Source organism: Chenopodium quinoa, unplaced genomic scaffold (genome assembly GCF_001683475.1).
Source record: "Chenopodium quinoa cultivar QQ74 unplaced genomic scaffold, ASM168347v1, whole genome shotgun sequence".
NCBI classification, from domain to species: Eukaryota; Viridiplantae; Streptophyta; class Magnoliopsida; order Caryophyllales; family Amaranthaceae; genus Chenopodium; species Chenopodium quinoa.
In genome coordinates this window covers 13,530-85,618 of record NW_018744737.1, presented here as the reverse complement: position 1 = coordinate 85,618, position 72,089 = coordinate 13,530, and the positions used below count along the sequence as shown (strand labels likewise).

The following is a 72,089-nucleotide window of genomic DNA, read 5'->3' as shown; positions in this document are numbered from 1 at the left end:
TTTGTTTGAATGTGTTTGACTTTCATTTGATTCAAATAGCTTTTTAGAATGTATTTGACTTTCATTTTATTCAATTAGCTTTGTTGAATATATTTGACTTTCATATGATGTAAAAAGCTTTGTTTGAATGTGTTTGACTTTCATTTGATTCAATTAGCTATGTAGAAATCATTAGACTTTCATTTGATTCAAATAGCTTCTTTGAATGCGTTTGACTTTAATTATATTCAAAAAGCTTTGTTTGAATGTGTTTGAGTTTCATTTGATTCAATTAGCTTTGTAGAATGCATTTGACTTTCATTTTATTCAAATAGCTTCTTTGAATGCATTTAACTTTAATTTGATTCATAAAGTTTTGTTTGAATGTGTTTGACTTTTATTTTATACAATTACCTTTGTAGAATAAATTATACTTTCATTTGATTCAATTAGCTTTGTTTGAATGTGTTTGACTTTCATTTGATTCAAAAAGATTTGTTTGAATGTGTTTTACTTTCATTTGATTCAATTAGCATTATAGAATGCATTTGACTTTCATTTGATTCAATTCGCTTTGTTAAATGCATCTGACTTTCATATGATTCAAAAAGCTTTGTTTGAATGTGTCTGACTTTCATTTGATTCAAAAAGCTTTGTTTGATTGTGTTTGACTTTAACTTGATTTAATTAGTTTTGTAGAATGCATTTGACTTTCATTTGATTCAAAAAGCTTTGTTTGAATGTGTTTGACTTTCATTTGATTCAATTAGCTTTTTAGAATGCATTTGACTTTTATTTGATTCAATTAGCTTTGTTGAATGCATTTGACTATCATTTGATTCAAGTAGCTTTGTTTGAATGTGTTTGACTTTCATTTCAATTAATTAGCTTTGTTTGAATGTGTTTGACTTTCATTTGAATTAATTAGCTTTGTTTGAATGTGTTAGACATTCATTAGATTTAATTAGCTTTGTAGAATGCATTTGACTTTCAAATGATTTAAAAAGCTTTGTTTGAATGTGTTTTACTTTCGTTTGATTCAATTAGCTTTGTAGAATGCATTTGACTTTCATTTGATTCAATTAGCTTTGTTGAAAGCATTTGACTTTCATTTGATTCAAAAAGCTTTGTTTGAATGTGTTTGACTTTCATTTGATTCAATTAGCTATGTAGAATGCATTTGACTTTCATTTGATTTAATTAGCTTTGTTGAATGTATTTGACTTTCATATGATTTAAAAACCTTTGTTTGAATGTGTTTGACTTTTATTTGATTGAATTAGCTTTGTAAAATGAATTTGAATTTCATTTGATTCAAATAGCTTCTTTGAATGCATTTGTGTTTAATTTGATTCAAAAAGCTTTGTTTGAATGTATTTGACTTTCATTTGATTCAATTAGCTTTGTAGAATGCATTTGACTTTCATTTGATTTAATTAGCTTTGTTGAAAGCATTTGACTTTCATTTGATTCAAAAAGCTTAGTTTGAATGTGTTTGACTTTCATTTAATTCATTTAGCTTTGTAGAATACATTTGACTTTCATTTGATTCAATTAGCTTTGTTGAATGTATTTGACTTTCATATGATTTAAAAAGCTTTGTTTGAATGTGTTTGACTTTCATTTGATTCAATTAGCTTTGTATAATACATTTGACTTTCATTTGATTCAAATAGCTTCTTTGAATGCATTTGACTTTAATCTGATTCAAAAAGCTTTATTTTCTTGTGTTTGACTTTCATTTGAATTAATTAGCTTTGTAGAATGCATTTGACTTTCATATGATTTAAAAAGCTTTGTTTGAATTTGTTTGACTTTCGTTTGATTCAATTAGCTTTGTCGAATGCATTTGACTTTCATTTGATTCAATTAGCTTTGTTAAAAGCATTTGACTTTCATTTGATTCAAAAAGCTTTGTTTAAATGTGTATGACTTTCATTTCATTCAATTAGCTTTTTAGAATGCATTTGACTTTTATTTGATTCAATTAGCTTTGTTGAATGCATTTGACTCTCATTTGATTCAAATAGCTTTGTTGAATGCATTTGACTATCATTTGATTCAATTAGCTTTGTTGAATGCATTTGACTATCATTTGAATCAATTAGCTTTGTAGAATGCATTTGAATTTCATTTTATTCAAATAGCTTTGTTGAATGTATTTAACTTTCATATGATTTAAAAAGCTTTGTTTAAATGTGTTTGACTTTCATTGTTTGAATTAGCTTTGTAGAATGCATTTGACTTTCATTTGATTCAAATATATTCTTTGAATGCATTTGACTTTAATTTGATTCAAAAACCTTTGTTTGAATGTGTTTGACTTTCATTTGATTCAATTAGCTTTGTAGAATGCATTTGACTTTTATTTGATTCAAATAGCTTCTTTGAATGCATTTGACTTTAATTTGATTCAAAAAGCTTTGTTTGAATGTGTTTGACTTTCATTTGAATTAATTAGCTTTGTTTGAATGTGTTTGACTTTCATTTGAATTAATTAGCTTTGTTTGAATGTTTTTTACTTTCATTAGATTTAATTAGTTTTGTAGAATGCATTTGACTTTCATGTGATTTAAAAAGCTTTGTTTGAATGTGTTTGACTTTCGTTTAATTCAATTAGCTTTGTAGAATGCATTTGACTTTCATTTGATTCAATTAGCTTTGTTGAAAGCATTTGACTTTCATTTGATTCAAAAAGCTTTGTTTGAATGTGTTTGACTTTCATTTGATTCAATTAGCTATGTAGAATGCATTTGACTTTCATTTGATTCAATTAGCTTTGTTGAATGTATTTGACTTTCATATGATTTAAAAAGCTTTGTTTGAATGTGTTTGACTTTCATTTGATTCAATTAGCTTTGTATAATACATTTGACTTTCATTTGATTCAAATAGCTTCTTTGAATGCATTTGACTTTAATCTGATTCAAAAAGCTTTATTTGCCTGTGTTTGACTTTCATTTGAATTAATTAGCTTTGTAGAATGCATTTGACTTTCATATGATTTAAAAAGTTTTGTTTGAATTTGTTTGACTTTCGTTTGATTCAATTAGCTTTGTAGAATTCATTTAACTTTCATTTTATTCAATTAGCTTTGTTAAAAGCATTTGACTTTTTTTTGATTCAAAAAGCTTTGTTTGAATGTGTTTGACTTTCATTTGATTCAATTAGCTTTGTAGAATGCATTTGATATTCATTTGATTTAATTAGCTTTGTTGAATGTATTTGACTTTCATATGATTTAAAAAGCTTTGTTTGAATGTGTTTGACTTTCGTTTGATTGAATTAGCTTTGTAAAATGAATTTGACTTTCATTTGATTCAAATAGCTTCTTTGAATGCATTTGAATTTAATTTGATTCAAAAAGCTTTGTTTGAATGTATTTGACTTTCATTTGATTCAATTAGCTTTGTAGAATGCATTTGACTTTCATTTGATTCAGTTAGCTTTGTTGAATGTATTTGACTTTCATATAATTTAAAAAGCTTTGTTTGAATGTTTTTGACTTTCGTTTGATTCAATTAGCTTTGTAGAATGCATTTGACTTTCATTTGAATCAAATAGCTTCTTTGAATGCATTTGAATTTAATTTGATTCAAAAAGCTTTGTTTGAATGTATTTGACTTTCATTTGATTCAATTAGCTTTGTAGAATGTATTTGACTTTCATTTGATTCAGTTAGCTTTGTTGAATGTATTTGACTTTCATATAATTTAAAAAGCTTTGTTTAAATGTGTTTGACTTACGTTTGATTAAATTAGCTTTGTAGAATGCATTAGACTTTCATTTGATTCTAATAGCTTCTTTGAATGCATTTGACTTTAATTTGATTCAAAAAGCTTTGTTTGAATGTGTTTGACTTTCAATTCAATTAATTAGCTTTGTTTGAATGTGTTTGACTTTCAGTTGAATTAATTAGCTTTGTTTGAATGTGTTTGACTTTCATTAGATTTAATTAGCTTTGTAGAATGCATTTGACTTTCATCTGATTTATAAAGCTTTGTTTGAATGTGTTTGACTATCGTTTGATTCAATTAGCTTTGTAGAATGCATTTGACTTTCATTTGATTCAATTAGCTTTGTTGAAAGCATTTGACTTTCATTTGATTCAAAAAGCTTTGTTTGAATGTGTTTGACTTTCATTTGATTCAATTAGCTTTGTAGAATGCATTTGACTTTCATTTGATTCAATTAGCTTTGTTGAAAGCATTTCACTTTCATTTGATTCAAAAAGCTTTGTTTGAATGTGTTTGACTTTCATTTGATTCAATTAGCTTTGTTGAATGTATTTGACTTTCATATAATTTAAAAAGGTTTGTTTAAATGAGTTTGACTTTCATTTGATTCAATCAGCTTTTTAGAATGCATTTGACTTTCATTTGATTCAATTAGCTTTGTTGAATGCATTTGACTATCAATTGATTCAAAAAGCATTGTTTGAATGTGTTTGACTTTTATTTGATTCAATTAGCTTTGTAGAATGCATTTGACTTTCATTTGATTCAATTAGCTTTGTTGAAAGCATTTCACTTTCATTTGATTCAAAAAGCTTTGTTTGAATGTGTTTGACTTTCATTTGATTCAATTAGCTTTGTAGAATGCATTTGACTTTTATTTGATTCAAATAGCTTCTTTGAATGCATTTCACTTTAATTTGATTCAAAAAGCTTTGTTTGAATGAGTTTGAATTTCATTTGATTCAATCAGCTTTTTAGAATGCATTTGACTTTCATTTGATTCAATTAGCTATGTTGAATGCATTTGACTATCATTTGATTCAAAAAGCTTTGTTTGAATGTGTTTGACTTTTATTTGATTCAATTAGCTTTGTAGAATGCATTTGACTTTCATTTGATTCAATTAGCTTTGTTGAAAGTATTCACTTTCATTTGATTCAAAAAGCTTTGTTTGAATGTGTTTGACTTTCATTTGATTCAATTAGCTTTGTAGAATGCATTTGACTTTTATTTGATTCAAATAGCTTCTTTGAATGCATTTCACTTTAATTTGATTCAAAAAGCTTTGTTTGAATGTGTTTGACTTTCATTTGAATTAAGTAGCTTTGTTTGAATGTGTTTGACTTTCATTTGAATTAATTAGCTTTGTTTGAATGTTTTGGACTTTCATTAGATTTAATTAGTTTTGTAGAATGCATTTGACTTTCATATGATTTAAAAAGCGTTGTTTGAATGTGTTTGACTTTCGTTTAATTCAATTAGCTTTGTAGAATGCATTTGACTTTCATTTGATTCAATTAGCTTTGTTGAAAGCATTTGACTTTCATTTGATTCAAAAAGCTTTGTTTGAATGTGTTTGACTTTCATTTGATTCAATTAGCTATGTAGAATGCGTTTGACTTTCATTTGATTCAATTATTTTTGTTGAATGTATTTGACTTTCATATGAGTTAAAAAGCTTTGTTTGAATGTGTTTGACTTTCATTTGATTCAATTAGCTTTGTATAATACATTTGACTTTCATTTGATTCAAATAGCTTCTTTGAATGCATTTGACTTTAATTTGATTAAAAAAGCTTTGTTTGCATGTGTTTGACTTTCATTTGAATTAATAGGCTTTGTAGAATGCATTAGACTTTCATATGATTTAAAAAGCTTTGTTTGAATTTGTTTGACTTTCTTTTGATTCAATTAGCTTTGTAGAATGCATTTGACTTTCATTTGATTCAATTAGCTTTGTTAAAAGCATTTGACTTTCATTTGATTCAAAAAGCTTTGTTTGAATGTGTTTGACTTTCATTTGATTCAATTAGCTTTATAGAATGCATTTGACTTTCATTTGATTCAATTAGCTTTGTAGAATGCATTTGACTTTCATTTGATTTAATTAGCTTTGTTGAATGTATTTGACTTTCATATGATTTAAAAAGCTTTGTTTGAATGTGTTTGACTTTCATTTGATTGAATTAGCTTTGTAAAATGAATTTGACTTTCATTTGATTCAAATAGCTTCTTTGAATGCATTTGAATTTAATTTGATTCAAAAAGCTTTGTTTGAATGTATTTGACTTTCATTTGATTCAATTAGCTTTGTAGAATGCATTTGACTTTCATTTGATTCAGTTAGCTTTGTTGAATGTATTTGACTTTCATATAATTTAAAAAGCTTTGTTTGAATGTTTTTGACTTTCGTTTGATTCAATTAGCTTTGTAGAATGCATTTGACTTTCATTTGATTCAAATAGCTTCTTTGAATGCATTTGTCTTTAATTTGATTCAAAAAGAATTGTTTGAATGTGTTTGACTTTCATTTCAATTAATTAGCTTTGTTTGAATGTGTTTGACTTTCATTTGAATTAATTAGCTTAGTTTGAATGTGTTTGACTTTCATTAGATTTAATTAGCTTTGTAGATTGCATTTGACTTTCATATGATTTAAAAAGCTTTGTTTAAATGTGTTTGACTTTCGTTTAATTCAATTAGCTTTGTGGAATGCATTTGACTTTCATTTGATTCAATTAGCTTTGTTGAAAGCATTTGACTTTCATTTGATTCAAAAAGCTTTGTTTGAATGTGTTTGACTTTTATTTGATTCAATTAGCTTTATAGAATGCATTTGACTTTCATTTGATTCAATTAGCTTTGTAGAATGCATTTGACTTTCATTTGATTTAATTAGCTTTGTTGAATGTATTTGACTTTCATATGATTTAAAAAGCTTTGTTTGAATGTGTTTGACTTTCATTTGATTGAATTAGCTTTGTAAAATGAATTTGACTTTCATTTGATTCAAATAGCTTCTTTGAATGCATTTGAATTTAATTTGATTCAAAAAGCTTTGTTTGAATGTATTTGACTTTCATTTGATTCAATTAGCTTTGTAGAATGCATTTGACTTTCATTTGATTCAGTTAGCTTTGTTGAATGTATTTGACTTTCATATAATTTAAAAAGCTTTGTTTGAATGTTTTTGACTTTCGTTTGATTCAATTAGCTTTGTAGAATGCATTTGACTTTCATTTGATTCAAATAGCTTCTTTGAATGCATTTGTCTTTAATTTGATTCAAAAAGAATTGTTTGAATGTGTTTGACTTTCATTTCAATTAATTAGCTTTGTTTGAATGTGTTTGACTTTCATTTGAATTAATTAGCTTAGTTTGAATGTGTTTGACTTTCATTAGATTTAATTAGCTTTGTAGAATGCATTTGACTTTCATATGATTTAAAAAGCTTTGTTTGAATGTGTTTGACTTTCGTTTGATTCAATTAGCTTTGTAGAATGCATTTGACTTTCATTTGATTCAATTAGCTTTGTTGAAAGCATTTGACTTTCATTTGATTCAAAAAGCTTTGTTTGAATGTGTTTGACTTTTATTTGATTCAATTAGCTTTGGAGAATCCATTTGACTTTAATTTGATTCTAATAGCTTCTTTTAATACATTTGATTTAAATTTGATTCAAAAAGCTTTGTTTGAATGTGTTTAACTTTCATTTGATTCAATAGCTTTGTAGAATGCATTTGACTTTCATTTGATTCAATTAGCTTTGTTGAATGTATTTGACTTTCAAATGATTTAAAAAGCTTTGTTTGAATGTGTTTGACTTTCGTTTGATTCAAAAAGCTTTGTTTGAATGTGTTTGACTTTCATTTGATTCAAATAGCTTTGTAGAATGCTTTTGACTTTCATTTGATTCAATTAGCTTTGTTGAATGTATTTGACTTTCAAATGATTTAAAAAGCTTTGTTGAATGTATTTGACTTTCATATGATTTAAAAAGCTTTGTTTGAATGTGTTTGACTTTCATTTAATTCAATTAGCTATGTAGAAATTATTTGACTTTCATTTGATTAAAATAGCTTCTTTGAATGCGTTTGACTTTAATTTGATTCAAAAAGCTTTGTTTGAATGTGTTTGAGTTTCATTTGATTCAATTAGCTTTGTAGAATGCATTTGACTTTCAATTTATTCAAAAAGCTTCTTTGAATGCATTTAACTTTAATTTGAATCAAAAAGTTTTGTTTGAATGTGTTTGACTTTTATTTTATACAATTACCTTTGTAGAATAAATTATACTTTCATTTGATTCAAATAGCTTTGTTTGAATGTGTTTGACTTTCATTTGATTCAATTAGCTTTGTTGAATGTATTTGACTTTCATATAATTTAATAAGGTTTGTTTAAATGAGTTTGACTTTCATTTGATTCAATCAGCTTTTTAGAATGCATTTGACTTTCATTTGATTCAATTAGCTTTGTTGAATGCATTTGACTATCATTTGATTCGAAAAGCTTTGTTTGAATGTGTTTGACTTTTATTTGATTCAATTAGCTTTGTAGAATGCATTTGACTTTCATTAGATTCAATTAGCTTTGTTGAAAGCATTTCACTTTCATTTGATTCAAAAAGCTTTGTTTGAATGTGTTTGACTTTCATTTGATTCAATTAGCTTTGTAGAATGCATTTGACTTTTATTTGATTCAAATAGCTTCTTTGAATGCATTTCACTTTAATTTGATTCAAAAAGCTTTGTTTGAATGTGTTTGAGTTTCATTTGATTCAATTAGCTTTGTTGAAAGTATTTGACTTTCATATAATTTAAAAAGTTTTGTTTAAATGAGTTTGAATTTCATTTGATTCAATCAGCTTTTTAGAATGCATTTGACTTTCATTTCATTCAATTAGCTTTGTTGAATGCATTTAACTATCATTTGATTCAAAAAGCTTTGTTTGTATGTGTTTGACTTTTATTTGATTCTGATGTGTAAACAAGATGAGAAACCTTGTTACAAGAAATGACAAGTTAAAAGATTCAAAGGGTTTTAAAGTTCAAGTGTCAAGTAATCAGTTTAGTTAGGGGAACTCTCACCCTAAGCTAAGGATATAGCAAAGAGGAACTCTCACTCGTTTGCTTGGGATAGTTTAGATGAGGGAACTCTCACCAAATCATAAACTATAAGTCCTAATTTTGGGAACTCTCACCAAAACTAACACTCTTCAAATTCGGATACTCAAATTTGGAAAAACAAAGTGAACTAAACTCAAGTCACTTCAATTACAAAAACACACGTTTTTAGGCAAATAATCTTGGATGATTTTCATTCATTCAAAGTATGCTATTTATAGCATCAATACAACCTTTTCACTTGCCTACTTTAATTAACAAAATAAAATAGACAAAAGTAAATTAACTAAGGGAATGAGTGGAGAATACACGTCCCACTTAACCCCTTTTACAAACAAGATTAAACTTAATTAAAAGAACTAAAGACTAGGCTTGAAACAAGGGAAGATGATCAGCCAAACAGCATCCAAAGAGCATCTTCAATTACACGCCCAAAACAGCCATATGCAAGCTTGTGTAACCCCCATTTTAATGCCTTGATTCACGCCTCTTTATTCTTCATAACCCCCAAATAATGAGGTGCAATGTTCAGCCAACAAACTCCATAATTCACGCCCAACAAGTGCCATGAATCACTCCTCTTCAATCAGCTTGTAACCGTTGCACTTGGAGCTCTTCAATCAGCTTGTAACCGTTGCACTTGGAGCTTGGAAAACCGTCACTTGCTAGATACTTTCTACAAGGTTAATTACACTAAGTGAAGTGTAACCACTTGTAAAATGTTTCGGACCAAAACCGTGCAAAAGAGTAAGGAATGATTTGGATAGAAACAACTCCTTTGCATTGCTTTGAACTTGGAACTCACCTTGACTACTTGGAGCATCACAATCATTAGAACTTTGACCATATTGGTCATCCTCCCCTTCTTCAAAAGGAATTGCCCTCAATTCGTCATCATCAAAGTATGGAGCAAGGTCCCCAACGTTGAATGTGCTTGAGACACCAAATTGGCCCCCCAAATCAACCTTGTATGCATTGTCATTGATCTTTTCCACGATTTCAAATGGTCCTTCGGCTCTTGGCATAAGCTTGTTTTTTCTTTTGCTAGGAAACCTCTCTTTCCTCATGTAAATCCACACTAAGTCACCAACTTCAAATTGCTTCACGTTTTTCACCCTCTTGTTGGCTTGTTTCTTGTAGACTTCATTTGCTTTCTCAATGTTCTTCCTAACTTCCTTGTGGACCTTCAACATGAACTCGGCTTGTTCCTTAGCTCCACCATGAACGAACTTGTCTTGTGGCAAAGCTATGAGATCAATAGGAACATAAGGATTGACACCATAGACTACTTCAAAAGGAGAGTACTTTGTAGTAGCACTAGGAGTCCGATTGTAAGCAAACTCGGCATGAGCTAGCTTGACATCCCAATCCTTAGCACTCTTACTAACCAAGGTCCTAAGCAACGAACCCAGAATTCTATTCACCACTTCAGTTTGCCCATCGGTTTGTGGATGGTGTGAAGTAGAAAACAGCAACTTTGTTCCCATTAGACGCCATATTGATTTCCAAAAATGACTAAGAAATTTTGTATCACGATCGGACACAATGGTGCGTGGCACCCCATGAAAACGAACCACTTCTTCAAAGTATAACTTAGCCACTTTCATAGCATCTTCGGTTTTGTGACAAGGAATGAAATGAGCCATTTTTGAAAACCGATCAACAACCACCATGATTGAGTCTTTACCCCTTTGAGTTCTAGGTAAAGCCACAATGAAATCCATGCTCACATCTTCCCAAGGTCTCTCCGGAACTGGCAAAGGCTTGTAGAGACCTTTGTGAAACACCATCTTGGCCCTTTGACAAGTAGAACAACGACTAACCACATGATGAACCGTGGCTAACATCTTCGGCCAATAAAAGTGAGCTTGAAGAAGCTCCATTGTTTTTTGAATCCCCACGTGACCAGCTAGACCTCCTCCATGAGCCTCATGAATCAACAAGCTTCTAATTGGACACTTAGGAATGCATAACCGATTTCCCTTAAAAAGAAAGTCATCATGTAAGGAAAATAAGTCATATACTCCATGGACACATTTCTGTATTATTTCAATGAAATCTCCATCCTCCTTGTAGTATGCTTTGATCAAATCAAACCCAAGAACTTTTGCTTCGACAACTCCAAGCAAATTGTGTCTCCTAGATAAGGCATCCGCAACAACATTAGCCTTTCCACTCTTGTATTTAGAGGAAAAGTTAAAGGTTTGCAAGAATTCAACCCATTTAGCATGTCTTGAATTCAACTTCTTTTGACCATGGATGAACCTTAGAGATTCATGGTCCGAATGTAATATGAACGGTTGTGGTCTCAAGTAGTGTGACCAATGATCTAGAGCTCGTACCATAGCATAGAACTCTTTATCATAGGTGGAATAGTTCAACTTGCCTTGACTCAACTTTTCACTGAAATAAGCAATTGGACGCCCTTCTTGAATCAAAACTGCTCCAATCCCTTTCCCACTTGCGTCACACTCAACTTCAAATGGCTTGGAAAAATCAGGGAGTGCAAGAATAGGAGTGTTGCACATTTTCTCCTTGACTTCTTCAAAGGCCTTTTGAGCTTGTGTAGTCCATTCAAACGTCCCCTTCTTAGTACACTTAGTTATAGGAGCCATGAGTGTGCTAAAATTCTTGATAAATCTTCTATAGAAAGAAGCTAGGCCATGGAAAGAACGGACCTCCGTGAGTGTTTTTGGACTAGGCCATGATTGAATTGCTTCAACCTTACAAGGATCCACCTTCACGCCACCACCTGAAACTATGTAACCAAGAAAAGTGACCTCATATAACATAAAATCACATTTTTCAAGTTTTCCATACAATTTTTGAGTTCTTAAAACAGAAAAAACTTGAAACAAATGTTCTAAATGTTCATCCTCATTTTTAGAGTAAATAAGGATGTCATCAAGGTACACCACCACGAACTTGCCAAGAAATGGCCTCAACACCTCGTTCATTAATCTCATGAACGTGCTAGGTGCATTGGTCAATCCAAACGGCATCACAAGCCATTCATACAACCCATGCTTTGTCTTGAATGCAGTCTTCCATTCATCACCTTCCCTCATACGAATTTGATGGTAACCACTTCTCAAATCAACTTTTGAGAATACATTTGAACCACTCAATTCGTCCAGCATATCATCCAGTCTTGGGATTGGAAACCTGTACTTGATAGTAATATTGTTAACAGCTCTACTATCAATGCACATACGCCAAGTTCCATCCTTTTTAGGAACCAACAAGGCAGGAACCGCACATGGACTCATAGACTCACGCACATAGCCCATACCCATCAATTCTTCAATTTGTCTTTGCAACTCCTTAGTTTCTAAAGGGTTACATCTATAGGCAGGTTTATTTGGTAGAGGTGCGCCTGGAATGAGATCGATTTGATGCTCAATTCCTCTCAAGGGTGGTAATCCCTTAGGTAACTCATCCGGAAAAACATCCTCAAACTCTTTAATCAGTTTGGCAAGTTTAGGGTTTTGACTCACAAATTTTCCATGGATTTCTTTAGAGTACAACACGAATATCTCTTCCTCACCCTCAAACTCCCTCTCAAACTCTTTACAAGACAATAAAGAAATTTGTGGCTTTTGTGGTTGTGAAAACCGTGGGGGTGGTAAAGGGTGCAATTTCTTTTGTTTCCCTTGGTGAGTGATAGTGTAGGTGTTATGGTACCCATCATGGATAGATTTTTTGTCAGATTGCCACGGTCTTCCAAGAAGAATATGACAAGCATCCATTAAAACAACATCACATAATTGACTATCATGATATGAACCAATCGAAAAATTCACCATACATTGCTTTCTAACCCCAGTACTAGCATTAGAATCTAACCAACTCAATTTGTAAGGATGTGGATGATTTGTGGTGGTAAGACCTAGTTTAGATACTAAGGTTTTTGACACAGTATTAGCCTCACTGCCCCCATCAATAATTAAATCACATACCTCGTCACCAACTTTACATTTGGTGATGAAAATGTGTTGTCTTTGTGGCGCCAAAGGTTCCTCCACACGAGCTTGCAAAGCTCTCCTAACCACCAGGTTTGTTTTGTCCCCCATTTCAGGATAGCATTGGTCCTCCTCCTCTTCCTTTTCGTACGGGGTCACCTCCTTCTCTTCTTCAGACTCAAATTCCTCCCAATTGATGCTTTGGGTGGCTATGAGTTTAACCTCTTGCATGGTTAAGGCTCTTGAATTAGGACAATCTTTTTTATAATGTCCTCTACCTCCACACTTGTAACATACAATGTCACTAAGCTTGAAGTCTTTCGTGTTCCTCTTTGGTGGCTCATTAGGCTTGCTAAAAGAAGAACCCTCCTTTGAGTTGAAGGGTGGTTTGCGTACCACTGGAGTAGTAGTAGGCGTTTTCTTTCTTTTCCTTTTAGCATCAAACTTTGTCACAAGTTTGCAAGCTTCCACAAACGTGAGGTTAGTGTAACCATCAAGTTTGTCTTGTAACTCTTGTTCCAACCCAGCTACAAAACGCCCCAACTTCAGCTCTTCATTTTCAGTCACTTCACATACAATGGCAAGCCTATCAAATTCTTTGATATAGTCTTCCACCGAATCACCATTTTGTTGGAGAGTACTCCATTTCACATACTGATTTTGCTTGTAATTGTGAGGAATGAAACGATCCCTCATTCTTTTCTTCAGCTTTTCCCAAGTGGAAATGTGAGCCTTACCCCTAAGGGTACGCCCTCTTTGTTCTCCTTGCAACCAGCTATCACCATAGCCTTTCAACTTGACTTTGGCAATCTTAAAACGTTGAACATCCTCATGAATGTCCTTGTATTCAAAGTACCTTTCCAAGGATTTCTCCCATTCCAAGTACTTCTCTGGATCAAGTGTCCCATCAAAAGAAGGAACGTCCACTTTGAGACTCCTATCCTCCCTCCTAGGTGGAGGGTCTTCACCTTGATCTCTCCTATCTTGCTCGTTCATGAGCCTTGCCATCAAGGCAGCAAGGTTCCCTTGGAGATTGGCATTGGTTTCGGCCAACCTTTCCTGACTAGCAATGGATCGATTAAGAGCTTCCAAAGCTGTCCTCAAGTCTTGATTTTCTCCCATGGTATGTAGGTATTCGACCCCTCTGGAAAATTTAAGAAAATTTCCCCCTACCTGACGCGCCAAATGATGTGTAAACAAGATGAGAAACCTTGTTACAAGAAATGACAAGTTAAAAGATTCAAAGGGTTTTAAAGTTCAAGTGTCAAGTAATCAGTTTAGTTAGGGGAACTCTCACCCTAAGCTAAGGATATAGCAAAGAGGAACTCTCACTCGTTTGCTTGGGATAGTTTAGATGAGGGAACTCTCACCAAATCATAAACTATAAGTCCTAATTTTGGGAACTCTCACCAAAACTAACACTCTTCAAATTCGGATACTCAAATTTGGAAAAACAAAGTGAACTAAACTCAAGTCACTTCAATTACAAAAACACACGTTTTTAGGCAAATAATCTTGGATGATTTTCATTCATTCAAAGTATGCTATTTATAGCATCAATACAACCTTTTCACTTGCCTACTTTAATTAACAAAATAAAATAGACAAAAGTAAATTAACTAAGGGAATGAGTGGAGAATACACGTCCCACTTAACCCCTTTTACAAACAAGATTAAACTTAATTAAAAGAACTAAAGACTAGGCTTGAAACAAGGGAAGATGATCAGCCAAACAGCATCCAAAGAGCATCTTCAATTACACGCCCAAAACAGCCATATGCAAGCTTGTGTAACCCCCATTTTAATGCCTTGATTCACGCCTCTTTATTCTTCATAACCCCCAAATAATGAGGTGCAATGTTCAGCCAACAAACTCCATAATTCACGCCCAACAAGTGCCATGAATCACTCCTCTTCAATCAGCTTGTAACCGTTGCACTTGGAGCTCTTCAATCAGCTTGTAACCGTTGCACTTGGAGCTTGGAAAAACCGTCACTTGCTAGATACTTTCTACAAGGTTAATTACACTAAGTGAAGTGTAACCACTTGTAAAATGTTTCGGACCAAAACCGTGCAAAAGAGTAAGGAATGATTTGGATAGAAACAACTCCTTTGCATTGCTTTGAACTTGGAACTCACCTTGACTACTTGGAGCATCACAATCATTAGAACTTTGACCATATTGGTCAGATTCAATTAGCTTTGTAGAATGCGTTTGACTTTCATTTGATTTAATTAGCTTTGTTGAAAGCATTTCACTTTCATTTGATTCAAAAAGCTTTGTTTGAATGTGTTTGACTTTCATTTGATTCAAATAGCTTTTTAGAATGCATTTGACTTTTATTAAATTCAATTAGCTTTGTTGAATGCATTTGACTATCATTTGATTCAAATAGCTTTGTTGAATGCATTTGACTGTCATTCGATTCAATTAGCTTTGTTGAATGCATTTGACTTTCATTTGATTCAAATAGCTTCTTTTAATACATTTGATTTAAATTTGATTCAAAATGCTTTGTTTGAATGTGTTTAACTTTCATTTGATTCAATTAGCTTTGTAGAATGCATTTGACTTTCATTTTATTCAAATAGCTTTGTTGAATGTATTTGACTTTCATATGATTTAAAAAGGTTTGTTTAAATGTGTTTGACTTTCATTGATTGAATTAGCTTTGTAGAATGCATTTGACTTTCATTTGATTCAAATAGCTTCTTTGAATGCGTTTGACTTTAATTTGATTCAAAAAGCTTTGTTTGAATGTGTTTGAGTTTCATTTGATTCAATTAGCTTTGTTGAAAGTATTTGACTTTCATATATATTAAAAAGTTTTGTTTAAATGAGTTTGACTTTCATTTGATTCAATTAGCTTTGTAGAATGCATTTGACTTTTATTTGATTAAAATAGCTTTGTTGAATGCATTTGACTATTATTTGATTCAAAAAGATTTGTTTGTATGTGTTTGACTTTTATTTGATTCAATTAGCTTTGTAGAATGCGTTTGACTTTCATTTGATTCAATTAGCTTTGTTGAAAGCATTTCACTTTCATTTGATTCAAAAAGCTTTGTTTGAATGTGTTTGACTTTCATTTGATTCAATTAGCTTTTTAGAATGCATTTGACTTTTATTTGATTCAATTAGCTTTGTTGAACGCATTTGACTATCATTTGATTCAAATAGCTTTGTTGAATGCATTTGACTATCATTTGATTCAATTAGCTTTGTTGAATGCATTTGACTTTCATTTGATTCAAATAGCTTCTTTTAATACATTTGATTTAAATTTGATTCAAAATGCTTTGTTTGAATGTGTTTAACTTTCATTTGATTCAATTAGCTTTGTAGAATGCATTTGACTTTCACTTTATTCAAATAGCTTTGTTGAATGTATTTGACTTTTATATGATTTAAAAAGGTTTGTTTAAATGTGTTTGACTTTCATTGATTGAATTAGCTTTGTAGAATGTATTTGACTTTCATTTGATACAAATAGCTTCTTTGAATGCGTTTGACTTTAATTTGATTCAAAAAGCTTTGTTTGAATGTGTTTGAGTTTCATTTGATTCAATTAGCTTTGTAGAATGCATTTGACTTTCATTTGATTCAATTAGCTTTGTTGAAAAAATTTCACATTCATTTGATTCAAAAAGCTTTATTTGAATGTGTTTGACTTTCATTTGATTCAATTAGCTTTGTAGAATGCATTTGACTTTTATTTGATTCAAATAGCTTCTTTGAATGCATTTCACTTTAATTTGATTCAAAAAGCTTTGTTTGAAGGTGTTTAAGTTTCATTTGATTCAATTTGCTTTGTTGAAAGTATTTGACTTTCATATAATTTAAAAAGTTTTGTTTAAATGAGTTTGTTTTTCATTTGATTCAATCAGCTTTTTAGAATGCATTTGACTTTCATTTGATTCAATTAGCTTTGTTGAATGCATTTGACTATCATTTGATTCAAAAAGCTTTGTTTGAATGTGTTTGACTTTTATTTGATTCAATTAGCTTTGTTGAATGTGTTTCACTTTCATTTGATTCAAAAAGCTTTGTTTGAATGTGTTTGACTTTCATTTGATTCAATTAGCTTTTTAGAATGCATTTGACTTTTATTTAAATCAATTAGCTTTGTTGAACGCATTTGACTTTCATTTGATTCAAATAGCTTTGTTGAATGCATTTGACTATCATTTGATTCAATTAGCTTTGTTGAATGCATTTGACTTTCATTTGATTCAATTAGCTTTGTTGAAAGCATTTCACTTTCATTTGATTCAAAAAGCTTTGTTTGAATGTGTTTGACTTTCAATTGATTCAATTAGCTTTTTAGAATGCATTTGACTTTTATTTGATTCAATTAGCTTTGATGAATGCATTTGACTATCATTTGATTCAAATAGCTTTGTTGAATGCATTTAACTATCATTTGATTCAATTAGCTTTGTTGAATGCATTTGACTTTCATTTTATTCAAATAGCTTCTTTTAATACATTTGATTTAAATTTGATTCAAAAAGCTTTGTTTGAATGTGTTTAACTTTCATTTGATTCAATAAGCTTTGTAGAATGCATTTGAATTTCATTTTATTCAAATAGCTTTGTTGAATGTATTTGACTTTCATATGATTTAAAAAGCTTTGTTTAAATGTGTTTGACTTTCATTGATTGAATTAGCTTTGTAGAATGCATTTGACTTTCATTTGATTCAAATATCTTCTTTGAATGCATTTGACTTTAATTTGATTCAAAAAGCTTTGTTTGATTGTGTTTGACTTTCATTTCAATTAATTAGCTTTGTTTGAATGTGTTTGACTTTCATTTCAATTGATTAGCTTTGTTTGAATGTGTTTGACTTTCATTAGATTTAATTAGCTTTGTAGAATGCATTTGACTTTTATTTGATTCAAATAGCTTCTTTGAATGCATTTGACTTTAATTTGATTCAAAAAGCTTTGTTTGAATGTTTTTGACTTTCATTAGATTTAATTAGTTTTGTAGAATGCATTTGACTTTCATTTGATTTAAAAAGCTTTGTTTGTATGTGTCTGACTTTCGTTTAATTCAATTAGCTTTGTAGAATGCATTTGACTTTCATTTAATTCAATTAGCTTTGTTGAAAGCATTTGACTTTCATTTGATTCAAAAAGCTTTGTTTGAATGTGTTTGACTTTCATTTGATTCAATTAGCTATGTAGAATGCATTTGACTTTCATTTGATTCAATTAGCTTTGTTGAATGTATTTGACCTTCATATGATTTAAAAAGCTTTGTTTGAATGTGTTTAACTTTCATTTGATTCAATTAGCTTTGTATAATACATTTGACTTTCATTTGATTCAAATAACTTCTTTGAATGCATTTGACTTTAATTTGATTAAAAAATCTTTGTTTGCATGTGTTTGTCTTTCATTTGAATTAATTAGCTTTGTAGAATGCATTCGACTTTCATATGATTTAAAAAGCTTTGTTTGAATTTGTTTGACTTTTGTTTGATTCAATTAGCTTTGTAGAATGCATTTGACTTTCATTTGATTCAATTAGCTTTGTTAAAAGTATTTGACTTTCATTTGATTCAAAAAGCTTTGTTTGGATGTGTTTGACTTTCATTTGATTCAATTAGCTTTGTAGAATGCATTTGACTTTCATTTGACTCAATTAGCTTTGTAGAATGCATTTGACTTTCATTTGATTTAATTAGCTTTGTTGAATGTATTGGACTTTCATATGATTTAAAAAGCTTTGTTTGAATGTGTTTGACTTTCATTTGATTGAATTAGCTTTGTAAAATGAATTTGACTTTAATTGATTCAAATAGCTTCTTTGAATGCATTTGAATTTAATTTGATTCAAAAAGCTTTGTTTTGAATGTATTTGACTTTCATTTAGATTCTAATTAGGTTTGTAGAATGCATTTGACTTTCATTTGATTCAGTTAGCGTTGTTAGAATGCATTTTGACTTTCCATATTGAATTTAAAAAGCTTTGTTTGAATGTGTTTGACTTTCGTTTGATTCAATTAGCTTTGTAGAATGCATTTGACTTTCATTTGATTCAATTAGCTTTGTTGAAAGCATTTGACATTCAATTTGATTCAAAAAGTTTTTGTTTGAATGTGTTTGACTTTCATTTTTATAATCAATTACCTTTGTAAAATGCATTATACTTTAATTTGATTCAATTAGCTTTGTTTGAATGTGTTTGTCTTTAATTTGATTCAATTAGCTTTGTTGAAAACATTTGACTTTCATTTGATTCAATAAGCTTTGTAGAATGCATTTGACTTTCATTTGATTCAATTAGCTTTGTTGAATGCATTTGACTATCATTTGATTCAAAAAGCTTTGTTTGAATTGAATGTGTTTGACTTTCATTTGATTCAATTAGCTTTGTTGAAAGCATTTCACTTTCATTTGATTAAAAAAGCTTTGTTTGAATGTGTTTAACTTTCATTTGATTCAATTAGCTTTTAGAATGCATTTGACTTTCATTTGATTCAATTATCTTTGTTGAATGCATTAGAACTTTCATTTGATTGAAAAAGCTTTATTTGAATTTGTTTAACTTTCATTTGATTCAATTAGCTTTGTTGAAAGCATTTGACTTTCACTTGATTCAAAAAGCTTTGTTTGAATGTTTTTTGACTTTCATTTGATTCAAATACCTTTTTAGAATGCATTTGACTTTCATTTGATTCAATTACTTTGTAGAATGCATTTAACTTTCATTTGATTCAATGAGCTTTATTGAATTAATTTGACTTTTATATATTTAAAAAGCTTTGTTTGATGTGTTAGACTTACATTTGATAGGATTAGCTTTGTAGAATGCATTTGACTTTCATTTGATTCAATTAGCTTTGTTTGAATGCATTTGACTTTCATTTGATTCAAAAACCTTTGTTTGAATGTGTTTGACTTTCATTTGATTCAATAAGCTTTTTAAAATGCATTTGACTTTCATTTAATTCACTTAGCTTTGTTTGAATGTGTTTTACTTTCGTCTGATTTAATTAGCTTTGTAGAATGCATTTAACTCTCATTTGATTCAAATAGCTTTGTAGAATGCATTTGACTTTCATTTGATTCAATTAGCTTTGTTGAATATATTTGACTTTCATATGATGTAAAAAGCTTTGTTTGAATGTGTTTGACTTTCATTTGATTAAATTAGCTATGTAGAAATCATTAGACTTTCATTTGATTCAAATAGCTTCTTTGAATGCGTTTGACTTTAATTATATTCAAAAAGCTTTGTTTGAATGTGTTTGAGTTTCATTTGATTCAATTAGCTTTGTAGAATGCATTTGACTTTCATTTTATTCAAATAGCTTCTTTGAATGCATTTAACTTTAATTTGATTCAAAAAGTTTTGTTTGAATGTGTTTGACTTTTATTTTATACAATTACCTTTGTAGAATAAATTATACTTTCATTTGATTCAATTAGCTTTGTTTGAATGTGTTTGACTTTCATTTGATTCAAAAAGATTTGTTTAAATGTGTTTTACTTTCATTTGAGTCATTTAGCATTATAGAATGCATTTGACTTTCATTTGATTCAATTAGCTTTGTTGAATGCATTTGACTATCATTTGATTCAAAAAGCTTTGTTTCAATGTGTTTGACTTTTATTTGATTTAATTAGTTTTGTCGAATGCATTTGACTTTCATTTGATTCAATTAGCTTTGTTGAAAGCATTTCACTTTCATTTGATTCAAAAAGCTTTGTTTGAATGTGTTTGACTTTCATTTGATTCAATTAGCTTTGTAGAATGCATTTGACTTTCATTTGATTCAATTAGCTTGTAGAAAGCATTTCACTTTCATTTGATTCAAAAAAGCTTTGTTTGAATGTGTTTTGACTTTGATTTGATTCAATTAGCTTTTTAGAATGCATTTGACTTTTATTTGATTCAATTAGCTTTGTTGAATGCATTTGACTATCATTAAATTCAAGTAGCTTTGTTGAATGCATTTGACTATCATTTGATTCAATTAGCTTTGTTGAATGCATTTGACTTTCATTTGATTCAAATAGCTTCTTTTAATACATTTGATTTAAATTTGATTCAAAATGCTTTGTTTGAATGTATTTAACTTTCATTTGATTCAATTAGCTTTTGTAGAATGCATTTGAATTTCATTTATTCAAATAGCTTTGTTGAATGTATTTGACTTTCATATAATTTAAAAAGCTTTGTTTAAATGTGTTTGACTTTCATTGATTGAATTAGCTTTGTAGAATGCATTTGAGTTTCATTTAATTCAAATAGCTTTGTTGAAAGCATTTCACTTTAATTTGATTCAAAAAGCTTTGTTTGAATGTGTTTGACTTTCATTTGATTCAATTAGCTTTGTAGAATGCATTTGACTTTTATTTGATTCAAATAGCTTTGTTGAATGCATTTGACTATCATTTGATTCAAAAAGCTTTGTTTGAATGTGTTTGACTTTTATTTAATTCAATTAGCTTTGTAGAATGCATTTGACTTTCATTTGATTCAATTAGCTTTGTTGAAAGCATTTCACTTTAATTTGATTCAAAAAGCTTTGTTTGAATGTGTTTGACTTTCATTTGATTCAATTAGCTTTGTAGAATGCATTTGACTTTTATTTGATTCAAATAGCTTTGTTGAATGCATTTGACTATCATTTGATTCAAAAAGCTTTGTTTGAATGTGTTTTGACTTTTATTTAATTCAATTAGCTTTGTAGAATGCATTTGACTTTCATTTGATTCAATTAGCTTTGTTGAAAGCATTTCACTTTCATTTGATTCAAAAAGCTTTGTTTGAATGTGTTTGACATTAATTTGATTCAAAAAGTTTTGTTTGAATGTGTTTGACTTTCATTTTATACAATTACCTTTGTAAAATGCATTATACTTTAATTTGATTCAATTAGCTTTGTTTGAATGTGTTTGTCTTTAATTTGATTCAATTAGCTTTTGTTGAAAACATTTGACTTTCATTTGATTCAATAAGCTTTGTAGAATGCATTTGACTTTCATTTGATTCAATTAGCTTTGTTGAATGCATTTGACTATCATTTGATTCAAAAAGCTTTGTTTGAATGAATGTGTTTGACTTTCATTTGATTCAATTAGCTTTGTTGAAAGCATTTCACTTTCATTTGATTAAATAAGCTTTGTTTGAATGTGTTTAACTTTCATTTGATTCAATTAGCTTTTTAGAATGCATTTGACTTTCATTTGATTCAATTATCTTTGTTGAATGCATTAGACTTTCATTTGATTGAAAAAGCTTTATTTCAATTTGTTTAACTTTCATTTGATTCAATTAGCTTTGTTGAAAGCATTTGACTTTCACTTGATTCAAAAAGCTTTGTTTGAATGTTTTTGACTTTCATTTGATTCAAATACCTTTTTAGAATGCATTTGACTTTCATTTGATTCAATTAACTTTGTAGAATGCATTTAACTTTCATTTGATTCAATGAGCTTTATTGAATTAATTTGACTTTTATATGATTTAAAAAGCTTTGTTTGATGTGTTAGACTTACATTTGATAGGATTAGCTTTGTAGAATGCATTTGACTTTCATTTGATTCAATTAGCTTTGTTGAATGCATTTGACTTTCATTTGATTCAAAAACCTTTGTTTGAATGTGTTTGACTTTCATTTGATTCAATAAGCTTTTTAAAATGCATTTGACTTTCATTTAATTCACTTAGCTTTGTTTGAATGTGTTTTACTTTCGTCTGATTCAATTAGCTTTGTAGAATGCATTTAACTCTCATTTGATTCAAATAGCTTTGTAGAATGCATTTGACTTTCATTTGATTCAATTAGCTTTGTTGAATATATTTGACTTTCATATGATGTAAAAAGCTTTGTTTGAATGTGTTTGACTTTCATTTGATTCAATTAGCTATGTAGAAATCATTAGACTTTCATTTGATTCAAATAGCTTCTTTGAATGCGTTTGACTTTAATTATATTCAAAAAGCTTTGTTTGAATGTGTTTGAGTTTCATTTGATTCAATTAGCTTTGTAGAATGCATTTGACTTTCATTTTATTCAAATAGCTTCTTTGAATGCATTTAACTTTAATTTGATTCAAAAAGTTTTGTTTGAATGTGTTTGACTTTTATTTTATACAATTACCTTTGTAGAATAAATTATACTTTCATTTGATTCAATTAGCTTTGTTTGAATGTGTTTGACTTTCATTTGATTCAAAAAGATTTGTTTAAATGTGTTTTACTTTCATTTGAGTCATTTAGCATTATAGAATGCATTTGACTTTCATTTGATTCAATTAGCTTTGTTGAATGCATTTGACTATCATTTGATTCAAAAAGCTTTGTTTCAATGTGTTTGACTTTTATTTGATTTAATTAGTTTTGTCGAATGCATTTGACTTTCATTTGATTCAATTAGCTTTGTTGAAAGCATTTCACTTTCATTTGATTCAAAAAGCTTTGTTTGAATGTGTTAACTTTCATTTGATTCAATTAGCTTTGTAGAATGCATTTGACTTTCATTTGATTCAATTAGCTTTGTAGAAAGCATTTCACTTTCATTTGATTCAAAAAAGCTTTGTTTTAATGTGTTTGACTTTGATTTGATTCAATTAGCTTTTTAGAATGCATTTGACTTTTATTTGATTCAATTAGCTTTGTTGAATGCATTTGACTATCATTAAATTCAAGTAGCTTTGTTGAATGCATTTGACTATCATTTGATTCAATTAGCTTTGTTGAATGCATTTGCCTTTCATTTGATTCAAATAGCTTCTTTTAATACATTTGATTTAAATTTGATTCAAAATGCTTTGTTTGAATGTATTTAACTTTCATTTGATTCAATTAGCTTTGTAGAATGCATTTGAATTTCATTTTATTCAAATAGCTTTGTTGAATGTATTTGACTTTCATATGATTTAAAAAGCTTTGTTTAAATGTGTTTGACTTTCATTGATTGAATTAGCTTTGTAGAATGCATTTGAGTTTCATTTAATTCAAATAGCTTTGTTGAAAGCATTTCACTTTAATTTGATTCAAAAAGCTTTGTTTGAATGTGTTTGACTTTCATTTTATTCAATTAGCTTTGTAGAATGCATTTGACTTTTATTTGATTCAAATAGCTTTGTTGAATGCATTTGACTATCATTTGATTCAAAAAAGCTTTGTTTGAATGTGTTTGACTTTTATTTAATTCAATTAGCTTTGTAGAATGCATTTGACTTTCATTTGATTCAATTAGCTTTGTTGAAAGCATTTCACTTTCATTTGATTCAAAAAGCTTTGTTTGAATGTGTTTGACTTTGATTTGATTCAATTAGCTTTTTAGAATGCATTTGACTTTTATTTGATTCAATTAGCTTTGTTGAATGCATTTGACTATCATTTGATTCAAGTAGCTTTGTTGAATGCATTTGACTATCATTTGATTCAATTAGCTTTGTTGAATGCATTTGACTTTCATTTGATTCAAATAGCTTCTTTTAATACATTTGATTTAAATTTGATTCAAAATGCTTTGTTTGAATGTGTTTAACTTTTATTTGATTCAATTAGCTTTGTAGAATGCATTTGAATTTCATTTTATTCAAATAGCTTTGTTGAATGTATTTGACTTTCATATGATTTAAAAAAGCTTTGTTTAAATGTGTTTGACTTTCATTGATTGAATTAGCTTTGTAGAATGCATTTGACTTTCATTTAATTCAAATAGCTTTGTTGAAAGCATTTCACTTTAATTTGATTCAAAAAGCTTTGTTTGAATGTGTTTGACTTTCATTTGATTCAATTAGCTTTGTAGAATGCATTTGACTTTTATTTGATTCAATTAGCTTTGTTGAATGCATTTGACTATCATTTGATTCAAAAAGCTTTGTTTGAATGTGTTTGACTTTTATTTGATTCAATTAGCTTTGTAGAATGCATTTGACTTTCATTTGATTCAATTAGCTTTGTTGAAAGCATTTCACTTTCATTTGATTCAAAAAGCTTTGTTTGAATGTGTTTGACTTTGATTTGATTCAATTAGCTTTTTAGAATGCATTTGACTTTTATTTGATTCAATTAGCTTTGTTGAATGCATTTGACTATCATTTGATTCAAGTAGCTTTGTTGAATGCATTTGACTATCATTTGATTCAATTAGCTTTGTTGAATGCATTTGACTTTCATTTGATTCAAATAGCTTCTTTTAATACATTTGATTTAAATTTGATTCAAAATGCTTTGTTTGAATGTATTTAACTTTCATTTGATTCAATTAGCTTTGTAGAATGCATTTGAATTTCATTTTATTCAAATAGCTTTGTTGAATGTATTTGACTTTCATATGATTTAAAAAGCTTTGTTTAAATGTGTTTGACTTTCATTGATTGAATTAGCTTTGCAGAATTCATTTGACTTTCATTTAATTCAAATATCTTCTTTGAATGCATTTGACTTTAATTTGATTCAAAAAGCTTAGTTTGAATGTGTTTGACTTTCATTTGATTCAATTAGCTTTGTAGAATGCACTGCCTTTTATTTGATTCAAATAGCTTCTTTGAATGCATTTGACTTTAATTTGATTCAAAAAGCTTTGTTTGAATGTGTTTAACTTTTATTTGATTCAATTAGCTTTGTAGAATGCATTTGAATTTCATTTTATTCAAATAGCTTTGTTGAATGTATTTGACTTTCATATGATTTAAAAAGTTTTGTTTAAATGTGTTTGACTTCCATTGATTGAATTAGCTTTGTAGAATGCATTTGACTTTCATTTAATTCAAATAGCTTTGTTGAAAGCATTTCACTTTAATTTGATTCAAAAAGCTTTGTTTGAATGTGTTTGACTTTCATTTGATTCAATTAGCTTTGTAGAATGCATTTGACTTTTATTTGATTCAAATAGCTTTGTTGAATGCATTTGACTATCATTTGATTCAAAAAGCTTTGTTTGAATGTGTTTGACTTTTTTTTAATTCAATTAGCTTTGTAGAATGCATTTGACTTTCATTTGATTCAATTAGCTTTGTTGAAAGCATTTCACTTTCATTTGATTCAAAAAGCTTTGTTTGAATGTGTTTGACTTTGATTTGATTCAATTAGCTTTTTAGAATGCATTTAACTTTTATTTGATTCAATTAGCTTTATTGAATGCATTTGACTATCGTTTGATTCAAATAGCTTTGTTGAATGCATTTGACTATCATTTGATTCAATTAGCTTTGTTGAATGCATTTGACTTTCATTTGATTCAAATAGCTTCTTTTAATACATTTGATTTAAATTTGATTCAAAATGCTTTGTTTGAATGTGTTTAACTTTCATTTGATTCAATTAGCTTTGTAGAATGCATTTGAATTTCATTTTATTCAAATAGCTTTGTTGAATGTATTTGACTTTCATATGATTTAAAAAGCTTTGTTTAAATGTGTTTGACTTTCATTGATTGAATTAGCTTTGTAGAATGCATTTGACTTTCATTTAATTTAAATATCTTCTTTGAATGCATTTGACTTTAATTTGATTCAAAAAGCTTTGTTTGAATGTGTTTGACTTTCATTTGATTCAATTAGCTTTGTAGAATGCATTTGACTTTTATTTGATTCAAATAGCTTCTTTGAATGCATTTGACTTTAATTTGATTCAAAAAGCTTTGTTTGAATGTGTTTGACTTTCATATGATTAAATTAGCTTTGGTGAATGTATTTGACTTTCATTTGATTCAAAAAGCATTGTTTTAATGTGTTTGACTTTCATTTGATTCAATTAACTTCATAGAATGCATTTGACTTTCATTTGATACAATTAGCTTTGGTGAAAGCATTTAACTTTCATTTGATTCAAAAAGCTTTGTTTGAATGTGTTTGACTTTCATTTGATTCAATTAGTTTTGTAGAATTCATTTGACTTTTATTTGATTCAATTAGCTTTGTTGAATGCATTTGACTTTCATTTGATTGAAAAAGCTTTATTTGAATTTGTTTGACTTTCATTTGATTCAATTAGCTTTGTTGAATGCATTTGGCTTTCATTTGATACAATTAGCTTTGTTGAATTCAATTGAACTTTATTCAATTCCAAAAACATTGTTTATATGTGTTTAACTTCCATTTGATTCAATTAGCTTTTTTGACTGTGTTTGACTTCCATTTGATTCAATTAGCTTTGTAGAATGCATTTGACTTTCATTTGATTCGATTAGCTTTGTTGAATGTATTTGACTTTCCTATAATTCAAAAAGCTTTGTTTGAATGTGTTAGACTTTCATTTGATTCGATTAGCTTTGTTGAATGTATTTGACTTTCATTTGATTCAAAAAGCTTTGTTTGAATGTGTTTGACTTTCACTTGATTTAATTAACTTTATAGAATGCATTTGACTTTCATTTTATACAATTAGCTTTGTTGAAAGCATTTAACTTTCATTTGATTCAAAAAACTTTGTTTGAATGTGTTTGACTTTCATTTGATTCAATTAGCTTTGTTGAAAGCATTTGACTTTCATTTAATTTAAAAAGCTTTGTTTAAATGTGTTTGACTTTTGTTTGATTCAATTAGCTTTGTAGAATGCATTTGACTTTCATTTGATTCATTTAGCTTTGTTGAAAGCATTTGACATTCATTTGATTCAAAAAACTTTGTGTGAATGCGTTTGACTTTCATTTGATTCAATTAGCTTTGTTGAAAGCATTGGACTTTCATTTGATTCAATTAGCTTTGTTGAAAGCATTTGACTTTCGTTTGATTTAAAAAGCTTTGTTTGAATTTGTATGACTTTCATTTGATTCAATTAGCTTTTTAGAATGCATTTGACTTTCATTTGATTCAATTATCTTTGTTGAATGCATTAGACTTTCATTTGATTGAAAAAGCTTTATTTGAATTTGTTTAACTTTCATTTGATTCAATTAGCTTTGTTGAAAGCATTTGACTTTCATTTGATTCAAAAATCTTTGTTTGAATGTTTTTGACTTTCAATTGATTCAATTACCTTTTTAGAATGCATTTGACATTCATTTGATTCAATTAACTTTGTAGAATGCATTTGACTTTCATTTGATTCAATTAGCTTTATTGAATGTATTTGACTTTCATATGATTTAAAAAGCTTTATTTGAATGTGTTTGACTTGTATTTGATTCAATTAGCTATGGAGAATCCATTTGACTTTCATTTGATTCAAATAGCTTCTTTCAATACATTTGATTTAAATTTGATTCATAAAGCTTTGTTTGAGTGTGTTTAACTTTCATTTGATTCAATTAGCTTTGTAGAATGCATTTGACTTTCATTTGATTCAATTAGCTTTGTTGAATGTATTTGACTTTCAAATGATTTAAAAAGCTTTGTTTAAATGTGTTTGACTTTCATTTGATTCAATTAGCTATGTAGAAATTATTTGACTTTCTTTTGATTCAAATAGCTTCTTTGAATGCGTTTGACTTTAATTTGATTCAAAAAGCTTTGTTTGAATGTGTTTTGAGTTTCATTTGAATCAATTAGCTTTGTTGAATGTATTTGACTTTCATATAATTTAAAAAGTTCTGTTTGAATGAGTTTGACTTTCTGATGTGTAAGCAAGGTGAGAAACTTGTTTACAAACGGTCTGGAATGCGTGTTGTGTTTAGTTGAAATAGAAGTAGCAATGTGGAGTAACTAAGAAGGATTAGGGGAACTCTCACCCTTAACCTTGAGGATATAACAATGAGGAACACTCACTCACTTGTTTGGGCGTAGTAGTGATTAGGGAACTCTCACCTATTCGACAACTACAAGTTTAAGTCTTAGGAACTCTCACTAAAACAAAAACTCTTCAAATTGAGATAACTCTCAAGTTTGGAAAATCAAACCTGACTAGCACAAGTCAAATTTAGATCATACACTCGTGTGTTTCTTGCAAATTTCTGGAATATGTTTCATTGATCATTAGCATGCTATTTATAGCTTTAGTACATCATTTAATTGCCACTACACTTAGCTAAAACAAGCAACAAATCAGAAATAACAAAACTGAAAATAAGGGTAGATTAAGTGGCTCATAACCGTCCAACTTAAACCCCATTACAACTAATTATTACTCTAATTAAGTAAGCTTATAACAAGGGAAGAAAACGTTCAGCAAATTGACTCCAACATGCTGTCCAAATTCGTCCTCCAAAGCAGCCTTTAAATGCGCATTTGTAACCTCCCAATTAAGCCTTCATTCAAGCTCCTTTATTATGAAGTTAAACCAGCTTGAAACTCTCCTTAAATCCATCTATATTCCCCATTATCAAGGTAATTAGTCACGCTCAATTTGGTGCAGCCAGTTGAGTAATTATATGGACCGTGCACCCCAAAATCCATAGGAGTAGGATCGAAGAAAGACTTGGACAAAATTAATTCCCTAACGTTCAACTCTTGGATTGGAATATTCGAACCTTGACCACTTTGGTCATCCTCCCCTTCTTCAAAGGGAATTGCCCTCAATTCTTCATCATTATAGTACGGTGCTAGATCCCCCACATTGAATGTGCTTGAGACGCCATACTTTCCTCCCAAATCTACCTTGTAGGCATTGTCATTGATCTTTTCCACTATCTCAAAAGGACCCTCGGCTCGTGGCATGAGCTTGTTCTTCCTTTGATTAGGAAACCTTTCCTTCCTCATGTAGATCCACACTAAGTCACCAACTTCAAAACTTCTCACGTTTTTGACTCTCTTGTTGGCTTGCTTCTTATAGATTTCATTAGCCTTCTCGATGTTCTTCCTTACTTCCTTGTGGATTTTCACCATGAACTCGGCTTGTTCCTTGGCACCTCCATGCACGAACTTGTCTCGAGGCAATGCTATGAGATCAATTGGAACATAAGGATTAGAACCATAGACTACTTCAAAAGGAGAATACTTCGTAGTAGTGCTAGGAGTTCTATTGTAAGCAAACTCGGCATGAGCGAGTTTGACATCCCAATCTTTGGTGCTTTTACTAACCAAGGTCCTAAGCAAAGAACCTAGTACTCTATTCACCACCTCGGTTTGGCCATCGGTTTGGGGGTGATGTGAGGTAGAAAACAGCAACTTGGTTCCCATAAGACGCCACAAGGACTTCCAAAAATGACTTTGGAACTTTGTATCTCGATCTGAAACAATGGTGCGTGGGATTCCATGGAAACGAACAACCCCATCAAAATATAATTTCGCCACCTTCGCAGCATCTTCGGTTTTATGACAAGGGACAAAGTGAGCCATTTTTGAAAAAACGATCAACTACCACCATGATTGAGTCCTTACCTCTTTGAGTTCTAGGTAAAGCCACAATGAAATCCATGCTTATGTCTTCCCAAGGTCTCTCCGGAATTGGAAATGGCTTGTAAAGACCTTTTTGAAACACCATCTTTGCCCTTTGACAAGTAGAACAACGTGCTACAACACGGTGAACAGTGGATAGCATATTAGGCCAATAAAAGTGAGCTTGAAGAAGCTCCATAGTCTTTTGAAATCCGAAATGGCCTGCTAAACCTCCCCATGCACTTCATGAATCAACAAGCTTCGAATTGGACATTTGGGAATGCATAACCTATTTCCCTTAAAAAGAAAATCATTTTGTAAGGAAAATAATTCATAACTACCATTCACGCATTTCTCCAAAATGACCTTGAAGTCATCATCTTCCTTGTAGTATTCTTTGATTAATTCGAACCCAAGGACTTTCGCCTCAACGACTCCAAGTAAAGTATGCCTTCGAGATAAGGCATCCGCAACAACATTTTCCTTTCCACTCTTGTACTTTGATGAAAAGTTAAATGTTTGCAAGAATTCCACCCACTTTGCATGTCTCGAATTCAACTTCTTTTGGCCATGGATGAACCTCAAAGATTCATGGTCAGAATGAAGTATGAATGGTTGTGGTCTCAAGTAATGCGACCAATGATTCAAAGCTCGCACCATGGCATAGAACTCCTTATCATAGGTGGAATAATTCAGCTTGCCTTGGCTCAATTTCTCACTAAAGTAGGCAATAGGACGCCCTTCTTGAATCAACACGGCACCAATCCCCTTTCCGCTTGCATCACACTCAACTTCAAATGGCTTTGAAAAATCTGGAAGTGCTAGGATGGGTGTATTTCACATTTTTTCTTTGATCACTTCAAATGCCTTTTGAGCTTGAGGAGTCCACTCAAATGAGCCCTTCTTTGTGCACTCGGTGATAGGGGTCATGAGAGTTCTGAAATTACAAATGAACCTCCTATAAAAGGAAGCTAATCCATGGAAAGAACGGACCTCCGTGAGTGTCTTTGGACTAGGCCATGATTGAATAGCCTCAATCTTGCTAGGATCAACTTTCACACCTTCTCCTGAAACAATGTAACCAAGAAAAGTGACCTCATATAGCATAAAATTACATTTTTCAAGTTTTCCATACAATTTTTGTTCTCTCAAAACCGTAAAAACTTTAAATAAATGTATCAAATGTTCATCCCCATCTTTGCTATAAATAAGGATATCATCAAGGTACACCACCACGAATTTGCCAAGGAAAGGCCGCAACACCTCGTTCATCAACCTCATGAAAGTGCTAGGTGCGTTGGTGAGTCCAAATGGCATCACGAGCCACTCATACAAGCCGTGCTTGGTTTTGAAAGCGGTCTTCCATTCATCTCCTTTCCTCATCCGAATTTGATGATAACCACTCCTCAAATCCACTTTTGAAAACCACTTCGAGCCACTCAGTTCATCAAGCATGTCATCTAGTCTTGGAATTGGAAACCTATACTTGACAGTAATATTGTTAACAGCCCTACTATCAATACACATGCGCCATGTACCATCCTTTTTAGGGACCAAAAGAGCAGGAACAGCACACGGACTCATAGACTCACGTACATACCCCATACTCATCAACTCCTCAATTTGTCGTTGCAATTCCTTAGTTTCCAAGGGATTACACCTATAGGCAGGTTTGTTAGGCAAAGGAGCACCCGGAATGAGGTCAATTTGATGTTCAATTCCCCTCAAAGGTGGTAACTCTTTCGGTAACTCATCGGGAAAAACATCCTCAAAATCCTTAATCAACTGAGCTAATTTGGGATTTTGCCTCACAAAATTTTCGTGGATCTCTTTAGAGTACAACAAGTATAATTCCTCCTCACCATCAATTTCCCTCTCAAATTCCTTAAGGGTAAGCAATGACACCTCCTTTGATTGTTTAGGATTTTGTGAAAACCGTGGGGGTGGTAAAGGGTGCAATTTTTTTTGTTTTCCTTGGTGAGTTATAGTGTAAGTGTTATGGTACCCATCATGTTGAGATTTTCGATCAGTTTGCCAAGGTCTACCAAGCAAAATGTGACAAGCATCCATAGACACAACATCACACAGTTGAGTATCATGATAAGACCCAATAGAAAAACTAACCATGCATTGTTTCCTAACTCCCGTGCTAGAATTAGAGTCCAACCAACTCAACTTATAAGGATGTGGGTGATTTTTCGTTGTAAGACCAAGTCTAGCTATCAAGGTTTTGGAAACTGTGTTTGCCTCACTACCACCATCAACAATTAAATCACATACCTCGCCTTTAATCTTGCACTTGGTGATGAAAATGTGTTGCCTTTGCGGTGCTAAGGGTTCGTCAACGCGAGCTTGCAACGCCCTTCTCACAACCAGATTTGTTTTGGGCTCTTCTTTGGGGAAGCATTGTTCTTCCTCCTTGTCCCCTTCATTAGAATTCACGTCCTCCACTTCTTCAACCTCGAAATCCTCCCAATTGATAGTTTGATTAGCAATAAGCTTTACCTCTTGTATGGTCAAAGCTCTGGAATTTGGACAATCCTTCTTAAAATGGCCCCTTCCTCCGCACTTGTAAAAAACAATGTCACTCATTTTGAAATCTTTCTTGTCCTTCTTAGGTGGATCATTGGCTTTGACAAAAGAAGAACCATCCTTGACAGGGAAGGTTGGTCTTCGTGCCACTTGAGGGGTGACAATCGGCTTTTTCTTCTTCCTTTTTGAATCAAACTTGATCACAAATTTGCAAGCTTCAGCAAAGGTTAAATTGGTGTAACCTTCAAGTTTTTCTTGCAACTCTTGATCCAACCCAGCCACGAAACGTCCCATCTTGAGTTCTTCATTCTCCGTGATTTCACACACGATAGAAAGTCTGTCAAACTCTTTGATGTAGTCCTCAGCCGATTCTCCATTTTGTTGCAAAGTGCTCCACTTCACATATTGGCTTTGCTTGAAATTGTGAGGAATAAAGCGATCCCTCATCCTTTTCTTCAACTTGCTCCAAGTAGAAATAGACGCCTTACCCCTAAGAGTACGTCCCCTTTGCTCTCCTTATAGCCAGTTATCCCCATAGCCTTTCAACTTCACCTTGGCTATCTTGTATTTTTGGAACTCCTCTTGAATGTCCTTGTAATCGAAATACCTCTCCAAGGATTTCTCCCATTCCAAGTACTTTTCTGGATCAAGTATCCCATCAAAGGCAGGGACGTCCACTTTGAGACTCCTATCCTCCCTCCTAGGTGGAGGGTCTTCGCCTTGATCTCTCCTATCATGCTCGTTCATGAGCCTTTCCATCAAGGCAGCAAGGTTCCCTTGTAGATTGGCGTTGGTTTCGGCCAACCTCTCTTGACTAGCAATGGATCGATTAAGAGCTTCCAAAGTTGTCCTCAAGTCTTGATTTTCTCCCATGGTATGTAGGTATTCGACCCCGTTGGAAGAATTTAAGAAAACTCTCCCCCTACCTGACGCGCCAAATGATGTGTAAGCAAGGTGAGAAACTTGTTTACAAACGGTCTGGAATGAGTGTTGTGTTTAGTTGAATTAGAAGTATCAATGTGGAGTAACTAAGAAGGATTAGGGGAACTCTCACCCTTAACCTTGAGGATATAACAATGAGGAACACTCACTCACTTGTTTGGGCGTAGTAGTGATTAGGGAACTCTCACCTATTCGACAACTACAAGTTTAAGTCTTAGGAACTCTCACTAAAACACAAAATCTTCAAATTGAGATAACTCTCAAGTTTGGAAAATCAAACCTGACTAGCACAAGTAAAATTTAGATCATACACTCGTGTGTTTCTTGCAAATTTGTGGAATATGTTTCATTGATCATTAGCATGCTATTTATAGCTTTAGTACATCATTTAATTACCACTACACTTAGCTAAAACAAGCAACAAATCAGAAATAACAAAACTGAAAATAAGGGTAGATTAAGTGGCTCATAACCGTCCAACTTAAACCCCATTACAACTAATTATTACTCTAATTAAGAAAGCTTATAACAAGGGAAGAAAACGTTCAGCAAATTGACTCCAACATGCTGTCCAAATTCGTCCTCCAAAGCAGCCTTTAAATGCGCCTTTGTAACCTCCCAATTAAGCCTTCATTCAAGCTCCTTTATTACAAAGTTAAACCAGCTTGAAACTCTCCTTAAATCCGTCTATATTCCCCCATTATCAAGGTAATTAGTCACGCTCAATATGGTGCAGCCAGTTGAGTAATTATATGGACCGTGCACCCAAAAATCCATAGGAGTAGGATCGAAGAAAGACTTGGAAAAAATCAATTCCCTAACGTTCAACTCTTGGATTGGAATATTCGAACCTTGACCACTTTGGTCACTTTCATTTGAATCAATCAGCTTTTTAGAATGCATTTGACTTTCATTTGATTCAATTAGCTTTGTTGAATGCATTTGACTATCATTTGAATCAAAAAGCTTTGTTTGAATGTGTTTAACTTTTATTTGATTCAATTAGCTTTGTAGAATGCATTTGACTTTCATTTGATTCAATTAGCTTTGTTGAAAGCATTTCACTTTCATTTGATTCAAAAAGCTGTGTTTGAATGTGTTTGACTTTCATTTGATTCAATTAGCTTTGTAGAATGCATTTGACTTTTATTTGATTCAAATAGCTTTGTTGAATGCATTTGACAATCATTTGATTCAAAAAGCTTTTTTTGAATGTGTTTGACTTTTATTTGATTCAATTAGCTTTGTAGAATGCATTTGACTTTCATTTGATTCAATTAGCTTTGTTGAAAGCATTTCACTTTCATTTGATTCAAAAAGCTTTGTTTGAATGTGTTTGACTTTGATTTGATTCAATTAGCTTTTTAGAATGCATTTGACTTTTATTTGATTCAATTAGCTTTGTTGAATGCATTTGACTATCATTTGATTTAAATAGCTTTGTTGAATGCATTTGACTATCATTTGATTTAATTAGCTTTGTTGAATGCATTTGACTTTCATTTGATTCAAATAGCTTCTTTTAATACATTTGATTTAAATTTGATTCAAAATGCTTTGTTTGAATGTGTTTAACTTTCATTTGATTCAATTAGCTTTGTAGAATGCATTTGAATTTCATTTTATTCAAATAGCTTTGTTGAATGTATTTGACTTTCATATGATTTAAAAAGCTTTGTTTAAATGTGTTTTACTTTCATTGATTGAATTAGCTTTGTAGAATGCATTTGACTTTCATTTAATTCAAATATCTTCTTTGAATGCATTTGACTTTAATTTGATTCAAAAAGCTTTGTTTGAATGTGTTTGACTTTCATTTTATTCAATTAGCTTTGTAGAATGCATTTGACTTCTATTTGATTCAAATAGCTTCTTTGAATGCATTTGACTTTAATTTGATTCAAAAAGCTTTGTTTGAATGTGTTTGACTTTCATATGATTAAATTAGCTTTGTTGAATGTATTTGACTTTCATTTGATTCAAAAAGCATTGTTTTAATGTGTTTGACTTTCATTTGATTCAATTAACTTCATAGAATGCATTTGACTTTCATTTGATACAATTAGCTTTGGTGAAAGCATTTAACTTTCATTTGATTCAAAAAGCTTTGTTTGAATGTGTTTGACTTTCATTTGATTCAATTAGTTTTGTAGAATTCATTTGACTTTTATTTGATTCAATTAGCTTTGTTGAATGCATTTGACTTTCATTTGATTGAAAAAGCTTTATTTGAATTTGTTTGACTTTCATTTGATTCAATTAGCTTTGTTGAATGCATTTGGCTTTCATTTGATACAATTAGCTTTGTTGAATTCATTTGAACTTTATTCGATTCAAAAAACATTGTTTATATCTGTTTAACTTCCATTTGATTCAATTAGCTTTGTTTGACTGTGTTTGACTTCCATTTGATTCAATTAGCTTTGTAGAATGCATTTGACTTTCATTTGATTCGATTAGCTTTGTTGAATGTATTTGACTTTCCTATAATTCAAAAAGCTTTGTTTGAATGTGTTAGACTTTCATTTGATTCGATTAGCTTTGTTGAATGTATTTGACTTTCATTTGATTCAAAAAGCTTTGTTTGAATGTGTTTGACTTTCACTTGATTTAATTAACTTTATAGAATGCGTTTGACTTTCATTTGATACAATTAGCATTGTTGAAAGCATTTGACTTTCATTTGATTCAAAAAGCTTTGTTTGAATGTGTTTGACTTTCATTTGATTTGATTAGCTTTGTTGAAAGCATTTGACTTTCATTTAAGTCAAAAAGCTTTGTTTAAATGTGTTTGACTTTTGTTTGATTCGATTAGCTTTGTAGAATGCATTTAACTTTCATTTGGTTCATTTAGCTTTGTTGAAAGCATTTGACATTCATTTGATTCAAAAAACTTTGTGTGAATGTGTTTGACTTTCATTTGATTCAATTAGCTTTGTTGAAAGCATTGGACTTTCATTTGATTCAATTAGCTTTGTTGAAAGCATTTGACTTTCGTTTGATTTAAAAAGCTTTGTTTGAATGTGTTTGACTTTCATTTGATTCAATTAGCTTTTTAGAATGCATTTGACTTTCATTTGATTCAATTATCTTTGTTGAATGCATTACACTTTCATTTGATTGAAAAAGCTTTATTTGAATTTGTTTAACTTTCATTTGATTCAATTAGCTTTGTTGAAAGCATTTGACTTTCATTTGATTCAAAAAGCTTTGTTTGAATGTTTTTGACTTTCATATGATTCAATTACCTTTTTAGAATGCATTTGACATTCATTTGATTCAATTAACTTTGTAAAATTCATTTGACTTTCATTTGATTCAATTAGCTTTATTGAATGTATTTGACTTTTATATGATTTAAAAAGCTTTGTTTGATGTGTTTGACTTACATTTGATACGATTAGCTTTGTAGAATGCATTTGACTTTTATTTGATTCAAATAGCTTTGTTGAATGCATTTGACTATCATTTGATTCAAAAAGCTTTGTTTGAATGTGTTTGACTTTTATTTGATTCAATTAGCTTTGTAGAATGCATTTGACTTTCATTTGATTCAATTAGCTTCTTTTAATATATTTGACTTAAATTTGATTCAAAAAGCTTTGTTTGAATGTGTTTAACTTTAATTTGACTTTCATTTGATACAATTAGCTTTGTTGAAAGCATTTGACTTTCATTTGATTCAAAAAGCTTTGTTTGAATGTGTTTGACTTTCATTTGATTCAATTAGCTTTGTTGAAAGCATTTGACTTTCGTTTGATTTAAAAAGCTTTGTTTGAATGTGTTTGACTTTCATTTGATTCAATTAGCTTTTTAGAATGCATTTGACTTTCATTTGATTCAATTATCTTTGTTGAATGCATTAGACTTTCATTTGATTGAAAAAGCTTTATTTGAATTTGTTTAACTTTCATTTGATTCAATTACCTTTGTTGAAAGCATTTGACTTTCATTTGATTCAAAAAGCTTTGTTTGAATGTTTTTGACTTTCATTTGATTTATTTACCTTTTTAGAATGCATTTGACATTCATTTGATTCAATTAACTTTGTAGAATGCATTTGACTTTCATTTGATTCAATTAGCTTTATTGAATGTATTTGACCTTTATATGATTTAAAAAGCTTTGTTTGATGTGTTTGACTTACATTTGATACGATTAGCTTTGTAGAATGCATTTGACTTTCATTTGATTCAATTAGCTTTGTTGAACGCATTTGACTTTCATTTGATTCAAAAAGCTTTGTTTGAATGTGTTTGACTTTCATTTGATTCAATAAGCTTTTTAAAATGCATTTAACTTTCATTTCATTCACTTAGCTCTATTGAATGCATTTGTCTATCATTTGATTCAATTAGCTTTGTTGAATGCATTTGACTTTCATTTGATTCAAAAAGCTTCTTTTAATACATTTGATTTAAATTTGATTCAAAATGCTTTGTTTGAATGTGTTTAACTATTATTTGATTCAATTAGCTTTGTATAATGCATTTGAATTTCATTTTATTCAAATAGCTTTGTTGAATGTATTTGACTTTCATATGATTTAAAAAGATTTGTTTAAATTTGTTCGACTTTCATTGATTGAATTAGCTTTGTAGAATGCATTTGACTTTCATTTAATTCATATATCTTCTTTGAATGCATTTGACTTTCATTTAATTCAAATATCTTCTTTGAATGCATTTGACTTTAATTTGATTCAAAAAGCTTTGTTTGAATGTGTTTGACTTTCATTTTATTCAATTAGCTTTGTAGAATGCATTTGACTTCTATTTGATTCAAATAGCTTCTTTGAATGCATTTGACTTTAATTTGATTCAAAAAGCTTTGTTTGAATGTGTTTGACTTTCATATGATTAAATTAGCTTTGTTGAATGTATTTGACTTTCATTTGATTCAAAAAGCATTGTCTTAATGTGTTTGACTTTCATTTGATTCAATTAACTTCATAGAATGCATTTGACTTTCATTTGATACAATTAGCTTTGGTGAAAGCATTTAACTTTCATTTGATTCAAAAAGCTTTGTTTGAATGTGTTTGACTTTCATTTGATTCAATTAGTTTTGTAGAATTCATTTGACTTTTATTGTATTCAATTAGCTTTGTTGAATGCATTTGACTTTCATTTGATTGAAAAAGCTTTATTTGAATTTGTTTGACTTTCATTTGATTCAATTAGCTTTGTTGAATGCATTTGGCTTTCATTTGATACAATTAGCTTTGTTGAATTCATTTGAACTTTATTCGATTAAAAAAACATTGTTTATATCTGTTTAACTTCCATTTGATTCAATTAGCTTTGTTTGACTGTGTTTGACTTCCATTTGATTCAATTAGCTTTGTAGAATGCATTTGACTTTCATTTGATTCGATTAGCTTTGTTGAATGTATTTGACTTTCCTATAATTCAAAAAGCTTTGTTTGAATGTGTTAGACTTTCATTTGATTCGATTAGCTTTGTTGAATGTATTTGACTTTCATTTGATTCAAAAAGCTTTGTTTGAATGTGTTTGACTTTCACTTGATTTAATTAACTTTATAGAATGCGTTTGACTTTCATTTGATACAATTAGCATTGTTGAAAGCATTTGACTTTCATTTGATTCAAAAAGCTTTGTTTGAATGTGTTTGACTTTCATTTGATTTGATTAGCTTTGTTGAAAGCATTTGACTTTCATTTAATTCAAAAAGCTTTGTTTAAATGTGTTTGACTTTTGTTTGATTCGATTAGCTTTGTAGAATGCATTTAACTTTCATTTGGTTCATTTAGCTTTGTTGAAAGCATTTGTCATTCATTTGATTCTAAAAACTTTGTGTGAATGTGTTTGACTTTCATTTGATTCAATTAGCTTTGTTGAAAGCATTGGACTTTCATTTGATTCAATTAGCTTTGTTGAAAGCATTTGACTTTCGTTTGATTTAAAAAGCTTTGTTTGAATGTGTTTGACTTTCATTTGATTCAATTAGCTTTTTAGAATGCATTTGACTTTCATTTGATTCAATTATCTTTGTTGAATGCATTACACTTTCATTTGATTGAAAAAGCTTTATTTGAATTTGTTTAACTTTCATTTGATTCAATTAGCTTTGTTGAAAGCATTTGACTTTCATTTGATTCAAAAAGCTTTGTTTGAATGTTTTTGACTTTCATATGATTCAATTACCTTTTTAGAATGCATTTGACATTCATTTGATTCAATTAACTTTGTAAAATTCATTTGACTTTCATTTGATTCAATTAGCTTTATTGAATGTATTTGACTTTTATATGATTTAAAAAGCTTTGTTTGATGTGTTTGACTTACATTTGATACGATTAGCTTTGTAGAATGCATTTGACTTTTATTTGATTCAAATAGCTTTGTTGAATGCATTTGACTATCATTTGATTCAAAAAGCTTTGTTTGAATGTGTTTGACTTTTATTTGATTCAATTAGCTTTGTAGAATGCATTTGACTTTCATTTGATTCAATTAGCTTCTTTTAATATATTTGACTTAAATTTGATTCAAAAAGCTTTGTTTGAATGTGTTTAACTTTAATTTGACTTTCATTTGATACAATTAGCTTTGTTGAAAGCATTTGACTTTCATTTGATTCAAAAAGCTTTGTTTGAATGTGTTTGACTTTCATTTGATTCAATTAGCTTTGTTGAAAGCATTTGACTTTCGTTTGATTTAAAAAGCTTTGTTTGAATGTGTTTGACTTTCATTTGATTCAATTAGCTTTTTAGAATGCATTTGACTTTCATTTGATTCAATTATCTTTGTTGAATGCATTAGACTTTCATTTGATTGAAAAAGCTTTATTTGAATTTGTTTAACTTTCATTTAATTCAATTACCTTTGTTAAAAGCATTTGACTTTCATTTGATTCAAAAAGCTTTGTTTGAATGTTTTTGACTTTCATTTGATTTATTTACCTTTTTAGAATGCATTTGACATTCATTTGATTCAATTAACTTTGTAGAATGCATTTGACTTTCATTTGATTCAATTAGCTTTATTGAATGTATTTGACCTTTATATGATTTAAAAAGCTTTGTTTGATGTGTTTGACTTACATTTGATACGATTAGCTTTGTAGAATGCATTTGACTTTCATTTGATTCAATTAGCTTTGTTGAACGCATTTGACTTTCATTTGATTCAAAAAGCTTTGTTTGAATGTGTTTGACTTTCATTTGATTCAATAAGCTTTTTAAAATGCATTTAACTTTCATTTCTTTCACTTAGCTCTATTGAATGCATTTGTCTATCATTTGATTCAATTAGCTTTGTTGAATGCATTTGACTTTCATTTGATTCAAAAAGCTTCTTTTAATACATTTGATTTAAATTTGATTCAAAATGCTTTGTTTGAATGTGTTTAACTATTATTTGATTCAATTAGCTTTGTATAATGCATTTGAATTTCATTTTATTCAAATAGCTTTGTTGAATGTATTTGACTTTCATATGATTTAAAAAGATTTGTTTAAATGTGTTCGACTTTCATTGATTGAATTAGCTTTGTAGAATGCATTTGACTTTCATTTAATTCATATATCTTCTTTGAATGCATTTGACTTTAATTTGATTCAAAAAGCTTTGTTTGAATGTGTTTGACTTTCATTTGATTCAATTAGCTTTGTAGAATGCATTTGACTTCTATTTGATTCAAATAGCTTCTTTGAATGCATTTGACTATAATTTGATTCAAAAAGCTTTGTTTGAATGTGTTTGACTTTCATATGATCAAATTAGCTTTGTTGAATTTATTTGACTTTCATTTGATTCAAAAAGCATTGTTTTAATGTGTTTGACTTTCATTTGATTCAATTAACTTCATAGAATGCATTTGACTTTCATTTGATACAATTAGCTTTGGTGAAAGCATTTAACTTTCATTTGATTCAAAAAGCTTTGTTTGAATGTGTTTGACTTTCATTTGATTCAATTAGTTTTGTAGAATTCATTTGACTTTTATTTGATTCAATTAGCTTTGTTGAATGCATTTGACTTTCATTTGATTGAAAAAGCTTTATTTGAATTTGTTTGACTTTCATTTGATTCAATTAGCTTTGTTGAATGCATTTGGCTTTCATTTGATACAATTAGCTTTGTTAAATTCATTTGAACTTTATTCGATTCAAAAAACATTGTTTATATGTGTTTTAACTTCCATTTGATTCAATTAGCTTTGTTTGACTGTGTTTGACTTCCATTTGATTCAATTAGCTTTGTAGAATGCATTTGACTTTCATTTGATTTGATTAGCTTTGTTGAATGTATTTGACTTTCCTATAATTCAAAAAGCTTTGTTTGAATGTGTTAGACTTTCATTTGATTCGATTAGCTTTGTTGAATGTATTTGACTTTCATTTGATTCAAAAAGCTTTGTTTGAATGTGTTTGACTTTCACTTGATTTAATTAACTTTATAGAATGCATTTGACTTTCATTTGATACAATTAGCTTTGTTGAAAGCATTTGACTTTCATTTGATTCAAAAAGCTTTGTTTGAATGTGTTTGACTTTCATTTGATTTAATTAGCTTTGTTGAAAGCATTTGACTTTCGTTTGATTTAAAAAGCTTTGTTTGAATGTGTTTGACTTTCATTTGATTCAATTAGCTTTTTAGAATGCATTTGACTTTCATTTGATTCAATTATCTTTGTTGAATGCATTAGACTTTCATTTGATTGAAAAAGCTTTATTTGAATTTGTTTAACTTTCATTTGATTCAATTAGCTTTGTTGAAAGCATTTGACTTTCATTTGATTCAAAAAGCTTTGTTTGAATGTTTTTGACTTTCATTTGATTCATTTACCTTTTTAGAATGCATTTGACATTCATTTGATTCAATTAACTTTGTAGAATGCATTTGACTTTCATTTGATTCAATTAGCTTTATTGAATGTATTTGACTTTTATATGATTTAAAAAGCTTTGTTTGATGTGTTTGACTTATATTTGATACGATTAGCTTTGTAGAATGCATTTGACTTTCATTTGATTCAATTAGCTTTGTTGAATGCATTTGACTTTCATTTGATTCAAAAAGCTTTGTTTGAATGTGTTTAACTTTCATTTGATTCAATAAGCTTTTTAAAATGCATTTAACTTTCATTTCATTCACTTAGCTCTATTGAATGCATTTGACTTTCATTGGATTTAAAAAGCTTAGTTTGAATGTGTTTCACTTTCATTTGATTCAATTAGCTTTGTAGAATGCATTTTACTTTCATTTGATTTAATTAGCTTTGTTGAAAGCATTTGAATTTCATTTGATTCAAAAAGCTTAGTTTGAATGTGTTTGACTTTCATTTGATTCATTTGATTTTGTAGAATACATTCGACTTTCATTTGATTCAATTAGCTTTGTTGAATGTATTTTACTTTCATATGATTTAAAAAGGTTTGTTTGAATGTGTTTGACTTTCATTTAACTCAATTAGCTATGGAGAATCCATTTGACTTTCATTTGATTCAAATAGCTTCTTTTAATACATTTGACTTAAATTTGATTCAAAAAGCTTTGTTTGAATGTGTTTAACTTTAATTTGATTCAATTAGCTTTGTAGAATGCATTTGACTTTCATTTTATTCAAATAGCTTTGTTGAATATATTTGACTTTCATATGATTTATAAAGCTTTGTTTAAATGTGTTTGACTTTCATTGATTGAATTAGCTTTGTAGAATGCATTTGACTTTCATTTGATTCAAATAGCTTCTTTGAATGCATTTGACTTTAATTTGATTCAAAAAGCTTTGTTTGAATGTGTTTGACTTTCATTTGATTCAATTAGCTTTGTAGAATGCAATTGACTTTCATTTGATTCAATTAGCTTTGTTGAATGTATTTGACTTTCAAATTATTTAAAAAGCTTTGTTTGAATGTGTTTGACTTTCGTTTGATTCAATTAGCTTTGTAGAATGCTGACTTTCATTTGATTCAATTAGCTTTGTTGAAAACATTTGACTTTCATTTGATTTAAAAAGCTTTGTTTGAATGTGTTTGACTTTCATTTGATTCAAATAGCTTTGTAGAATGCATTTGACTTTCATTTGATTCAATTAGCTTTGTTGAATATATTTAACTTTCATATTTAACTTTCATTTGATTCAAAAAGCTTTGTTTGAATGAGTTTGACTTTCATTTGATTCAATTAGCTTTTTAGAATGCATTTGACTTTCATTTGATTCAATTAGCTTTGTTGAATGCATTTGACTATCATTTGATTCAAAAAGCTTTGTTTGAATGTGTTTGACTTTCATTTAATTCAATTAGCTTTGTTGAAAGCATTTCACTTTCATTTGATTTAAAAAGCTTTGTTTGAATGTGTTTGACTTTCATTTGATTCAATTAGCTTTTTAGAATGCATTTGACTTTCATTTGATTCAATTATCTTTGTTGAATGCATTAGACTTTCATTTGATTGAAAAAGCTTTATTTGAATTTGTTTAACTTTCATTTGATTCAATTAGCTTTGTTGAAAGCATTTGACTTTCACTTGATTCAAAAAGCTTTGTTTGAATGTTTTTGACTTTCATTTGATTCAATTACCTTTTTAGAATGCATTTGACTTTCATTTGATTCAATTAACTTTGTAGAATGCATTTGACTTTCATTTGATTCAATGAGCTTTATTGAATTAATTTGACTTTTATTTGATTTTAAAAGCTTTGTTTGATGTGTTAGACTAACATTTGATAGGATTAGCTTTGTAGAATGCATTTGACTTTCATTTGATTCAATTAGCTTTGTTGAATGCATTTGACTCTCATTTATTTCAAAGAGCTTTGTTTGAATGTGTTTGACTTTCATTTGATTCAATAAGCTTTTTAAAATGCATTTGACTTTCATTTGATTCACTTAGCTTTATTGAACGCATTTGACTTTCATTGGATTCAAAAAACTTTGTTTGAATGTGTTTGACTTTCGTTTGATTCAATTAGCTTTGTAGAATGCATTTTACTTTCATTTGATTCAATTAGCTATGTTGAAAGCAATTGACTTTCATTTGATTCAAAAATCTTAGTTTGAATGTGTTTGACTTTCATTTGATTCATTTAGCTTTGTAGATTGCATTTGACTTTCATTTGATTCAATTAGCTTTGTTGAAAGCATTTGACTTTCATTTGATTCAAAAAGCTTTGTTTGAATGTGTTTGACTTTCATTTGATTCAATTAGCTATGTAGAATGCATTTGACTTTCATTTGATTCAATTAGCTTTGTTGAATGTATCTGACTTTCATATGATTTAAAAAGCTTTGTTTGAATGTGTTTGACTTTCATTTGATTCAATTAACTTTGTATAATACATTTGACTTTCATTTGATTCAAATAGCTTCTTTGAATGCATTTGACTTTAATTTGATTCAAAAAGCTTTGCTTGCATGTGTTTGACTTTCATTTGAATTGAAAAGCTTTGTAGAATGCATTTGACTTTCATATGATTTAAAAAGCTTTGTTTGAATTTGTTTGACTTTCGTTTGATTCAATAAGCTTTGTAGAATGCATTTGACTTTCAATTGATTCAATTAGCTTTGTTAAAAGCATTTGACTTTCATTTGATTCAATTAGCTTTGTAGAATGCATTTGATTTTCATTTGATTTAATTAGCTTTGTTGAATGTATTTGACTTTCATATGATTTATTAAGCTTTGTTTAAATGTGTTTGACTTTCATTGATTGAATTAGCTTGGTAGAATGCATTTGACTTTCATTTAATTCAAATAGCTTTGTTTGAATGTGTTTGACTTTCATTTGATTCAATTAGCTTTGTTGAATGTATTTGACTTTCAAATGATTTAAAAAGCTTTGTTTGAATGTGTTTGACTTTCGTTTGATTCAATTAGCTTTGTAGAATGCTGACTTTCATTTGATTCAATTAGCTTTGTTGAAAACATTTGACTTTCATTTGATTCAAAAAGCTTTGTTTGAATGTGTTTGACTTTCATTTGATTGAAATAGCTTTGTAGAATGCATTTGACTTTCATTTGATTCAATTAGCTTTGTTGAATATATTTGACTTTCATATGATGTAAAAAGCTTTGTTTGAATGTGTTTGACTTTCATTTGATTCAATTAGCTATGTAGAAATCATTAGACTTTCATTTGATTCAAATAGCTTCTTTGAATGCGTTTGACTTTAATTATATTCAAAAAGCTTTGTTTGAATGTGTTTGAGTTTCATTTGATTCAATTAGCTTTGTAGAATGCATTTGACTTTCATTTTATTCAAATAGCTTCTTTGAATGCATTTAACTTTAATTTGATTCAAAAAGTTTTGTTTGAATGTGTTTGACTTTTATTTTATACAATTACCTTTGTAGAATAAATTATACTTTCATTTGATTCAATTAGCTTTGTTTGAATGTGTTTGACTTTCATTTGATTCAAAAAGATTTGTTTGAATGTGTTTTACTTTCATTTGATTCAATTAGCATTATAGAATGCATTTGACTTTCATTTGATTCAATTAGCTTTATTGAATGCATTTGACTATCATTTGATTCAAAAAGCTTTGTTTGAATGTGTTTGACTTTTATTTGATTTAATTAGTTTTGTAGAATGCATTTGACTTTCATTTGATTCAATTAGCTTTGTTGAAAGCATTTCACTTTCATTTGATTCAAAAAGCTTTGTTTGAATGTGTTTGACTTTCATTTGATTCAATTAGCTTTTTAGAATGCATTTGACTTTCATTTGATTCAATTATCTTTGTTGAATGCATTAGACTTTCATTTGATTGAAAAAGCTTTATTTGAATTTGTTTAACTTTCATTTGATTCAATTAGCTTTGTTGAAAGCATTTGACTTTCATTTGATTCAAAAAGCTTTGTTTGAATGTGTTTGACTTTCATTTGATTCAATTAGCTTTGTTGAAAGCATTTGACTTTCGTTTGATTTAAAAAGCTTTGTTTGAATGTGTTTGACTTTCATTTGATTCAATTAGCTTTTTAGAATGCATTTGACTTTCATTTGATTCAATTATCTTTGTTGAATGCATTAGACTTTCATTTGATTGAAAAAGCTTTATTTGAATTTGTTTAACTTTCATTTGATTCAATTAGCTTTGTTGAAAGCATTTGACTTTCATTTGATTCAAAAAGCTTTGTTTGAATGTTTTTGACTTTCATTTGATTCATTTACCTTTTTAGAATGCATTTGACATTCATTTGATTCAATTAACTTTGTAGAATGCATTTGACTTTCATTTGATTCAATTAGCTTTATTGAATGTATTTGACCTTTATATGATTTAAAAAGCTTTGTTTGATGTGTTTGACTTACATTTGATACGATTAGCTTTGTAGAATGCATTTGACTTTCATTTGATTCAATTAGCTTTGTTGAACGCATTTGACTTTCATTTGATTCAAAAAGCTTTGTTTGAATGTGTTTGACTTTCATTTGATTCAATAAGCTTTTTAAAATGCATTTAACTTTCATTTCATTCACTTAGCTCTATTGAATGCATTTGACTATCATTTGATTCAATTAGCTTTGTTGAATGCATTTGACTTTCATTTGATTCAAAAAGCTTCTTTTAATACATTTGATTTAAATTTGATTCAAAATGCTTTGTTTGAATGTGTTTAACTTTCATTTGATTCAATTAGCTTTGTATAATGCATTTGAATTTCATTTTATTCAAATAGATTTGTTGAATGTATTTGACTTTCATTTGATTCAAAAAGCATTGTTTTAATGTGTTTGACTTTCATTTGATTCAATTAACTTCATAGAATGCATTTGACTTTCATTTGATACAATTAGCTTTGGTGAAAGCATTTAACTTTCATTTGATTCAAAAAGCTTTGTTTGAATGTGTTTGACTTTCTGATGCGTGCATCAATGTGAACGATGAGCATGTTGAAGAATTATTCCAAGAAAGTCAAGAAAGCATGAATCTATACTTGGAAGCTTCTTCAATAGGTCAAACTTACTATCGGGGGCATCAAGACAAAGCCACGCTTTGTATGGTGGCGTTCTTGGGAGTTCTTGAAGCTTCTTGATAGTTCTTTAAGGTTTCTTTAAAAGCTTTCTTAGGTTTTTGCTTACAAGTTTTTACCTTTCACTTGAAAGGGTTTTTCTTGTTTTAAGCACTTAGGATTTCTAATTGCATTAGGAATTGTTTTAGTCTAGTAGGCGTCAATAATAGCTTGGAGTGCAAGCTTGAGTTAGGATAAAATAGGCAAGTTTTATCTTAAGAGTAGTTAGAGTTTAAGTAGGATTAAATAACTAAATCAAAGTTATCTAAACTTGATTAAGTTATGCAATCCGTGGGTTTTTGTTAGGGGATTAGAATTCTAATTCAAGTGGGATTAGGATAATTGATTGAGTTTATAAATATAGGGTTGTAATCTTCGAATAATATACAAGTTTTAATCATACATTCATAATAATATTTCTTATTGCTTTTGTTTAAGTTGGATTACTTAAATTCTTGATTGGTGGATTCCAATTTGCTGTTTTGTTTGTTTTAGTTAAAACAATCACCTAGGTTGATTAATTAGGTGGATTCTTGATTAATTAATCTAAGTTTCTTGCTTAATTCTTGGTGAATTTTCTGTATAGAATTAGGTTAGATTCATATCTTTGTGAGGCTTAGTTTTCGGACTAAAAATCACATCATCTTGGTATCAGAGCACAGTTTCGGTAGAATTTAAACTGGTGACGTTAGGCTTGGAATTTTTGGCTGAAATTTTGTGGCAAGATTCAGAAAACGTAGATCAACATTGTGTCAAAATTTCGTGTCAATTGGACGCGTAACGAAGTCTGTGCAACCTCAAACTTTTGAGAGTGTTACACAAAGTTGCGATCTGGAGAACGGTTCTTATTTGCTTCAAGAATCAATCAAGATTCAATCTTTTAATCAAGATTTTGCATAAACTAAACCTGGTTTGTGTAGGAGCAATGAGTGACGAAGAAATCCCAGGGATTCCAAGGGGTTTGAACCTTGATCAAGCGCATAACTTGCGGAGGGATTGTCAAATAGAGCGATTGTCACAACAATTGCAAGAAGTATTGGCTAGGCTTGACGAACGTGACAAAACTTCATCTTCAAGGAAGAACACATCAGTTGCAATTTCTAGTTCAAGTGAAGACGAATATGACAGGAGAAAAGCAAGTAGATCACGACATAAAGATTCATCTTCGAGTGATGAACCTAGAAGGCATAGACGGAAGAACAAGGCCAAAGATGATGACCGAAATATAAGGTTAGATTTTCCGGAATTCAATGGTAGTATGCTAGACCCCGAAAAATATTTTGAGTGGGTTAGAAGAGCCGAAACACTCTTTGATTACAAGGAGTATGATGAACGAAAGAGGTGCAAACTTGCTGAATTAAAACTCACAGGTTATGCGAGTTTATGGTATGATAATCTCAAGAAAAAGAGACGCAAGGAGGGACGATCCAAGATCACTACTTGGACACAATTGCAGAAATATATGAAGCGTCAATTTGTGCCCCATGAGTACGTGCAAGAAGTGTATCTCAAGATGCAGACTTTTAAGCAAGGGAATCAATCCGTGGAGGCTTATTTGTGTGAGTTTGAGAAACTATGTTTATTGTGTGATTTAGAAGAAATTCTAGAGCACAAAATAGCACGTTTTATTGCAGGTTTGAACGAAAATGTTCAAGAGAAGATTGAATTGCACGAATACTATTCGTTTGAGGAAGTATGCAAGGCGGCCATTAAGGTTGAAAGACAATTCAAGGCCAAGAAGACCTCAAGTGTGAAACCGTTCACACGCACGTTCACAAAGGCTAGTGACAAGCCTACCTTTGATAGGACTTCTCCTAATCCGTATGCTAAAGATAACAAACCCAGAAACGAAGCTAGCAAGAAGGTGACCGAAGATAGAAAATGTTTCAAATGTGGGAGTGTTGGCCACATAGCAAGCAATTGCTACTCAAAACGCACTATGACGGCTCAAGAATGGGAAGAAGAGAAAGCTAGGTGCGAGGGAAATAGTGACATGGAGGTTGTGGTCGAGAAAGAACGTGATTTTGAAGAAGAGGAGGGTAGTGCCGAAGAGGTTGATGGTGAAACGCAAGGAAAGAGCTTGGTTCTAAGGAGAGCTCTTCACTCTAAACCTATGCCCGTTGAAGAGAATCAAAGAGAGAAAATCTTTTTAACAAGGTGCAAGGTGGAAGATCGATTGTGTGACGTAATAATAGACTCGGGAAGTTGCACAAATGTGGTGTCTACAACTTTGATCAACAAATTAGAGTGGCCTACAACCGATCACCCAAAACCTTACAAGCTACATTGGCTCAATGATGCTAGTGACGTGAAGGTAACGAAACGAGCCCTAATCACCTTTTCAATTGGCAAATATCATGATAAAGTTTTATGTGATGTATGCCCTATGGATGCTTGTCATATCTTATTGGGTAGACCATGGCAATATGATAGATTTGTCAAGTTTAATGGTAGGACAAATGTGTATATAATTCGAAAAGGAAAGGGGGAAAAATCATATGCATTGAAACCACTTGTTGATCATAGAATTAACCCTAGTTCAAAAGGTGCATATTTAATTGGGGAAAAGGAGTTGGAGAAAGAGATCAACAACAACAATATAGTATATATTATGGTGGCTAACGATGTGCAAGTGAATGAAAGTAAACAAGAAAAGAGGCCCGTGGAATTAGAAGTAGTATTGCAAGAGTATTGTGATGTTTTTCCTAGTGAATTACCACCGGGATTACCACCAATTCGTGGTATTGAACATCAAATTGATCTTATTCCGGGAGCTCCACTACCTAACAAGGCAGCATATAGAAGTAATCCGGAAGAAACAAAGGAAATGCAACGTCAAATAGAGGAATTGATGCAAAGAGGCTACGTGAAAGAGAGTATGAGCCCATGTGCCGTGCCTACATTGTTAGTTCCAAAAAAAGATGGGAGTTGGCGTATGTGCATTGATAGTAGGAGTGTGAACAACATAACCATCAAGTATAGATTTCCTATACCTAGACTTGATGATTTGTTAGACGAATTGCATGGTTCAAAGCTATTTTCCAAGATTGATCTTATGAGTGGCTATCATCAAATACGCATGAGGGAAGGAGATGAATGGAAGACGGCTTTCAAGACTAAAGTGGGGTTGTATGAGTGGTTGGTCATGCCTTTTGGTCTAACCAATGCGCCCAGTACATTTATGAGATTGATGAACGAGGTGTTGAAACCATTTCTTGGAAGGTTCGAAGTTGTTTATGGTGTCAATCCAAAAATGCCCATTGATTTAATTGAAATTCCAAAAGGGGAAGTGATTCATAAGGATGCCGAGACTAAAATCAAGTACATGATAAAGCTACACGCACAAGTTAGAGCTAGGATTGAACGTGTCAATGAACTCTACAAAGCACGATCTAACAAGAACAAAAAGCCACAAAGTTTTGAAGTTGGCGACTTGGTGTGGTTACACTTGAGAAAAGAGAGATTTCCTAACAAACGAAAGAATAAATTGATGCCAAGAAGTGAGGGGCCGTTCAAGATTATTGAGAAGATCAATGAGAATGCATATAAGCTTGAATTGCCGGGAGAATATGGTGTAAGCGCAACATTTAATATTGGGGATTTGGTGAAGTATTTGCCAGATGGTGCTATTGAAGATTTGAGGGCAAATTCTTTTGAAGAAGGGGAGGATGATGCGTGCATCAATGTGAACGATGAGCATGTTGAAGAATTATTCCAAGAAAGTCAAGAAAGCATGAATCTATACTTGGAAGCTTCTTCAATAGGTCAAACTTACTATCGGGGGCATCAAGACAAAGCCACGCTTTGTATGGTGGCGTTCTTGGGAGTTCTTGAAGCTTCTTGATAGTTCTTTAAGGTTTCTTTAAAAGCTTTCTTAGGTTTTTGCTTACAAGTTTTTACCTTTCACTTGAAAGGGTTTTTCTTGTTTTAAGCACTTAGGATTTCTAATTGCATTAGGAATTGTTTTAGTCTAGTAGGCGTCAATAATAGCTTGGAGTGCAAGCTTGAGTTAGGATAAAATAGGCAAGTTTTATCTTAAGAGTAGTTAGAGTTTAAGTAGGATTAAATAACTAAATCAAAGTTATCTAAACTTGATTAAGTTATGCAATCCGTGGGTTTTTGTTAGGGGATTAGAATTCTAATTCAAGTGGGATTAGGATAATTGATTGAGTTTATAAATATAGGGTTGTAATCTTCGAATAATATACAAGTTTTAATCATACATTCATAATAATATTTCTTATTGCTTTTGTTTAAGTTGGATTACTTAAATTCTTGATTGGTGGATTCCAATTTGCTGTTTTGTTTGTTTTAGTTTAAAACAATCACCTAGGTTGATTAATTAGGTGGATTCTTGATTAATTAATCTAAGTTTCTTGCTTAATTCTTGGTGAATTTTCTGTATAGAATTAGGTTAGATTCATATCTTTGTGAGGCTTAGTTTTCGGACTAAAAATCACATCACTTTCATTTGATTCAATTAGTTTTGTAGAATTCATTTGACTTTTATTTGATTCAATTAGCTTTGTTGAATGCATTTGACTTTCATTTGATTGAAAAAGCTTTATTTGAATTTGTTTGACTTTCATTTGATTCAATTAGCTTTGTTGAATGCATTTGGCTTTCATTTGATACAATTAGCTTTGTTGAATTCATTTGAACTTTATTCGATTCAAAAAACATTGTTTATATGTGTTTAACTTCCATTTGATTCAATTAGCTTTGTTTGACTGTGTTTGACTTCCATTTGATTCAATTAGCTTTGTAGAATGCATTTGACTTTCATTTGATTCGATTAGCTTTGTTGAATGTATTTGACTTTCCTATAATTCAAAAAGCTTTGTTTGAATGTGTTAGACTTTCATTTGATTCGATTAGCTTTGTTGAATGTATTTGACTTTCATTTGATTCAAAAAGCTTTGTTTGAATGTGTTTGACTTTCACTTGATTTAATTAACTTTATAGAATGCGTTTGACTTTCATTTGATACAATTAGCTTTGTTGAAAGCATTTGACTTTCATTTGATTCAAAAAGCTTTGTTTGAATGTGTTTGACTTTCATTTGATTCAATTAGCTTTGTTGAAAGCATTTGACTTTCGTTTGATTCAATTAGCTTTGTTTGAATGTGTTTGACTTTCATTTGATTCAATTAGCTTTTTAGAATGCATTTGACTTTCATTTGATTCAATTATCTTTGTTGAATGCATTAGACTTTCATTTGATTGAAAAAAAGCTTTATTTGAATTTGTTTAACTTTCATTTGATTCAATTAGCTTTGTTGAAAAGCATTTGACTTTCATTTGATTCAAAAAGCTTTGTTTGAATGTTTTTGACTTTCATTTGATTCATTTACCTTTTTAGAATGCATTTGACATTCATTTGATTCAATTAACTTTGTAGAATGCATTTGACTTTCATTTGATTCAATTAGCTTTATTGAATGTATTTGACCTTTAATATGATTTAAAAAGCTTTGTTTGATGTGTTTGACTTACATTTGATACGATTAGCTTTGTAGAATGCATTTGACTTTCATTTGATTCAATTAGCTTTGTTTGAACGCATTTGACTTTCATTTGATTCAAAAAGCTTTGTTTGAATGTGTTTGACTTTCATTTGATTCAATAAGCTTTTTTAAAATGCATTTAACTTTCATTTCATTCACTTAGCTCTATTGAATGCATTTGACTATCATTTGATTCAATTAGCTTTGTTGAATGCATTTGACTTTCATTTGATTCAAAAAGCTTCTTTTAATACATTTGATTTAAATTTGATTCAAAATGCTTTGTTTGAATGTGTTTAACTTTCATTTGATTCAATTAGCTTTGTATAATGCATTTGAATTTCATTTTATTCAAATAGCTTTGTTGAATGTATTTGACTTTCATATGATTTAAAAAGATTTGTTTAAATGTGTTCGACTTTCATTGATTGAATTAGCTTTGTAGAATGCATTTGACTTTCATTTAATTCATATATCTTCTTTGAATGCATTTGACTTTAATTTGATTCAAAAAGCTTTGTTTGAATGTGTTTGACTTTCATTTGATTCAATTAGCTTTGTAGAATGCATTTGACTTCTATTTGATTCAAATTGCTTCTTTGAATGCATTTGACTATAATTTGATTCAAAAAGCTTTGTTTGAATGTGTTTGACTTTCATATGATCAAATTAGCTTTGTTGAATGTATTTGACTTTCATTTGATTCAAAAAGCATTGTTTTAATGTGTTTGACTTTCATTTGATTCAATTAACTTCATAGAATGCATTTGACTTTCATTTGATACAATTAGCTTTGGTGAAAGCATTTAACTTTCATTTGATTCAAAAAGCTTTGTTTGAATGTGTTTGACTTTCATTTGATTCAATTAGTTTTGTAGAATTCATTTGACTTTTATTTGATTCAATTAGCTTTGTTGAATGCATTTGACTTTCATTGATTGAAAAAGCTTTATTTGAATTTGTTTGACTTTCATTTGATTCAATTAGCTTTGTTGAATGCATTTGGCTTTCATTTGATACAATTAGCTTTGTTGAATTCATTTGAACTTTATTCGATTAAAAAAACATTGTTTATATGTGTTTAACTTCCATTTGATTCAATTAGCTTTGTTTGACTGTGTTTGACTTCCATTTGATTCAATTAGCTTTGTAGAATGCATTTGACTTTCATTTGATTCGATTAGCTTTGTTGAATGTATTTGACTTTCCTATAATTCAAAAAGCTTTGTTTGAATGTGTTAGACTTTCATTTGATTCGATTAGCTTTGTTGAATGTATTTGACTTTCATTTGATTCAAAAAGCTTTGTTTGAATGTGTTTGACTTTCACTTGATTTAATTAACTTTATAGAATGCGTTTGACTTTCATTTGATACAATTAGCTTTGTTGAAAGCATTTGACTTTCATTTGATTCAAAAAGCTTTGTTTGAATGTGTTTGACTTTCATTTGATTCAATTAGCTTTGTTGAAAGCATTTGACTTTCGTTTGATTTAAAAAGCTTTGTTTGAATGTGTTTGACTTTCATTTTGATTCAATTAGCTTTTTTAGAATGCATTTGACTTCATTTGATTCAATTATCTTTGTTGAATGCATTAGACTTTCATTTGATTGAAAAAAGCTTTATTTGAATTTGTTTAACTTTCATTTGATTCAATAGCTTTGTTGAAAGCATTTGACTTTCATTTGATTCAAAAAAGCTTTGTTTGAATGTTTTTGACTTTCATTTGATTCATTTACCTTTTTAGAATGCATTTGACATTCATTTGATTCAATTAACTTTGTAGAATGCATTTGACTTTTCATTGATTCAATTAGCTTTATTGAATGTATTTGACTTTTATATGATTTAAAAAAGCTTTGTTTGATGTGTTTGACTTACATTTGATACGATTAGCTTTGTAGAATGCATTTGACTTTCATTTGATTCAATTAGCTTTGTTGAATGCATTTGACTTTCATTTGATTCAAAAAGCTTTGTTTGAATGTGTTTGACTTTCATTTGATTCAATAAGCTTTTTAAAATGCATTTAACTTTCATTTCATTCACTTAGCTCTATCGAATGCATTTGACTTTCATTGGATTTAAAAGCTTTGTTTGAATGTGTTTCACTTTCATTTGATTCAATTAGCTTTGTAGAATGCATTTACTTTCATTTGATTTAATTAGCTTTGTTGAAAGCATTTGAATTTCATTTGATTCAAAAAGCTTAGTTTGAATGTGTTTGACTTTCATTTGATTCATTTATTTTGTAGAATACATTCGACTTTCATTTGATTCAATTAGCTTTGTTGAATGTATTTTACTTTCATTGATTTATTTGTTTGAATGTGTTTGACTTTCATTTATCAATTAGCTATGGAGAGACTTTCATTTGATTCAAATAGCTTAATTTTGACTTAAATTTGATTCAAAAAGCTTTGTTTGAATGTGTTTAACTTTAATTTGATTCAATTAGCTTTGTAGAATGCATTTGACTTTCATTTTATTCAAATAGCTTTGTTTGAATATATTTGACTTTCATATGATTGCTTTGTTTAAATGTGTTTGACTTTCATTGATTGAATTAGCTTTGTAGAATGCATTTGACTTTCATTTGATTCAAATAGCTTCTTTGAATGCATTTGACTTTAATTTGATTCAAAAAGCTTTGTTTGAATGTGTTTGACTTTCATTTGATTCAATTAGCTTTGTAGAATGCAATTGACTTTCATTTGATTCAATTAGCTTTGTTGAATGTATTTGACTTTCAATTATTTAAAAAGCTTTGTTTGAATGTGTTTGACTTTCGTTTGATTCAATTAGCTTTAGAATGCTGACTTTCATTTGATTCAATTAGCTTTGTTGAAACATTTGACTTTCATTTGATTTAAAAAGCTTTGTTTGAATGTGTTTGACTTTCATTTGATTCAAATAGCTTTGTAGAATGCATTTGACTTTCATTTGATTCAATTAGCTTTTGACTTTTTTAACTTTCATTTGATTCAAAAAGCTTTGTTTGAATGATTTGACTTTCATTTGATTCAATTAGCTTTTTAGAATGCATTTGACTTTCATTTGATTCAATTAGCTTTGTTGAATGCATTTGACTTCATTTGATTCAAAAAGCTTTGTTTGAATGTGTTTGACTTTCATTTATTCAATTAGCTTTGTTGAAAGCATTTACTTTCATTTGATTTAAAAAGCTTTGTTTGAATGTGTTTGACTTTCATTTGATTCAATTAGCTTTTTAGAATGCATTTGACTTTCATTTGATTCAATTATCTTTGTTGAATGCATTAGACTTTCATTTGATTGAAAAAGCTTTATTTGAATTTGTTTAACTTTCATTTGATTCAATTAGCTTTGTTGAAAGCATTTGACTTTCACTTGATTCAAAAAGCTTTGTTTGAATGTTTTTGACTTTCATTTGATTCAATTACCTTTTTTAGAATGCATTTGACTTTCATTTGATTCAATTAACTTTGTAGAATGCATTTGACTTTCATTTGATTCAATTAGCTTTATTGAATTAATTTGACTTTTATTTGATTTTAAAAAGCTTTGTTTGATGTGTTTGACTTCATTTGATAATTAGCTTTGTAGAATGCATTTGACTTTCATTTGATTCAATTAGCTTTGTTGAATGCATTTGACTCTCATTTTTTTCAAAAGCTTTGTTTGAATGTGTTTGACTTTCATTTGATTCAATTTTTTAAAATGCATTGACTTTCATTTGATTCAATTAGCTTTATTGAACGCATTTGACTTTCATTGATTCAAAAAACTTTGTTTGAATGTGTTTGACTTTCGTTTGATTCAATTAGCTTTGTAGAATGCATTTTACTTTCATTTGATTCAATTAGCTATGTTGAAAAGCAATTGACTTTCATTTGATTCAAAAAATCTTAGTTTGAATGTGTTTGACTTTCATTTGATTCATTTAGCTTTGTAGATTGCATTTGACTTTCATTTGATTCAATTAGCTTTGTTGAAAGCATTTGACTTTCATTTGATTCAAAAAGCTTTGTTTGAATGTGTTTTGACTTTCATTTGATTCAATTAGCTATGTAGAATGCATTTGACTTTCATTTGATTCAATTAGCTTTGTTGAATGTATCTGACTTTCATATGATTTAAAAAGCTTTGTTTGAATGTGTTTGACTTTCATTTGATTCAATTAACTTTGTATAATACATTTGACTTTCATTTGATTCAAATAGCTTCTTTGAATGCATTTGACTTTAATTTGATTCAAAAAGCTTTGCTTGCATGTGTTTGACTTTCATTTGAATTGAAAAAGCTTTGTAGAATGCATTTGACTTTCATATGATTTAAAAAGCTTTGTTTGAATTTGTTTGACTTTCGTTTGATTCAATAAGCTTTTGTAGAATGCATTTGACTTTCAATTGATTCAATTAGCTTTGTTAAAAGCATTTGACTTTCATTTGATTCAATTAGCTTTGTAGAATGCATTTGATTTTCATTTGATTTAATTAGCTTTGTTGAATGTATTTGACTTTCATATGATTTATTAAGCTTTTGTTTAAATGTGTTTGACTTTCATTGATTGAATTAGCTTGGTAGAATGCATTTGACTTTCATTTAATTCAAAATAGCTTTGTTTGAATGTGTTTGACTTTCATTTTGATTCAATTAGCTTTGTTGAATGTATTTGACTTTCAAATGATTTAAAAAGCTTTGTTTGAATGTGTTTGACTTTCGTTTGATTCAATTAAGCTTTGTAGAATGCTGACTTTCATTTGATTCAATTAGCTTTGTTGAAAACATTTGACTTTCATTTGATTCAAAAAGCTTTGTTTGAATGTGTTTGACTTTCATTTGATTGAAATAGCTTTGTAGAATGCATTTGACTTTCATTTGATTCAATTAGCTTTGTTGAATATATTTGACTTTCATATGAATGTAAAAAGCTTTGTTTGAATGTGTTTTGACTTTCATTTGATTCAATTAGCTATGTAGAAATCATTAAGACTTTCATTTGATTCAAATAGCTTCTTTGAATGCGTTTGACTTTAATTATATTCAAAAAGCTTTGTTTGAATGTGTTTGAGTTTCATTGATTCAATTAGCTTTGTAGAATGCATTTGACTTTCATTTTATTCAAATAGCTTCTTTGAATGCATTTAACTTTAATTTGATTCAAAAAGTTTTGTTTGAATGTGTTTTGACTTTTATTTTATACAATTACCTTTGTAGAATAAATTATACTTTCATTTGATTCAATTAGCTTTGTTTGAATGTGTTTGACTTTCATTTGATTCAAAAAGATTTGTTTGAATGTGTTTTACTTTCATTTGATTCAATTAGCATTATAGAATGCATTTGACTTTCATTTGATTCAATTAGCTTTATTGAATGCATTTGACTATCATTTGATTCAAAAAGCTTTGTTTGAATGTGTTTGACTTTTATTTGATTTAATTAGTTTTGTAGAATGCATTTGACTTTCATTTGATTCAATTAGCTTTGTTGAAAGCATTTCACTTTCATTTGATTCAAAAAGCTTTGTTTTGAATGTGTTTTGACTTTCATTTGAATTCAATTAGCTTTTTTAGAATGCATTTGACTTTCATTTGATTCAATTATCTTTGTTGAATGCATTAGACTTTCATTTGATTGAAAAAGCTTTATTTGAATTTGTTTTAACTTTCATTTGATTCAATTAGCTTTGTTGAAAGCATTTGACTTTCATTTGATTCAAAAAGCTTTGGTTTGAATGTGTTTGACTTTCATTTGATTCAATTAGCTTTGTTGAAAGCATTTGACTTTTCGTTTGATTTAAAAAGCTTTGTTTGAATGTGTTTGACTTTCATTTGATTCAATTAGCTTTTTAGAATGCATTTGACTTTCATTTGATTCAATTATCTTTGTTGAATGCATTAGACTTTCATTTGATTGAAAAGCTTTATTTGAATTTGTTTAACTTTCATTTGATTCAATTAGCTTTGTTGAAAGCATTTGACTTTCATTTGATTCAAAAAGCTTTGTTTGAATGTTTTTGACTTTCATTTGATTCATTTACTTTTAGAATGCATTTGACATTCATTTGATTCAATTAACTTTGTAGAATGCATTTGACTTTCATTTGATTCAATTAGCTTTATTGAATGTATTTGACTTTATTGATTTAAAAAGCTTTGTTTGATGTGTTTGACTTTTTGATTTTTGTAGAATGCATTTGACTTTCATTTGATTCAATTAGCTTTGTTGAACGCATTTGACTTTCATTTGATTCAAAAAGCTTTGTTTGAATGTGTTTTGACTTTCATTTGATTCAATAAGCTTTTTAAAAATGCATTTAACTTTCATTTCATTCACTTAGCTCTATTGAATGCATTTGACTATCATTTGATTCAATTAGCTTTGTTGAATGCATTTGACTTTCATTTGATTCAAAAAGCTTCTTTTAATACATTTGATTTAAATTTGATTCAAAATGCTTTTGTTTGAATGTGTTTAAACTTTCATTTGATTCAATTAGCTTTGTATAATGCATTTGAATTTCATTTTATTCAAATAGATTTTGTTGAATGTATTTGACTTTCATTTGATTCAAAAAGCATTGTTTTAATGTGTTTGACTTTCATTTGATTCAATTAACTTCATAGAATGCATTTGACTTTCATTTGATACAATTAGCTTTGGTGAAAGCATTTAACTTTCATTTGATTCAAAAAGCTTTGTTTTGAATGTGTTTGACTTTCTGATGCGTGCATCAATGTGAACGATGAGCATGTTGAAGAATTATTCCAAGAAAGTCAAGAAAGCATGAATCTATACTTGGAAGCTTCTTCAATAGGTCAAACTTACTATCGGGGCATCAAGACAAAGCCACGCTTTTGTATGGTGGCGTTCTTGGGAGTTCTTTGAAGCTTCTTGATAGTTCTTTAAGGTTTCTTTAAAAGCTTTCTTAGGTTTTTGCTTACAAGTTTTTACCTTTCAACTTGAAAGGGTTTTTCTTGTTTTTAAGCCACTTAGGATTTCTAATTGCATTAGGAATTGTTTTAGTCTAGTAGGCGTCAATAATAGCTTGGAGTGCAAGCTTGAGTTAGGATAAAATAGGCAAGTTTTATCTTAAGAGTAGTTAGAGTTTAAGTAGGATTAAATAACTAAATCAAAGTTATCTAAACTTGATTAAGTTATGCAATCCGTGGGTTTTTGTTAGGGGATTAGAATTCTAATTCAAGTGGGATTAGGATAATTGATTGAGTTTATAAATATAGGGTTTGTAATCTTCGAATAATATACAAGTTTTAAATCATACATTCATAATAATATTTCTTATTGCTTTTGTTTAAGTTGGATTACTTAAATTCTTGATTGGTGGATTCCAATTTGCTGTTTTGTTTGTTTTAGTTAAAACAATCACCTAGGTTGATTAATTAGGTGGATTCTTGATTAATTAATCTAAGTTTCTTGCTTAATTCTTGGTGAATTTTCTGTATAGAATTAGGTTAGATTCATATCTTTGTGAGGCTTAGTTTTCGGACTAAAAATCACATCATCTTGGTATCAGAGCACAGTTTCGGTAGAATTTAAACTGGTGACGTTAGGCTTGGAATTTTTGGCTGAAATTTTTGTGGCAAGATTCAGAAAAACGTAGATCAACATTGTGTCAAAATTTCGTGTCAATTGGACGCGTAACGAAGTCTGTGCAACCTCAAACTTTTGAGAGTGTTACACAAAGTTGCGATCTGGAGAACGGTTCTTATTTGCTTCAAGAATCAATCAAGATTCAATCTTTTAATCAAAGATTTTGCATAAACTAAACCTGGTTTGTGTAGGAGCAATGAGTGACGAAGAAATCCCAGGGATTCCAAGGGGTTTGAACCTTGATCAAGCGCATAACTTGCGGAGGGATTGTCAAATAGAGCGATTGTCACAACAATTGCAAGAAGTATTGGCTAGGCTTGACGAACGTGACAAAACTTCATCTTCAAGGAAGAACACATCAGTTTGCAATTTCTAGTTCAAGTGAAGACGAATATGACAGGAGAAAAGCAAGTAGATCACGACATAAAGATTCATCTTCGAGTGATGAACCTAGAAGGCATAGACGGAAGAACAAGGCCAAAGATGATGACCGAAATATAAGGTTAGATTTTCCGGAATTCAATGGTAGTATGCTAGACCCCGAAAAATATTTTGAGTGGGTTAGAAGAGCCGAAACACTCTTTGATTACAAGGAGTATGATGAACGAAAGAGGTGCAAACTTGCTGAATTAAAACTCACAGGTTATGCGAGTTTATGGTATGATAATCTCAAGAAAAAGAGACGCAAGGAGGGACGATCCAAGATCACTACTTGGACACAATTGCAGAAATATATGAAGCGTCAATTTGTGCCCCATGAGTACGTGCAAGAAGTGTATCTCAAGATGCAGACTTTTTAAGCAAGGGAATCAATCCGTGGAGGCTTATTTGTGTGAGTTTGAAGAAACTATGTTTATTGTGTGATTTAGAAGAAATTCTAGAGCACAAAATAGCACGTTTTATTGCAGGTTTGAACGAAAATGTTCAAGAGAAGATTGAATTGCACGAATACTATTCGTTTGAGGAAGTATGCAAGGCGGCCATTAAGGTTGAAAAGACAATTCAAGGCCAAGAAGACCTCAAGTGTGAAACCGTTCACACGCACGTTCACAAAGGCTAGTGACAAGCCTACCTTTGATAGGACTTCTCCTAATCCGTATGCTAAAGATAACAAACCCAGAAACGAAGCTAGCAAGAAGGTGACCGAAGATAGAAAATGTTTCAAATGTGGGAGTGTTGGCCACATAGCAAGCAATTGCTACTCAAAACGCACTATGACGGCTCAAGAATGGGAAGAAGAGAAAGCTAGGTGCGAGGGAAATAGTGACATGGAGGTTGTGGTCGAGAAAGAACGTGATTTTGAAGAAGAGGAGGGTAGTGCCGAAGAGGTTGATGGTGAAACGCAAGGAAAGAGCTTGGTTCTAAGGAGAGCTCTTCACTCTAAACCTATGCCCGTTGAAGAGAATCAAAGAGAGAAAATCTTTTTAACAAGGTGCAAGGTGGAAGATCGATTGTGTGACGTAATAATAGACTCGGGAAGTTGCACAAATGTGGTGTCTACAACTTTGATCAACAAATTAGAGTGGCCTACAACCGATCACCCAAAACCTTACAAGCTACATTGGCTCAATGATGCTAGTGACGTGAAGGTAACGAAACGAGCCCTAATCACCTTTTCAATTGGCAAATATCATGATAAAGTTTTATGTGATGTATGCCCTATGGATGCTTGTCATATCTTATTGGGTAGACCATGGCAATATGATAGATTTGTCAAGTTTAATGGTAGGACAAATGTGTATATAATTCGAAAAGGAAAGGGGGAAAAATCATATGCATTGAAACCACTTGTTGATCATAGAATTAACCCTAGTTCAAAAGGTGCATATTTAATTGGGGAAAAGGAGTTGGAGAAAGAGATCAACAACAACAATATAGTATATATTATGGTGGCTAACGATGTGCAAGTGAATGAAAGTAAACAAGAAAAGAGGCCCGTGGAATTAGAAGTAGTATTGCAAGAGTATTGTGATGTTTTTCCTAGTGAATTACCACCGGGATTACCACCAATTCGTGGTATTGAAACATCAAATTGATCTTATTCCGGGAGCTCCACTACCTAACAAGGCAGCATATAGAAGTAATCCGGAAGAAACAAAGGAAATGCAACGTCAAATAGAGGAATTGATGCAAAGAGGCTACGTGAAAGAGAGTATGAGCCCATGTGCCGTGCCTACATTGTTAGTTCCAAAAAAAGATGGGAGTTGGCGTATGTGCATTGATAGTAGGAGTGTGAACAACATAACCATCAAGTATAGATTTCCTATACCTAGACTTGATGATTTGTTAGACGAATTGCATGGTTCAAAGCTATTTTCCAAGATTGATCTTATGAGTGGCTATCATCAAATACGCATGAGGGAAGGAGATGAATGGAAGACGGCTTTCAAGACTAAAGTGGGGTTGTATGAGTGGTTGGTCATGCCTTTTGGTCTAACCAATGCGCCCAGTACATTTATGAGATTGATGAACGAGGTGTTGAAACCATTTCTTGGAAGGTTCGAAGTTGTTTATGGTGTCAATCCAAAAATGCCCATTGATTTAATTGAAATTCCAAAAGGGGAAGTGATTCATAAGGATGCCGAGACTAAAATCAAGTACATGATAAAGCTACACGCACAAGTTAGAGCTAGGATTGAACGTGTCAATGAACTCTACAAAGCACGATCTAACAAGAACAAAAAGCCACAAAGTTTTGAAGTTGGCGACTTGGTGTGGTTACACTTGAGAAAAGAGAGATTTCCTAACAAACGAAAGAATAAATTGATGCCAAGAAGTGAGGGGCCGTTCAAGATTATTGAGAAGATCAATGAGAATGCATATAAGCTTGAATTGCCGGGAGAATATGGTGTAAGCGCAACATTTAATATTGGGGATTTTGGTGAAGTATTTGCCAGATGGTGCTATTGAAGATTTGAGGGCAAATTCTTTTGAAGAAGGGGAGGATGATGCGTGCATCAATGTGAACGATGAGCATGTTGAAGAATTATTCCAAGAAAGTCAAGAAAGCATGAATCTATACTTGGAAGCTTCTTCAATAGGTCAAACTTACTATCGGGGGCATCAAGACAAAGCCACGCTTTGTATGGTGGCGTTCTTGGGAGTTCTTGAAGCTTCTTGATAGTTCTTTAAGGTTTCTTTAAAAGCTTTCTTAGGTTTTTGCTTACAAGTTTTTACCTTTCACTTGAAAGGGTTTTTCTTGTTTTAAGCACTTAGGATTTCTAATTGCATTAGGAATTGTTTTAGTCTAGTAGGCGTCAATAATAGCTTGGAGTGCAAGCTTGAGTTAGGATAAAATAGGCAAGTTTTATCTTAAGAGTAGTTAGAGTTTAAGTAGGATTAAATAACTAAATCAAAGTTATCTAAACTTGATTAAGTTATGCAATCCGTGGGTTTTTGTTAGGGGATTAGAATTCTAATTCAAGTGGGATTAGGATAATTGATTGAGTTTATAAATATAGGGTTGTAATCTTCGAATAATATACAAGTTTTAATCATACATTCATAATAATATTTCTTATTGCTTTTGTTTAAGTTGGATTACTTAAATTCTTGATTGGTGGATTCCAATTTGCTGTTTTGTTTGTTTTAGTTAAAACAATCACCTAGGTTGATTAATTAGGTGGATTCTTGATTAATTAATCTAAGTTTCTTGCTTAATTCTTGGTGAATTTTCTGTATAGAATTAGGTTAGATTCATATCTTTGTGAGGCTTAGTTTTCGGACTAAAAATCACATCACTTTCATTTGATTCAATTAGTTTTGTAGAATTCATTTGACTTTTATTTGATTCAATTAGCTTTGTTGAATGCATTTGACTTTCATTTGATTGAAAAAGCTTTATTTGAATTTGTTTGACTTTCATTTGATTCAATTAGCTTTGTTGAATGCATTTGGCTTTCATTTGATACAATTAGCTTTGTTGAATTCATTTGAACTTTATTCGATTCAAAAAACATTGTTTATATGTGTTTAACTTCCATTTGATTCAATTAGCTTTGTTTGACTGTGTTTGACTTCCATTTGATTCAATTAGCTTTGTAGAATGCATTTGACTTTCATTTGATTCGATTAGCTTTGTTGAATGTATTTGACTTTCCTATAATTCAAAAAGCTTTGTTTGAATGTGTTAGACTTTCATTTGATTCGATTAGCTTTGTTGAATGTATTTGACTTTCATTTGATTCAAAAAGCTTTGTTTGAATGTGTTTGACTTTCACTTGATTTAATTAACTTTATAGAATGCGTTTGACTTTCATTTGATACAATTAGCTTTGTTGAAAGCATTTGACTTTCATTTGATTCAAAAAGCTTTGTTTGAATGTGTTTGACTTTCATTTGATTCAATTAGCTTTGTTGAAAGCATTTGACTTTCGTTTGATTCAATTAGCTTTGTTTGAATGTGTTTGACTTTCATTTGATTCAATTAGCTTTTTAGAATGCATTTGACTTTCATTTGATTCAATTATCTTTGTTGAATGCATTAGACTTTCATTTGATTGAAAAAAAGCTTTATTTGAATTTGTTTAACTTTCATTTGATTCAATTAGCTTTGTTGAAAGCATTTGACTTTCATTTGATTCAAAAAGCTTTGTTTGAATGTTTTTGACTTTCATTTGATTCATTTACCTTTTTAGAATGCATTTGACATTCATTTGATTCAATTAACTTTGTAGAATGCATTTGACTTTCATTTGATTCAATTAGCTTTATTGAATGTATTTGACCTTTATATGATTTAAAAAGCTTTGTTTGATGTGTTTGACTTACATTTGATACGATTAGCTTTGTAGAATGCATTTGACTTTCATTTGATTCAATTAGCTTTGTTGAACGCATTTGACTTTCATTTGATTCAAAAAGCTTTGTTTGAATGTGTTTGACTTTCATTTGATTCAATAAGCTTTTTAAAATGCATTTAACTTTCATTTCATTCACTTAGCTCTATTGAATGCATTTGACTATCATTTGATTCAATTAGCTTTGTTGAATGCATTTGACTTTCATTTGATTCAAAAAGCTTCTTTTAATACATTTGATTTAAATTTGATTCAAAATGCTTTGTTTGAATGTGTTTAACTTTCATTTGATTCAATTAGCTTTGTATAATGCATTTGAATTTCATTTTATTCAAATAGCTTTGTTGAATGTATTTGACTTTCATATGATTTAAAAAGATTTGTTTAAATGTGTTCGACTTTCATTGATTGAATTAGCTTTGTAGAATGCATTTGACTTTCATTTAATTCATATATCTTCTTTGAATGCATTTGACTTTAATTTGATTCAAAAAGCTTTGTTTGAATGTGTTTGACTTTCATTTGATTCAATTAGCTTTGTAGAATGCATTTGACTTCTATTTGATTCAAATTGCTTCTTTGAATGCATTTGACTATAATTTGATTCAAAAAGCTTTGTTTGAATGTGTTTGACTTTCATATGATCAAATTAGCTTTGTTGAATGTATTTGACTTTCATTTGATTCAAAAAGCATTGTTTTAATGTGTTTGACTTTCATTTGATTCAATTAACTTCATAGAATGCATTTGACTTTCATTTGATACAATTAGCTTTGGTGAAAGCATTTAACTTTCATTTGATTCAAAAAGCTTTGTTTGAATGTGTTTGACTTTCATTTGATTCAATTAGTTTTGTAGAATTCATTTGACTTTTATTTGATTCAATTAGCTTTGTTGAATGCATTTGACTTTCATTTGATTGAAAAAGCTTTATTTGAATTTGTTTGACTTTCATTTGATTCAATTAGCTTTGTTGAATGCATTTGGCTTTCATTTGATACAATTAGCTTTGTTGAATTCATTTGAACTTTATTCGATTAAAAAAACATTGTTTATATGTGTTTAACTTCCATTTGATTCAATTAGCTTTGTTTGACTGTGTTTGACTTCCATTTGATTCAATTAGCTTTGTAGAATGCATTTGACTTTCATTTGATTCGATTAGCTTTGTTGAATGTATTTGACTTTCCTATAATTCAAAAAGCTTTGTTTGAATGTGTTAGACTTTCATTTGATTCGATTAGCTTTGTTGAATGTATTTGACTTTCATTTGATTCAAAAAGCTTTGTTTGAATGTGTTTGACTTTCACTTGATTTAATTAACTTTATAGAATGCGTTTGACTTTCATTTGATACAATTAGCTTTGTTGAAAGCATTTGACTTTCATTTGATTCAAAAAGCTTTGTTTGAATGTGTTTGACTTTCATTTGATTCAATTAGCTTTGTTGAAAGCATTTGACTTTCGTTTGATTTAAAAAGCTTTGTTTGAATGTGTTTGACTTTCATTTGATTCAATTAGCTTTTTAGAATGCATTTGACTTTCATTTGATTCAATTATCTTTGTTGAATGCATTAGACTTTCATTTGATTGAAAAAGCTTTATTTGAATTTGTTTAACTTTCATTTGATTCAATTAGCTTTGTTGAAAGCATTTGACTTTCATTTGATTCAAAAAGCTTTGTTTGAATGTTTTTGACTTTCATTTGATTCATTTACCTTTTTAGAATGCATTTGACATTCATTTGATTCAATTAACTTTGTAGAATGCATTTGACTTTCATATGATTCAATTAGCTTTATTGAATGTATTTGACTTTTATATGATTTAAAAAGCTTTGTTTGATGTGTTTGACTTACATTTGATACGATTAGCTTTGTAGAATGCATTTGACTTTCATTTGATTCAATTAGCTTTGTTGAATGCATTTGACTTTCATTTGATTCAAAAAGCTTTGTTTGAATGTGTTTGACTTTCATTTGATTCAATAAGCTTTTTAAAATGCATTTAACTTTCATTTCATTCACTTAGCTCTATCGAATGCATTTGACTTTCATTGGATTTAAAAAGCTTAGTTTGAATGTGTTTGACTTTCATTTGATTCAATTAGCTTTGTAGAATGCATTTTACTTTCATTTGATTTAATTAGCTTTGTTGAAAGCATTTGACTTTCATTTGATTCAAAAAGCTTAGTTTGAATGTGTTTGACTTTCATTTGATTCATTTGAGTTTGTAGAATACATACGACTTTCATTTGATTCAATTAGCTTTGTTGAATGTATTTTACTTTCATATGATTTAAAAAGCTTTGTTTGAATGTGTTTGACTTTCATTTGACTCAATTAGCTATGGAGAATCCATTTGACTTTCATTTGATTCAAATAGCTTCTTTTAATACATTTGACTTAAATTTGATTCAAAAAGCTTTGTTTGAATGTGTTTAACTTTAATTTGATTCAATTAGCTTTGTTGAATATATTTGACTTTCATTTGATTCAATTAGCTTTGTTGAAAGCATTTGACATTTATTTGATTCAAAAAGTTTTGTTTGAATGTGTTTGACTTTAACATTTTATACAATTACATTTGTAGAATGCATTATACTTTCATTTGATTCAATTAGCTTTGTTTGAATGTGTTTGTCTTTCATTTAATTCAATTAGCTTTGTTGAAAGCATTTCACTTTCATTTGATTTAAAAAGCTTTGTTTGAATGTGTTTGACTTTCATTTGATTCAATTAGCTTTTTAGAATGCATTTGACTTTCATTTGATTCAATTATCTTTGTTGAATGCATTAGACTTTCATTTGATTGAAAAAGCTTTATTTGAATTTGTTTAACTTTCATTTGATTCAATTAGCTTTGTTGAAAGCATTTGACTTTCACTTGATTCAAAAAGCTTTGTTTGAATGTTTTTTGACTTTCATTTGATTCAATTACCTTTTTAGAATGCATTTGACTTTCATTTGATTCAATTAACTTTGTAGAATGCATTTAACTTTCATTTGATTCAATGAGCTTTATTGAATTAATTTGACTTTTATTTGATTTTAAAAGCTTTGTTTGATGTGTTAGACTAACATTTGATAGGATTAGCTTTGTAGAATGCATTTGACTTTCATTTGATTCAATTAGCTTTGTTGAATGCATTTGACTTTCATTTATCTCAAAGAGCTTTGTTTGAATGTGTTTGACTTTCATTTGATTCAATAAGCTTTTTAAAATGCATTTGACTTTCATTTGATTCACTTAGCTTTATTGAATGCATTTGACTTTCATTTGATTCAAAAAACTTTGTTTGAATGTGTTTGACTTTCGTTTGATTCAATTAGCTTTGTAGAATGCATTTTACTTTCATTTGATTCAATTAGCTTTGTTGAAAGCATTTGACTTTCATTTGATTCAAAAATCTTAGTTTGAATGTGTTTGACTTTCATTTGATTCATTTAGCTTTGTAGATTGCATTTGACTTTCATTTGATTCAATTAGCTTTGTTGAAAGCATTTGACTTTCATTTGATTCAAAAAGCTTTGTTTGAATGTGTTTGACTTTCATTTGATTCAATTAGCTATGTAGAATGCATTTGACTTTCATTTGATTTAATTAGCTTTGTTGAATGTATCTGACTTTCATATGATTTAAAAAGCTTTGTTTGAATGTGTTTGACTTTCATTTGATTCAATTAACTTTGTATAATACATTTGACTTTCCTTTGATTCAAATAGCTTCTTTGAATGCATTTGACTTTAATTTAATTCAAAAAGCTTTGCTTGCATGTGTTTGACTTTCATTTGAATTAAAAAGCTTTGTAGAATGCATTTGACTTTCATATGATTTAAAAAGCTTTGTTTGAATTTGTTTGACTTTCGTTTGATTCAATAAGCTTTGTAGAATGCATTTGACTTTCATTTGATTCAATTAGCTTTGTTAAAAGCATTTAACTTTCATTTGATTCAAAAAGCTTTGTTTGAATGTGTTTGACTTTTATTTGATTCAATTAGCTTTGTAGAATGCATTTGATTTTCATTTGATTTAATTAGCTTTGTTTGAATGCATTTGACTTTAATTTGATTCAAAAAGCTTTGTTTGAATGTGTTTGACTTTCATTTGATTCAATTAGCTTTGTTGAATGTATTTGACTTTCAAATGATTTAAAAAGCTTTGTTTGAATGTGTTTGACTTTCGTTTGATTCAATTAGCTTTGTAGAATGCTGACTTTCATTTGATTCAATTAGCTTTGTTGAAAACATTTGACTTTCATTGGATTTAAAAAGCTTTGTTTGAATGTGTTTGACTTTCATTTGATTCAAATAGCTTTGTAGAATGCATTTGACTTTCATTTGATTCAATTAGCTTTGTTGAATATATTTAACTTTCATATGATGTAAAAAGCTTTTTTTGAATGTGTTTGACTTTCATTTGATTCAATTAGCTATGTAGAAATAATTAGACTTTCATTTGATTCAAATAGCTTCTTTGAATGCGTTTGACTTTAATTATATTCAAAAAGCTTTGTTTGAATGTGTTTGAGTTTCATTTGATTCAATACGCTTTGTAGAATGCATTTGACTTTCATTTTATTCAAATAGCTTCTTTGAATGCAATTAACTTTAATTTGATTCAAAAAGTTTTATTCGAATGTGTTTGACTTTTATTTTATACAATTACCTTTGTAGAATAAATTATACTTTCATTTGATTCAATTAGCTTTGTTTGAATGTGTTTGACTTTCATTTGATTCAAATAGATTTGTTTGAATGTGTTTTACTTTCATTTGATTCAATTAGCTTTATAGAATGCATTTGACTTTCATTTGATTCAATTAGCTTTGTTGAATGCATTTGACTATCATTTGATTTAAAAAGCTTTGTTTGAATGTGTTTGACTTTTATTTGATTTAATTAGTTTTGTAGAATGAATTTGACTTTCATTTGATTCAATTAGCTTTGTTGAAAGCATTTCACTTTCATTTGATTCAAAAAGCTTTGTTTGAATGTGTTTGACTTTCATTTGATTCAATTAGCTTTTTAGAATGCATTTGACTTTTATTTAATTCAATTAGCTTTGTTGAAAGCATTTGACTATCATTTGATACAAATAGCTTTGTTTGAATGTGTTTGATTTTCATTTCAATTAATTAGCTTTGTTTGAATGTGTTTGACTTTCATTTGAATTAATTAGCTTTGTTTGAATGTGTTTGACTTTTATTAGATTTAATTAGCTTTGTAGAATGCATTAGACTTTCATATGATTTAAAAAGCTTTGTTTGAATGTGTTTTACTTTCGTTTGATTCAATTAGCTTTGTAGAATGCATTTGACTTTCATTTGATTCAATTAGCTTTGTTGAAAGCATTTGACTTTCATTTGATTTAAAAAGCTTTGTTTGAATTTGTTTGACTTTCATTTGATTGAATTAGCTTTGTAAAATGAATTTGAATTTCATTTGATTCAAATAGCTTCTTTGAATGCATTTGAATTTAATTTGATTCAAAAAGCTTTGTTTGAATGTATTTGACTTTCATTTGATTCAATTAGCTTTGTCGAATGCATTTGACTTTCATTTGATTCAGTTAGCTTTGTTGAATGTATTTGACTTTCATATAATTTAAAAAGCTTTGTTTGAATGTGTTTGACTTTCGTTTGATTCAATTAGCTTTGTAGAATGCATTTGACTTTCATTTGATTCAATTAGCTTTGTTGAAAGCATTTGACATTTATTTGATTCAAAAAGTTTTGTTTGAATGTGTTTGACTTTAACATTTTATACAATTACATTTGTAGAATGCATTATACTTTCATTTGATTCAATTAGCTTTGTTTGAATGTGTTTGACTTTAATTTGATTCAATTAGCTTTGTTGAAAACATTTGACTTTCATTTGATTCAAAAAGCTTTGTTTGAATGAGTTTGACTTTCATTTGATTCAATTAGCTTTTTAGAATGCATTTGACTTTCATTTGATTCAATTAGCTTTGTTGAATGCATTTGACTATCATTTGATTCAAAAAGCTTTGTTTGAATGTGTTTGACTTTCATTTAATTCAATTAGCTTTGTTGAAAGCATTTCACTTTCATTTGATTTAAAAAGCTTTGTTTGAATGTGTTTGACTTTCATTTGATTCAATTAGCTTTTTAGAATGCATTTGACTTTCATTTGATTCAATTATCTTTGTTGAATGCATTAGACTTTCATTTGATTGAAAAAGCTTTATTTGAATTTGTTTAACTTTCATTTGATTCAATTAGCTTTGTTGAAAGCATTTGACTTTCACTTGATTCAAAAAGCTTTGTTTGAATGTTTTTGACTTTCATTTGATTCAATTACCTTTTTAGAATGCATTTGACTTTCATTTGATTCAATTAACTTTGTAGAATGCATTTAACTTTCATTTGATTCAATGAGCTTTATTGAATTAATTTGACTTTTATTTGATTTTAAAAGCTTTGTTTGATGTGTTAGACTAACATTTGATAGGATTAGCTTTGTAGAATGCATTTGACTTTCATTTGATTCAATTAGCTTTGTTGAATGCATTTGACTTTCATTTATTTCAAAGAGCTTTGTTTGAATGTGTTTGACTTTCATTTGATTCAATAAGCTTTTTAAAATGCATTTGACTTTCATTTGATTCACTTAGCTTTATTGAATGCATTTGACTTTCATTTGATTCAAAAAACTTTGTTTGAAT

General features: G+C 29.7%; 1 protein-coding gene across 1 annotated transcript; it reads right to left on the bottom strand.

The window, feature by feature from the left end:
- Nucleotides 1-30,079: 30,079 nt before the first annotated feature.
- Nucleotides 30,080-33,016, bottom strand: LOC110703571. The gene is made up of 5 exons (XM_021881351.1): nt 32,162-33,016; nt 31,638-31,921; nt 31,193-31,517; nt 31,099-31,104; nt 30,080-30,172 (listed from the first exon to the last, which is right to left on the bottom strand). Exons 1-5 carry the CDS (start codon nt 33,014-33,016, stop codon nt 30,080-30,082), a joined length of 1,563 nt encoding a protein of 520 aa, XP_021737043.1.
- Between the last annotated feature and the right edge of the window lie 39,073 nt (nt 33,017-72,089).

What these genes read in the sequence shown, in the direction of transcription:
- LOC110703571 (XM_021881351.1), bottom strand. Translation starts at nt 33,016, where the DNA reads ATGAGGGATCGCTTTATTCCTCACAATTTCAAGCAAAGCCAATATGTG. An exon ending in GAGTTAGGAAACAATGCATG is followed by an intron (nt 31,922 to 32,161) that starts GTTAGTTTTTCT and finishes CTTACCCTTAAG; the next exon opens with GAATTTGAGAGGGAAATTGA. An exon ending in GAGGAGTTGATGAGTATGGG is followed by an intron (nt 31,518 to 31,637) that starts GTATGTACGTGA and finishes TGTCAAGTATAG; the next exon opens with GTTTCCAATTCCAAGACTAG.